At 38.5% G+C, this 71576-nt stretch overlaps 5 protein-coding genes across 12 annotated transcripts; 4 read left to right on the top strand and 1 right to left on the bottom strand.

Moving 5' to 3' along the window:
• Nucleotides 1-8901: 8901 nt before the first annotated feature.
• CHB3 (DNA-binding family protein) lies at nt 8902-14117 on the bottom strand. 7 transcript variants are annotated; one of them, XR_013581226.1, is made up of 10 exons: nt 13629-14117; nt 12597-13129; nt 11410-11916; nt 11180-11346; nt 10731-11110; nt 10458-10657; nt 10104-10385; nt 9648-9812; nt 9323-9435; nt 8906-9181 (listed from the first exon to the last, which is right to left on the bottom strand). XR_013581226.1 is itself a non-coding variant. In XM_078574277.1 (8 exons), exons 1-7 carry the CDS (start codon nt 14062-14064, stop codon nt 10125-10127), a joined length of 2484 nt encoding a protein of 827 aa, XP_078430403.1. In that variant the 5' UTR covers nt 14065-14117; the 3' UTR covers nt 8902-9812; nt 10104-10124. The 7 variants fall into 7 exon arrangements, 2 of the variants coding, with proteins under 2 accessions (XP_078430403.1, XP_078430404.1); XR_013581225.1 differs by having other exon boundaries at nt 8903-9226; nt 9323-9812; XR_013581224.1 differs by having other exon boundaries at nt 8903-9181; nt 9323-9812.
• Nucleotides 14118-27978: 13861 nt separating this feature from the next.
• On the top strand, nt 27979-36876 carry LOC144702287 (GYF domain-containing protein). 2 transcript variants are annotated; one of them, XM_078574276.1, is made up of 11 exons: nt 27979-28157; nt 30150-30235; nt 30656-31549; nt 31660-31753; nt 31874-32011; nt 32518-32609; nt 32700-33318; nt 33390-35634; nt 35714-35859; nt 35942-36001; nt 36308-36876. In XM_078574276.1, exons 1-11 carry the CDS (start codon nt 28085-28087, stop codon nt 36709-36711), a joined length of 4851 nt encoding a protein of 1616 aa, XP_078430402.1. In that variant the 5' UTR covers nt 27979-28084; the 3' UTR covers nt 36712-36876. The 2 variants fall into 2 exon arrangements, with proteins under 2 accessions (XP_078430402.1, XP_078430401.1); XM_078574275.1 differs by having other exon boundaries at nt 27980-28157; nt 35711-35859.
• A 9995-nt stretch (nt 36877-46871) lies between these two features.
• LOC144702286 (anti-muellerian hormone type-2 receptor) lies at nt 46872-47531 on the top strand. The gene has a single exon (XM_078574274.1). The coding sequence runs from the start codon at nt 46962-46964 to the stop codon at nt 47442-47444; it is 483 nt and encodes a 160-aa protein (XP_078430400.1). The 5' UTR covers nt 46872-46961; the 3' UTR covers nt 47445-47531.
• A 6625-nt stretch (nt 47532-54156) lies between these two features.
• Nucleotides 54157-55470, top strand: LOC144702285 (uncharacterized). The gene is made up of 4 exons (XM_078574273.1): nt 54157-54272; nt 54406-54494; nt 54572-54644; nt 55193-55470. The coding sequence occupies exons 2-4, from the start codon at nt 54410-54412 to the stop codon at nt 55254-55256; spliced, it is 222 nt and encodes a 73-aa protein (XP_078430399.1). The 5' UTR covers nt 54157-54272; nt 54406-54409; the 3' UTR covers nt 55257-55470.
• Nucleotides 55471-56699: 1229 nt separating this feature from the next.
• IDD2 (indeterminate(ID)-domain 2) lies at nt 56700-59595 on the top strand. Its single transcript, XM_078574272.1, has 3 exons — nt 56700-57630; nt 57718-58114; nt 58814-59595. The coding sequence occupies exons 1-3, from the start codon at nt 57519-57521 to the stop codon at nt 59424-59426; spliced, it is 1122 nt and encodes a 373-aa protein (XP_078430398.1). The 5' UTR covers nt 56700-57518; the 3' UTR covers nt 59427-59595.
• The last annotated feature ends 11981 nt before the right edge of the window (nt 59596-71576 follow it).

Genomic DNA, 71576 nt, shown 5'->3' with positions numbered 1-71576 from the left:
CAAGAAGAGAGCCGTGTTCTCCTAGAAGCGTTACTAGGGCAGGAGATAGTCTGGAGCAACCTGTAAGTGAGGTTCGTCCGTGAATCGTGGTGGGATGGCCAGATGAAGAGCGGAGGATGCTGTAGGAGGAAAGGTAAGGTCCATCGCCAATGATATTTTTTCTTCACTTTCTCCCACTCTGTCCTCTCTTTCTCTCCCTTTCTCCGTCTCGTTATCGCCCTCTCACTCCTTTTATTTTCCACACTCACTTGCTCTTTCTCTCCCACTCTAAATCTTTGACTCACTGAGTCTTCCACTCGCCCCTCTAATCTCTTTCTATCCCCTTCCCTCGGTCTCTCTATTTATCGCTCTCCCCACCTTCCTCTATAACACTCTCAATGTTTCTCCCACTCTCTCATTCTCTCCCATGGTAACTCTCGCGCTCTCACTCTTTCGCACTCTCCCTCTCTGCTTCTGCCACTCGCTTGTTTTCTTACAGTCTGATCCTCTCCATGTCTCCATCCCTACCCCCTCACTGTTGTATTGTCTCCCTCTCCTGCTCTCATATTAGCTGCCTCTAAATCACCTTATATATCTCTCTCACTCTATCATTAACTCGTTATCTCTTCCTCTCACACTCTTTCACTCTTTGACTCTATCATTATCTCCCTTTTCCTCCCTCAAACACTTTCATTCTTTAGTGCTCTCCATTTCTATTTCTCTCCGTTCTCACCCTTTATCACTCTCATTCACTCCCTGTCTTACTCTCGTTCTCCCACTCTCACTCTCTTACTAGTTCTTCCTACCTTATGATGGCCCTCTGTCACTCTCACTCTTACTCCCGTGTTCTTCCTACCTCGCGATGGCTCTCTCTCACTCTCACTCATTCTCACTTCATGTTCTCCCTGCCACGCGATCTTACTTTCTCTCTCTTTCACTTATTCATTGTCTTCTTCTTTGTAGTTTTACCTGTTCATTTCTTTGTACCTTACGATGCCCTCTCTCACTCTCAAATGGATGAACGGTTCATTTCTTGTAATTGCAATTATAAACGCTAACTATTGCGAAATAAGAGGGGTGGTGATGAAACTCGACATGAGTTGTAGTAAAAGGAAGGTGTAAACGCAGGAGCAAAATTTTCATATTAAATTGCATATGGAGAAAAAATCTCTAGCGTTTTCAGACTTGTATTTTCGTATTTTTTTCAAGGTACCCAAATTTACAGGTAAAAATACAAATGGATGAACGGTTAATTGTCGACAATAAATATAATACAACCATACAGTTCACAATTATAAATCGTCCTAAGTTAAACAAGCTATGTCAATTCATGTCCCATGAAATCTAGCTATTAAAGTTGCAAATAGAATACTACACGCTGCATAGGTTCAGTTTGGAGTTGCTCCACCCTATGGAAAAAGAGTCACTAACAGTGGACACTCGGAGCACATTAACAAGTCCAAAATTAGGGATTCACTGTCGTTCTTTCTAACAGTATTTATAAATAATCCACTTATGTACTCTAAAAGTAATATATGATAAGTAAGCGGTCCATCAACAGAGAGGCATAAACTTACTTTCAGAATTTTTCATAAGTTTTGATATGAAAGAAATAAATTCAAGCTGGATAAATAAACTTTCTGCTGTAATTGGGATTTTGGGATAGTTTGTATACTTTTCTATGATGTAAAATGAAACTGAAGTACAATAAAAACACTAAAAAATTATGGAATAATTTTTTCTGATTTTTTTTTAGATTTTTTCTCCAATTACATTCATACCCAAACTAATATAAACAAAATACATGGTAATTGGGGGTCTTTAATATTTTTTAAACGTTGAAATTTATAAAACCTTGTTATATTAATTGTTGGGATTTTTCTGATTTTTTTAGGACATAAAAAAATATTTAAACAACCTACGTTAGTTCGGCCCATTCGGACCTGTTTCAACCGGTCAGGTCGCTTCAAGATTAGTTGAAAATTCAACTAAATCCTCGACAAAGCCATGCCTTCCACCAGAAGGGTGCAGCAATCTGCACGCATAGGATCGGCAGGGATGGAGCCACTTGGGTGCACGTGAGCTGACGTGCAGCACAGACCACACACAATTGTATGGGAAGACTGTGTGGATTTAAGAAAGGTAGTTTTCAAAGTATAAAAACTGACTTGTTTTTTATTTTTAAGATAGACTATGTGGGTAACGATGGAATCTAGAAAGGGAGGATGATAGATCTTAGAGAAAGAGAAGGTTGGATCTTGGAGAGAGAAAATAATCTAAATAAATAGATAGATAAAAAAAGCAAATATAGGGTCTGGGAGGCGTTTGAGGTAGAATTTTAACGTGAAACTGCCTGAGATTTTCTATGAAACTCTGGGAAACAAATAAGAGGTACGGATCAAGGTTTAGAGATAAAAGTTGTTGAATATAGAGGGAAAGTAGAAAAAACATCTATTTAGAGTGAGAAATGATAGATTTAAAGGGAAAATTGATAGGTGTTAAAGGGAAACTGGAAAACTAAGCTCTAAAAAGCACAATCCAAGTCTATTGAACCCTTAATGTTTCCTCTAAAGTTTGGATTACTATATTTCTACACGACCAGATATTTTTCTTGCAAACAAGAGATGAGATTGAATGAAAACTTCAACAGACTTACATCAAGGGGGTTAAACAACCTGAATTCTGAAATATGCCTTGTCCTCTTGCCAAGCCACTTGGTATATCACATTCATAATGAGTGAAAATGAAGGGTAAAAAAATAACTAATATATAGTGATAATTACTAAAATACCCCTTCGGATATTTCCAATTCTCTCTCTTTGCCACTTGGCCTCTATTTCTCCATTAGTTTATAGCATTGCCATTTTTCATCTTCTTTCTTTTGTAGGTTTTTTTAAAGCCTCGAAGGCAGGTCAGGTCGCGACTCAGCTCCATCTAATTGCTCTTTTGAAGGCAGATTACACCATTAATCATTTCATGCACATTTGTAGAATCAATGTGCTCCCAATAAATTCTCCAACTCCTTAGAGTTGTATCTTCTCATCCCTGTAAATGTCTTTACAAATTATGACAATAATATACCCATCAGCAATAAAACTGTTTGACCTCAAAGAAGTCAGTGAGACTAGTTAAAAATAGTCATAGTGTGCAGAGATTGGAATTCATAGCTGATTCAGAAATATTCAGTAAATCCAAATAATATCATGACAAAATTCACGATCAATAATACCAAATTTATCTAAGATTAATTAAAATAACCATCCATTTTTTATGTTATCACACGTCCTACTATGATTTTAGTGCATTAAATTGACGACACATGGGAACACTATGAATGATTTCTCAATGCTTGAGAATTAGTTGGATTTAATCAAGGTATGTATGTGGGTCATGTATTGTACTATGTTGTGAAGAAGTATACTTTCATTCAATAGAAAAATTATTAATTATTGATACATCTAATGAATTCTTCCCTGATTTACATCATTTATTAGTTAGATGTGTTTGTCATAACAACAAAAAATCATTGGAATAATAGAGCGATTGTTAATGCTTTGAGATAATTTTTTGAATTATTATGGCTTGAACTTAATCAACCAATGTCATCCGCCACTATGGTGTATGTGCTTTATTAAGCTGCATAATGAGGCTTAAGGGGGCTATGTAATCGTGTTTCATTGTGGCTTTTATTAAATGTTTTATCCAATAAATACATGTTACACACTTTTAAGTATTTACCGGGCTATAAGATGACATTATAGGATGACAATGAAAGAAAAAATAACATTAATAACATAAAACACTCACTTGGAAACATTTATCATATGCTTCTAAACATTTATATTACAGGTGCAGCTCCACCATAACTATTTCATTACAATTGGCACATATGATATCAGTTGGTCATGGAAATACAAATTATATCGTCATGGAAACTCCTCCAGCTAAAGCCTTACCTATTTGTGATATTATGAAAGTTGTTTCATAGTCATATGTAAACACGGGATCTACTATTTGATGGGTGTATCGACTATTAGTCAACCAATTGCATTCTGCAATTGATGCATTGGAGAACCCTTGTAAAGCCATCACTGGATTAGCATTTAGCACTGAACAAAAAATGTGCCTAACAAGTACATGTATTGCGAAAAGGGAGAATTGGTTGTTAATACATCTTAGAAATGAAAGACAAACTGGTTATCCGATAACAAAGCCTGAGTTATTAATGAAGATGAAAAGTTTTTCGTTGTCAATATTATTGGTCAGCTTATGGACTTATTTCCCAGCTCATTAACCTGAAACGAAGAAATAAATATGGAATTTGCACCTAATACAATTGGTAAATGATCGAACATATGGAGTGAACTGATGACATCTCGCAAACGAAGGAAACTACAAGATGAAAATCTAGTGCAGCAGGTGTGGATGATAACATCAATAGTTACTATGAGTTTGGTCTTTCCCATTTATCATAGATATTCTATTCCTCAAGCGAGGAAGAGTCTTTGATGCCCTTTGGTTGATCGTTTCTTAATGCACTGTCGAGGTCCATTGCACTGAGATAAAGCGTCACAAATTCCTTTCATTTCTTAAATTTAGGGCCATTACGCATCACAATGGAATTTACATTCGTGCAAATATTCTAACTGAATTCGCGGCTAAATAATGAATTAAACATACTCACATAAAAGTGAAAAATAACTAGGCATAATTAAAAAACAATGGTATTTCCCATGTCAAAAGCTATGGTACAACATCATTACTCATATCTAGATAATACATTGTATTGTAAGTGTTCCTCTTGGTGCAATATTCAATTTGAATAGTAAAAGTGTCATTCAAAGATCCTTCCTTTGGGACAATATAATGGGGTCATTTCAAATCAATAATCATTAAATTTACTACTACTGATGAGTGTGTTATTTGACAAGATAATCATTTTCCTATGGGCCAACAAATAATCCCATAAATAACATCACACATGCGTCCTAGTATTGTAAATAGACACACTTTCATAATCAGATATTACCATTTCAACATCTCAATTAAAATTTAATTTCTTTAGTAAATACCCGACCAATACCACAATTTTAATTAGCCATTTGTGCACTCGATTTTGCCAAACTTCTATTTTTCTTTGGGGCAATAAGTGTCTGCATGAATATAAGACATATCATAATCTTAAAGTATATTATATACACTGAAATGGTTATCATGTATACAATAGTTATCATTCACCAATTTCAACATATCCAATTCACCAAGCACATAATCCAAATAGGAATTGCATAGTAGTAATGAATTCAGAATAAAAAAATGGTTATTTTGCATATTGAGCCACCAATTTTTAATAATTCTTTATCCCTTAATGGGCCTTTTCGCTCGCTCAGGTTTTTGGACTCAATGGGCGATCATACTGTCATTACAAAGTACTAGGCTTTGAAAAGAATGAAAATACAGCCCATATATTGGGGTTTTTTCAATTAGGGAGTTCTCGGGGCTAAGAATTGATGTGTGATCCCATTCTCATTACAAAATTCACTAAAAAACATATTCTCAAATTCTCTCCCATGGTCACTTCTGACCATCTAAATATTAAAATCAAATTTATTTTGGATTCTCTTTGAAAATTTCATGAAATTTTCAAATGCCTCATTCTTATGTGCTAGAAAATACACCCAAGTATATCTTGAATAGTCATCCACTATGACTAGGGAATATACTTTTCCACTCATGCTTGGTGTCTGGTTTGGCCCAAATAGGTTCATGTGTTGCAACTCAAGTGGTCTCTTAGTAGACACACAAAGATATGAAGGAAAACTTTCTTTCACTTGTTTCCTCTTAAGACATGTTGAGCACACTTTCTCAACGTCTTCAAACTTATTTGGTAGGCCTCTAGCTAACCCATTGCTAAGCAACTTCCTTAGCTGATGACATCCTATATGACCTAGACGCCTATGCCATAGGTTGATAAGGCTCTCGTTGCCTCTCGCCATAAGGCAGATGCCTTCTCTACTGATTGCATCTATATCTATAACATAAATATTTTGTAATCTCTTTCCACTAAACAATAATTCTCCACTAACAGATTAAGGATATTACATGTGTCATTTCTGAATTCAACTCGCTGGTCGCTATCATACAACTGGCTAATGCTAATTATTTTATTATGAAGCTCTTCCACATACAAGACATTCCAGATAAAAGCCTTGTGATTTAAACTCATGTCTCCCATACCTAGAATCTGTCCATATTTGTTGTCCCCAAAAGTTATTTTCTCTCCTTTTGTGTTTCTCATGCATGTCAGCCACGACGAGTCACCAGTCATGTGTCTTGAGCAACCATTATCTAAGTACCAGCTCCACTTTGACCCTGACTGACCGGAAATAAATCTAGGTCAATTTCCTAACCCATGTCATCCTAGCAAGTGGACTAGTGTAGTGGTATAGACATGGTGAAAATCGAGTTCCATATCATATTTCCTATGTATTATATGTCTAGGAGGGAACATATATGTCTGATTAGATGTAGGGAGATGATTATACGTGCTAGGATAATTCCTAGGAGAAACATATCTTCAATAGTGAGAATACTGAGTGATATTGGCCAATAGAATTTACATGGGCTCCAATGCTCTATGAGATTTCAGCATGGCTTAAAAATGGCACTTTCACTTATATCAGATTTGACAAGAGTGTTATGTGCAATGTCTTACCAGGTTTCTTCTCTTGACCTCTTGTGACACTATCAGCACAAGTGTGTAGGATTTCCGCATCTTCAGTGTTCTGTTGGATGTTCCCAATGCTGAGAATGCACGCAGAGTTGCTGCTCCGTGTGGACTGGTAGAGAAATGTACAGTCGCCATGGGACACCACCTTGGAGAATGCAACAAGGATGACATGTCATCACTGAATGCTACCATGGCATGTGCTCAAGGCACCTTGAGCCCCCATACGAAAGCCACATCATTATGGTGGGTTGCATGCATGGCCATCACATGTAGCACCTTTAGATTGTGTTTCTCGCAACATCCCTTTAGAGTCTTCTCCTCAAGAATATGGAGAGCTTTAGGGGCTTATGTTTGGGCTGTTATGCATGCATCAGTTATCCACTCTAATGAAAAATGAAATTGTTTTTTTAATCAATACTATACAAGAGGAATTTTCAAGGAAGTACGACAGAAAGTGTAATATTTTCCTATTCTTAGTGATTAATGGAATTAATTCCAAGACAAAAAACCTATATCAGGTAATATAGGAAGATGTCTTCCAGTCAATAAGTAAAAATGGTTAAAAAAAATCTAAAAGGCACATTCCAAAATTCAAGAATTTATATTATTGACGAATATTTTGACATTACAAGTGTGCAGAAATTTACATAAATTAAGTGAGATGATTATTAATGGGTTGTAGCATTCCCCATGGTTTTAAAGCTATTTCATTGGGCTATAAGGCCAGGTTGAAGCATTTTTATTTTTCTATTCTGAGAAGCACTTGAATGGGTGTGGGCTATGTCCTGGATCCCTCCAATAATCCCTCTACCTTCACACCTAAAGAGGAGCATGCAGTACAAGTGGTGGAGCTCTCAACCAATCAGAAAACAGGAAGAAATAGTATGAAAAGAAAATAGGAATGATAGAATGGTATTTTATTAATCATATCCGTTTATAAATATTCGCTTACTCTGTCTCTCTTTTCCTCATTCTTGACATGCTCTATCAATGCCTAGCAAGCAGGACAATGCAATATAGGATCCCGGTTGTTTTACCTAGTCGATCGAAGTATGTTGAAGCGTTCATTATTTTCCCATACCCTTCTTGTAATGAAAATGTATGATCATGGTAGAAAATAAGGGTTTGATTTAGGAAGAAGAATTGGGGGATCAATACACAACTATTAGTTTTTTAAAAACCTAGATAGACACTTTCTCCGACATCCCCATCCATTAGTTCCACTTTTACTTCATTCTCCATCACTAAATACATCTATAATCCTCCATTTTCGGTGTCTAAAACCCAAAATCCATCTCTAGTTTCTGTCTTTCAAATTTTATAAAAAATATTTATTTTCCCCCTTCAAAATATACTTTTGCAACCCTAGACAGTGTGCCCACAGAGTGCCTGCTGACTCACTGAGGTGCTCGCATAGCCCTAAGGACTTGGCCAAAAATAATAGATTTTTTGTTACTTGAGGAAGATCTGCAGCTTTCATGGACTCCCCTGACCTATACTCTCAAGACCTCTGGCCTGGTCCTGTGCCCGGTGCTGGCACCCACCATTGCTGAATGCCAAAAAGGTTTTAGCTTTCTGTTGAAAATTAAATAATTGGAAAAAATTGGAATATTTAGTAAAATTGGAATATTCCATAAATTGTTACTAAAAATTGGAATATTATAATTTATCATAAATTGTTACTTTTTGTTTGGAATTAATTTCATAAAAATTTATAAAGTTCAAAAAATATAAATATCTATATTTCATAATATTATATTTACCTATTCCTTGAATTTAAAATATTTAGTAAAATTAGGGAATTTCATATAAAGTATTTCTAGTGATATTTCTTCCATTCTGATTGAATACAAATCTAGAAAATTTCTAGGACTTGCAATCCGTAGAAGTCTTTAAATTATATTTTCTCCATTGTAAACTCATTTCTCTCATTTGCAAACTTAGAAAAAATTCCAAAATGTAATGTCTGCCCCCCTTTGAATTGACCCCTTGCATACCCTATAGATACCACCTTTCTTAGACAACTTTTGAAGGTCCTGTATGATTTTGATATATGGGATAGGTTACATTAAATGCATTCTAAAAGCAATGACAACTCATACATAACTGTTCTTTTTCAGAAGTATGTCACATTAATCAAGGGAGTATGAAAGCTTCTCATTATCGATCACCACTTGAGTCATATCCTAGAAGACATCATGATTCAGAGAAAGCTCATATCTTAGAAGACAGTAAACAAAATCAGAGTCACATTTAATCCCCAATTCGAGACACTCAAACCTTTATTAGTTTATAGGAAGAGAACCCCTCCTTTTGGGGGAGTTGCGAGTATTGTGATCAGAAAGGAAAGTTGACTTCTGTCTCTAAATATGAAATTAACTCAAGAATCCACAACCTTCAGGTCAGATGTAGTAAATCGGAAGCTTCCGATTACTGTGAAATAGGAATCTTCATCTCAGATCGCCCACATCTCTGGGAGAAATGTTGGATCACATACCGGATGATTTATCAGTAGGACTATAAAAATATTCTAACTGGTCATTCAATTTGAACTTGTGGCAAGAAAAATAAAGATGTCAAAAATTGGAACATATGAGAGAGATTTATTCATACCTTGCCTTGCAACAGAGAAGGCAATTATGGACCATATGGATATACTTCTCTTCTGTGACATGCATCGTGACATCAACTTCATCCTTCACCTGTTTCCGGAGTTCTCTTCTCCCCTCCAGCGTTCAATGGATTACATTTCAATAATAATAAAAAAATCCACATTAAAAACGATGAGATCAACCCACGGAACCGCAAAAACAGCTTGAAAAATTCTGTTGTCTTCCAGTCAGAATAAAACAGTTTAAATTTTTGAGCGATTATTGAACAACAAATTTGCACATCAGCCATTTATGAGCAATGCCTGATGAATTTTGAGAATTCATACCGGTTGTTACCAAGATACTGCTCAGCAAAAGTTAGCGGACATTAAGAATCTGAAGATTGGGATTGCCTTTGCCGACTCCAACCCATGATTTTCATGGCCAGCGTGAGAAAGCATGTCTTGAATAAATACATCAGGATAATATGACATAGATGACCAGAAAACCATCTGCCCCAGATTCGCCCCATACATCAGACAGAAATTTTATTGGATATTCAAGAGTATGCATTAAAAAATAAATTGGTTTTTACACGGCAGAGTCGGTATAAGCTATTTAATCCCTAATTTAAATCCTTGAAAACAGGTAGATGTATCATTAACATCAAGCTCATAACTCTAGAGTCGAGATTAACTTTCCTGTCTCCAATTCAGATTTGGATAAGGAAAAATGGCAAAGTAGCATTGACGCAAAGTAAGCTTAGCTTTTCTCTTTTTGATAAGGTTAATGTTAGAGCTGACCTCAAAAGGACTATCCCAAGGTCATTTAGAGGTAAATGTTTGAGAAGCCAGACTGATAGATGGCCTTGGACCAGGGAAGCTCTGTGCCATGGCAGCCTTGGGCACTGCCAGCGATGCCGGAATAGATCTAGAGGAAGAAGGAAAAAGCCCAAGACGTGTCGAAATTATTTGGGCACGTTCATGAAGAAGTCTCTGTTTGGCCCGATCCAACTGTTCTCTTGCCCCTGAAATTGCCCTTTCAATCTCCCCAAAGAGGCTCAGCTTGATTTCCAGTTTTCTCAACTGCAAGAGTATGCTCATGGAAGTAAGCAACCGTCTAGAAAGTAGTCAATGGGGGCACATCCGAAAGATCACCTGTTTTTCTATAACCAGAGAGGTAAGATGACGGATGCAGTCTTCCTCCTGATCAACGAGAACTTTTGAAGTGACCGCAGCTGCTGCAAGTGCAGAGACTGCTGCTCTCCTTAATTTTGCCAAGTTTCCCTCATCCTCTGTGTCAAGGGGCAGTGAGACTGTCGCTTCCTTCGGTGCTGCTGACTTCATGCGGTCCTGGCCTGGCAATGGTGTAAACGTCAGAAAAAACAGAGGACAATATGAGGGACAAAAATAACATCGTTAATGGGAAACCTGATTTTTCCTTGTTCTCCAGAGCAGAATCAGAATTGCATCCATCTAAAGGCTCTTTATTTTCTGAGGTTGATGTTTTTTGGGACTTTGCTGAGTCAGATGACTGCTTCCCCTCCGAGGGATCAGAAGCTTCAGCTGCATCTACGGCCTCATCACAGATTAAAGGCCCACTCTTTTTAGGCGACCATGTACCCTTAGACTTTGACTCTTCCCTATCTCCCTCTGCCGCCATTAAACTCTTGTCTTTAGTGCAATCAGAATCGTTGACAGGAGTGACTTCAGCCATTGATTTGTTCATAACCTGATTCGGACCGCATTCCCCGGAGGAAACTGAAGGCCGCCCCCCAGAAACCTCAGATACCTCAATGTGAGCCCGTTGACTGCACAAGTCATAATTTCAAATTAATTCAAGTTTAAATAAAACATTTGTTTTAATTCAAGTAAATGACCTTTCACATTTGTTTTCGGGTTTCTGCTGTTCCGGGGGATCTTCTAGAGCAAAGCAGTGTCTCATAGCCAACTGAATCCCTTGAGAATCCTCAGTCATTGCCTTCAAGGAACTTCTAGATGCAGTAAATGCCACATCGTGGTCAGCGAGAGAGACAAAGAAAGCAACCTACATAGAACACGAAGTTAGAAAGAAACCGAGGTAATCAAAATGTTATCAATCATTCCCTACCAATGCCATGACAGGGTTCCCAGCTTCTGCAAAGGAAAATGGTTCTCTATCTCTTATTCCTGATCCAGTCGCCCCGAGAGCAGATGTCAGAGCACTAATTACAGTGCTGGGTGGAATGTTTTCCAGGATGGGCTCCGCTTGTTTGTTTTCCGTTTCCTTATTATCTTCACTCTGTGTGATTGAAGAGTTTCCCTTCTCATTACTCTCTGGCAGACTCTTCTCCTCATTGTCGGCTTTGTCTAAAAGAAAACTGTCTTCAATGGGCATCTGAAAAAAATGCAACATACACTGAGTCCTTGTTTTTGTTGCCACATGCTCTGCTATCTCATTCCAGTTCTCTCCATAAAGCTCCAGAGCTTCCAGAAGAAGAAGAGTCTCCTGGTCAGTCCAGCTGCCCCCTCCTGTTCCTGGTACTTCGGCAGGTTCCATGAGGATGAAGTCGGCAGATGTCATCCCTGAACCGAACTTACCATCATTGAAACATTCGGTGCATAAGTCAAAGTCAGCCTGTCCAATACATCGAAAATGCATCAGCAAGAAAACCCACTGGAGAACTGCAGCATCTGAATCCATGTGATTTGAATTTAAGATAACAGCAAGAATTACAATTCAACTATTATGCCAAGTCTCTGAAACTGAAAAATTACAAATCAACCTTTTTGACTTAAAATGAGCTTCATTCACCATTCGACAAAAACATCAATGGGCAGTATCGAGTATCTAGAAAAAAGTGAACAAACACTTCTTTATTGTATATGATGGCGCCAAAATTTATCAGAATTTTAATTGATCCTGGATTGATAAGGGCTTCAATCGATCAGTAACCAAGATCTTCAATTGATCCATCAGTTGATCTGATATCAATCTGTCTGATCTGATCCGATCTCTGAACCCTATCTCATTCTCTCGCTTAGGATTCAACACCATCCTGATCGATCAAATTGATTGATTGAAAAAAGGGACCAATAATTGATCAGTCCAACGATTGATCAATTCTCGATCAACGGACAAATAGGAATTTCGTCTATCCTGAATAGACCAGGATTTCAAGCGATCTTAATCTAGCCAATCCAATCATTTTGACAGATCTAGCCAATATACAACATCCATGGCCGAGAACAACTAAATCATTTTCTGTCTGGAGGAAAGAGAACTAACACATTATTAAAATCCAAATTCTGACAGACCTGTTTCTGGCAATGGTAGCGTTTTCGGGAGCAATCAGCCGAGCAAGAATTGCAATGGTACTCAACAGATGGGCCCTCAGGTCGAACCAAATTTTCAAACATGTTAGCCTCTGTAAATAACCGCTGAGGCAACTGCGGACCTGACGCATCATCGAGTGGTTTAGTAGCTAAGCGCCGTGGCACATAAGATACTTCAAACCGATAAATCTTCTCCGATATAGATTCTTCCTTATCTGATGCTTCTTTCTTCAAAGAAGGTGAGTTTGTCGTACAAGACAAGAAGGGATGAAAATTGATCAACCCCCAATGCTCCAGAAATTCCATAACTTCCTGCCTTGCACTTGCATCTCCGACATCCAACTCTGACAAAATCTTCGAATCTACGTCAGTCTCTGGGTTTTTGTGATACGTCTCCATGATAGAGTTGCGTATTTTAAGGTAAATGTCCTCAGTCCGCTTATCTGACTTCCCATTGAAGAAGGAATCCATGCTCTGCTTCTCCAAGTGATGAATTCTCTCCCAAGAAAACCATCCTGCGAAAGAAAGATACAAAAAAGATGACATCGTATCATACATTGACGTTCTAATGGTAACTTTGATGATGAAGTTGTAGGAAAGTTTGATCGCTCTTTGAGCTTCTCAAGTAATTTCTAATTATACGGCAGCATTCCCAGTTGTTGATTCTATGAGCATAGTAGCTAAATAATCCCACAGCGTTGCACAAACAATAAATCTACGGTTTTCGACAGTTTTTTCTTTTCAAGCCTCACATCGTTCTGCACTCCAATTGTTTTTTTTTTTTCACAAAGATTAGACACGAGACAAAAAATCAAATCTTCCTTTAATATTTCTAATGCAATTGAGGAGAACGACAAGGAACTGTTCTTCCCAGAAAGCCCGACAGCCAAAAGAATTGGGTGAATCAGAAATGCAAAGAAACATACCCAGATAATGCGAAATACTAATTATTTCTACCCTAGAAGAACTAATGAGCTTGGAAAGTATGATGAAAGGAGTCTAAGAAAAACTCACCGGCATGGGTAGGAACGACGTGGACGTTGCTTTCTCGGGTCCGAATGAAATCAAAATTAGGATCAGCCACGGGCTCACACACCGCGTCCAACTCCGAATCCTCACCCACGAGACGATCAGCGATATCAGCGACGCCAGCCAATTGCGACCGTTCGATCAGCTCATGGGCGGGACTCACAGCGGCGGAGAGCTTGCTAGGGGACTGTCTGGCTCTGGTGACGGGGCCGCTGTGAGGGTAAGCGTGGAAGCTTTGGAGGTTCCTCTCCTTGGCAAGACGCTTGGAAGAACCCGAATGAGAAGAAGAAGAAGAGGCACCAGACAGCGCTTTCCTCTTCGTTGTAGTCGCTCGCCGTTTGTGCTGACCTTCACCAGCCATCTCTTGATAGGCCGAGTCGGCGATCCCCATAGCCGAAGCTTCCCTGGCTGTCTCCTCCATCGCCGATCCCTCTCCGAGCTCTCTCCTTCTCCCTTTCCCCTTCTCCGGAAGGCTTCTTATTCAACGAAAATTAAAAAAGACCTCACTGTCAGGCCCACTTTGTTGGGCCTAGGGAATGGCAGCCGTGACGGATGACGTGACGGTGACAGTGACGGTGACAGTGACGGTGACGGCTATATGACGAATGATGTGACGGTGATGGTGACGAAATTAGGATGATGGTGACGAAATTAGGGTGATGGTGACATGATAGTGATGGTGACGGTGACGGATGGCGAACTAGGTGTGACGATGGTGTGACGGTGATGGAGGGCCTTAAATGAGTGACGTGACAGGACAGCCGTGACTGATTTTTAAAAATGACCAAAAAAAGCTTTAAAATAGTTAGATTTAAGCTTTTTGACGTCCTAGATTTCGCCACATGTTGATATGCCCCTCCAATTATCTCTCCTCTGCATGGTTGTTTTTCCGTCACACGTGATGGTGATGCCGTCTGGTGACGGAGACGTGACGGGGATACCGCAAACCATGATGGTGCCCCTCCAATTCTCTCTCCTCCGCATGGTTTTTTCCGTCACACATGACGGTCACGCCGTCCGATGACGGGGACGTGACGGGGACCTGCAAACCTTGACGGTGCCGCGAATGTGACGGATTTTTCCGAAATCCTCAGATGTGTGACGGGACAATAATGTGATGAAACTTTCGTCACGTCACCACCCGTCACGAATCGTCATCCGTCCCATCACGTCCGGGGCGTCAATTTTGGAAAATCCCATAAATGATATGATAAGTGATGGAGGATTTCTGAAAATAGATCAATGGAATCTAAGAATGATCATATCTCGAGGTTTAAATTGTATGTGGGCTTCTGATATTGACATCTAGAGACATGAATTTTGTCACATATGAAGGATGACTGATGGCGGAAATGATGGGACGGATGAAAGATGATGACTGATGATGTTTTAAATGATGAAACTATATGGATACGTGTTTTATATAAAAATTTAATTTTATTGAGGATCTTACTATATGGAAACGACTGGGAAGATGACCATCGAGGACAGAATGGCTACTGTGGATGACAACCAATTGTGGGTGACCGACGACGAAGACCTCAATTGCCGATGTCAGGGACACCAAGTCGTGGACAATGTGGTCAACAACCGCTGATGACGCACATGGGTGGCCAACAATGCGGATGTTTATCACTAATGATGGGGACAACGAGTCACTAAGATGAGAATGACGAACGTGGACAGAGTCGATGTTAATTGTTGTCAACAGGTATGAAAACTGCTAACACATATGATGATAGTCAATGACAGGGAAGATCATAGATGAAGGGGATGATGATTATGGATAACTAGGACAATGAAGGTCTACAATGGTGATGACGACAGTGGATGATGAGAATGATCATCGCGGAGGATGGGGATGACAACCTTCCACAATGGGGATGGCAATTTTCAACAGTTGGGATGTTGACCTTGATGGCACTTATGACAATTATCGAAGACGTTGACTGTGGAGGATATGAGTGACAACAATTGTCAAGGGGGACAATGATGGTCAATGATGGGAATGATGAGTGTGGAATATTGGGACAAACACCTTCGATGATGCTGATGATGACTATGGATGATGCAATTAATGACCCTGAATGATAGGGACGATGAGCATCGATGACAGGGACGACAGCTGTTGATGTGGGCGATGATGGTCTTGGACAACAGGTATGACGAGTGTGTTAATCGGGATAATTGTCGTTGATAGAAAAGTTGGACTACATAAGTGGTTATTGAGTTGTTTTGTACATAAAAGAGATCCAAAATTCATAACTAAAAATACATCCCACACCCAAACAAACAATAATAAGGTTGATTGAGTTTTGAAGGATATCTTGCTTCTAAAAGAGCTGCTTGGATAAGCTCAATGTTCAGGCCTTGCTCGTAGACAAATGTTGTAAGGACAGAGAAAATTATAGTTAGATATAAATCAAAATAAAATCAGTAATAGAAGAAATGAGCTCAAAATTGAATCAAAATAATTACCTTGTTCACGTCCTCGTGTCTCTGGTCTGCATATCTTCGAGATGTGGTAGGACAGTGACCTGCTCATAAATCTTCCATTCATCATCAAGCCAATGGGATGTTACGCCCAAAAGGGCATGACCAGTTTCCATTATTCAAGCATCTACTGTGAGGGACATATTATGCGTATCTTTGAACCTAATTGTACACTCTCTTGACAGTCTCTTTTATCGCCCATCATCATTGCAGATTTTTGTTAGCTTGCATTCAAATCATTATGCCCTCAATGTCCATTTGTACCAACAAATGACCAAGTCAGTAAATTTCAAGGGAGAAGCTATAGAATCTCCTACTTCTCCTCTTATGACGTGACTCTAGTTCACTACTCCAAGTTAATTAGGTAGCTTAAAATGAACTACCTGTAGATGCGGCTAAAAATAGTTGTGTTCTCATCTTTCACTAGAATTACACTTTGCTTCCAGATTTTATGACACACCATACTTCAAGTATGTGCCTTGAGTTGCCCACAAGTGTCAAGTACCTGAATGTGTTTTGAGTGTGTCGAGTACTTGATTCTGGTCTAGGTGACTCATGTTTTGAGTGTGTCATCCATGTCTGGTCATATGATCATTCACAACGTCTTCTGATTGATGCAGCTTCTCATAGCCCATTGTGATGGTGAAGTGCAATATCCAAACTCAACCATTCTAATAAGAATTGTTTTCTTCTACACATTTGAATTTGAACAAACAGGAAATGACTTGAAATGAAATTGAATAAAATATAAGCATACATATTTTATTAGGTCTACAAAAATGGGTTGTGGCTCTGGGTAAATATTCACAATTAGCTTTGTAGGAAGCCATATCAATTCAGTGGGAAATTCTTGGAAGACCTAATATTTCAAAACTCTTCATGGAGGATTCAAAACTAAGATGTTAGTAAAAATGTCAAACACAACTCCTCACAACATAAGTTAAGGATGCTTTGCTCCCAGTAAAGATCATACATGAATGCAATTACAGTTTTATCTTTTACAGGTTTTTTTAAAATAAACTCAAATGGCAGAATGAAAAATATAGAAAGATAACTCTCAAATGCAAAAGCAACCTCTCCAAACATATTAGGGAAACTTGGGGCCCTTTTTCCCCAACTCCCTCTGTGTAGAGGCGCTTGAGATAGATGAAGAACAAGAAGCATAATTCAATAAGAGTAGAAAAGAGGGAGAGAGGAAAATAGACAATGAGGGAAGGGGAGTGATAGAAATTGGAAGTAAGGTCGTAGTAGCAAGAGAGATTAAATGACCTATAATGATGAAAACTGCAATTATTTGAGGAACTTTAAACAACTTAATCATCACATAAAATCATAGAGAAATGAACATGCAAACTAGATGACTCAGTCATCAAGTGATATAAGTAATCATCTGATTGTGCGATCATATTTCCATGCAAAATTATTGAGCGATCAGATTACTTGGGAATTCTAAAAAGATGGAAATGATGTTTTCAATGATTGTCCAATGCCTTATGAAGTAAGAGGGGAAGTATATCTCATCAAGATGGGAATATTATCTAATGAATTACTCACTAGATACAAATCTCGGTCTCGTGAACTTCTTGAGGCTCACTGAAAAACTTACTTTAGATCACTATCTGGTACACTTCATGCAACTTGATGAGCTTCCAGGTGAAGATTTGGTCTAGAGTAGAATAGGAATGTAGGCAGGTAGGGCTTTGGGCTAGAAAGTAGGGCATTTGTCTCATCAGTTTTGTCCTCCATATGTTCTTCAACCATTCCATAGTCATCACTAACAAATGGAATGGTGTTGATGACAAATAACAAACAGATGCAATCTAGAAAAAATTAAATGCATTGGACAGATGACTAAAATGGTCCTTAAAAATCCCTTCATCATTCTTCCAACAACCCAAGCTCTACTCAGTACATGGTGTGATTGTAGCAAAATGTTATTTTTGGCAATTGATGAACATAAACTTGTGGTCATCAAAACACAAGAAGAAATTTTAATAAAAATCCTGGGATAGATGATGGCTGTTATTTTGAGTGAAGATTCATTTTCTTCCCTATTTCCATTCATACGGATCTATAACAAGGCCTCTTATTTTTCTTTGATTTCACTTCCTCCAAAAGAGGCAAAGTGAAAGAAAATGAAGTTTTGAAGGTCAATCAAGAATATTATTGGTGTCTTGAGAGTTTAGGGAAGATCAACAGAGAAGTGGAGAGGCCGATCCTCATCAGAAAAATGGCCTGATCCTAATGGAACATATGGATCTTAGGTTAATCTATTACTTTTTTTTTATTGGCAAAATCATGGTGCCGGTACATCTAACCCTGCGGTTATGCCCGTAGACTGATACATCCGTGACTTGGACACCACCCAGGGGGTGTTTATTGATAAAATGTAGTGTTTTTCATCATTTTTGGGCGTGGAGCGAGCGTACATGTCCCAATTACACAAGGACCTTACTCGCCCATGGCCATGTTGGTTAATTTATTACAATACATTGGTTTCTATTTTTCACATTCCTTCTATTAGAGTTACACATTGTTTTCATCATCTCATTCTCATCCCCAAAATACATTATCTCAACCTACCACACCCATCTCTGATCTCAATCTTGTCACCTTCTTCTCATAGAAAAACCCTAAAGCTTCTAGTTTATCATTCCCTTCTCCATCTCACAACCACTTATATGTTCTTCCATCACATCCATTAGGCAAATCATTATCATTTTTTATTCCACCATTCAATTTCACCATCATTCATCTGTTGGGTTCTAGAGGCCAAGATATGGATGAATAAGAGGATTCCATGCAACGTCAGCCACGTAACAGAATCAAACGACATCATTAAAATCATTGAAATGAAGAACATGCACACTGCTTGTATCCATTATTTTTTAGATCTGGGAGAAAGATGAGTCAAGATGCTCAAGTATGCAACCTTTAGAAATATCCACACAGTCCCTGGCACGTCAGATCTCCTCCTCCTCATTGACGAGCCCTATTCAATAATTGTCATCATCGTTACGCCGACCCAATTGCATTGGGAGTGGAGAGGAGGTGTGGGGAGAAGTGAGAAGAAGGGGAAGGCCCCTAAAAAATTATGGCACGGGTGAATTTAGTTCAAGGCCTTCCCCTATTTATACTAAGTGGGCATTTTTCATAAAAACCCCTACACTTGAGTATATCTTATGACATTCAAATGACCTTTTGCGTGTGACCCTTTAGGCCCATGTATCAGCCTAGTTAATGACTCCAACACCCCAATAACCTTTTTTTGGACTTCAAAATTAATCAAAAAATATATCATCACATAAATTAATTAGTGTTGTATCGATTTAATCCAATCGATAGGTCGAGTCTCCAACATGTGGGGTGCCAAGCTACACCTCGTGCTTTGGCAGATACAAAGGAGTGTGTATATCAACTCACTCATGGAACTTGTTCATCATCGGTTAGCGTGTATAAATATAATCCCTCATCCACTTGATGCCCCAATGATGATTTAGGGTGTGGTCAACTTTCAAACCCTAATCGCTCATCTGAGTTAGTATTGATGCGTTTGGAAATCATCAAAGAACTCTTTTCTGATATTTTACTGCCTTGGCCAAAGACTTCATCTCATCGTCTCCTTTGAACTATCACCTCTTATACCGACAGTGGACGATCCCACCTTGACTGCTTAATCATCTTTGTGAACTTCTTAATGCACCCAAACTAAGACCATTTAGAATCCCATGATTAGGGACGCATAGGTCATAGTCAAAGTACAAATGTCCGTCCACAAGACGTCTTTGGTGTTTCAGGTCTAAGGACCCTTACACAACTGTGACATGAATCAACCTGAATGACAGTTTAATATAATACAATTCATGGATTTATACGGATCAATTCATTGAAATCTTTCCACTAAAGAACACCCACTATCTATCTTTAGTGTCTCTACACAAATGGTTATGGGACCATAAGGATGAGTGAGGCTAGATAGTGTTATTGTATCCGGATACTTCGATGTCCTTCTCAATTACCCTTTGAATAGGAATATTTAGAACACATGCTTAAAGACAAGTGTTATCTATGTTACGATCTCATCATAGTTCACTAAGTTTGATGATGTAACATGGACTTCACTATAAGCATCACACGTGCATTATAATGAATATATTCTATCCATGAATGTGGAACGATATATGGAATGTGTGATTGGCTTGCCGGCCACATATATTTCCATCAAGATCAATCTAAGCCAATCAATATGCTCAATAATACATCCAAAATGTACCTTTGATATGTCGGGGCTTAATACCACTTATATGACCTTGACATGAATCAAAGTAATCCATGGTTAGGTATAATACCATTGTTTGAAAAACCATCTCGAAATTTATGTTCAATAAAAACTTTCCCTAAAGAGTACTCATCATCTATCCTTACTGTATCTACACCTATGGCCATAGGATCCACCATACTTACCGTATAAGATTTGACAAGATGCTACTTATCAAAATAACTGAGGTATAATCCTTTAATTTCTATTAAACTGATTATGTATTTAAATTGTAACATATGTTCCTCGTGGAGACAACGCTTTCTCATCACTAAGTAGTCAAATTATTTTACGAGTAAAGGTTTATAAACTATTATCTATTACCTCAAATATCAATGACAAATTAGAACCATCAATTTTGGGTTCATCATTGAACTTAAGTTAATATTGGTGATATGTGGATATTAGAGTGAAGTTAAAATACAAAACTATTTTGCCTATTGTTAATTATTTGGAACCTTTAAAGAGTTAAATTGTATTTAAAGTAGATTTTGCTGCCATGTTGAGGAGCTATTTGCTCATACTTTTTTTTTAGTCCACTCTTGATTTTCATTAATGAAGTATCGAAGGAGTGTTGGATCTGATTAAGTGTGAAGAAAAAGTATTACTCCGGCCCTTAGGTTCATGACAGTGAGGTTAATGTAATATTCATGCTTTTTAATATGATTTCTTCATCATTTTTACATGGTTACCTTCTAGATGATAGCTTGGGTCCTCTTTTTGTGTGCAGCCACCAAATCTACGACCAGCTGGTGTGCATTTGCCTCCAACCTGCAACGGTAAATGTCCTGCCATTCTTAAGCTCGACAGGTATTTGCCCCCATTTCTGACACAATAAACAATTGTGTCCTGTAAAACCTCTTCCATTTCATTCTCATCCATTTCTATTAAACGTCCCATGACAATATCTAATTGTTGGCTTATCTATTTGAATCATATTTATTTAGTATTTCCTTTTACAAAATTTCATAAATTCCCCAAAATTATTCCATAAAATTAGATAAACCATATTTATTTGGATAACTATTTTCTCATTTTTCATAAATTATATTAAATTTATTTCACTAGTCCCATTGCATTTAATTAGATTATAAATATTCTCAAGCGAATAAAAAATTAATGACATATTTTTACCGCATTAGAGTCATTTGGTTCCTAAAATGAGTTTTTTCAAGCTGTTCAGACATGTGGCCTCTTGAGTTGTCCACAGGACCTTTAGAGCACCATGTCTGAATAGGTATCGTCACCATCTAGTATCACTATAAGCAACACTTGATAAGAGAAAGATAAAATAGGGAAACTGTTCATATTATTATGCAATTTGGGGAACCCCCTCCATTTATAATATTTGAGAAAAAAATCATAAAGTCCTCGGGAAAAGTTTGTTAATGTCTCTGTCTCTAAAAGAAGTTCATAAAAGTCCCAAAACTTATAATATATCCACCAAATATGAAAATCGTATGCTTGTAACCCTTTAGTTCCATTCATCAATAGAGATAAACAAATTTATGGTCTTATAAAATTTAAAGGGTCCTCCGTTGTTAGGTTTAATGTTAAGGGGTTATATCACGGTGTGCCCCGAACTTTTTCGAAAATTCAAGTTACAACCCTTACTTTTTTTTTACCGCGACACAGCCCGAAGTCCCATTTGGTCCGCAGCCTGTGACGTGGAGTCTATGTAGCTGCCAGGTGGAGTTCTAGCGGAGTCCACCTAGGCGGAATCCACGTGGCAGCCATGTGGATTCCACGTCACAGCGCGATTTGAAAAAAGAAAGATTTTAGCTCGTCCAATGTGAGTCACCCGGGAGAGAGCTGAGAAAGGCGACAAAGGAGAAGAAGACGGTGGAGAAGGAGGAAGAAAGGGCGCGAGGGAGAAGGGGCTTCTTCTTGGCTACGAGAATCGTTGCGAGCTTCTTCCTGGCTACGGGAGTTCCACGAGGTAGGGTTTCTCTGTTCCATTCATGTAACTTCCTCTATCTCTCTCTAGATTTCATGGTTTACTACTTTTTTAGCTATGTGTGGGTTGCTTTCTCTCTCTCTCTCTAGATGGACATACATTACTGCTTCTCAAAATACCGATGATCTTCTATCTTTATCTTGAAGCCCGTATTTTATTGCTCTCTCTTCGATTCATGTAACTTTCTGTGTCTCCCTCTAGATTTCATGGTTTACCGTATTCTTTAGCTACATGTGGGTTTCTTTCTCTCTCTCTCCAGATGGACATGCATTACTGCTTCTCAAAATACTGATGATCTTCTCTCTTTCTCTTGAAGCCCATATGTAACTTTCTCTGTCAATTTTAAGATCTTGTTCAATGACTTTTGAAAGTTCTTCTCTCTGTCCCTCTCGTAAATAGAGATTACCCAGGGCTGCTATTAATTTTTAGCATTCTATTCAGTAACATTTGGAAAATTGTGCAGTCTCTCTCCCTTTAATGAAGACTACCTTGGGCTGTTTGGTTGTCTCTATGTAAAACTTTCAAACTCCCTTCTTGCAGCTTTCTCTCGTTTTTCACATCTTGTTTAGTGATAGTTGAAAATTTTACGATCTCTTTCTCTCTTAAAGGAAGATTTCCTTGAGCTGCTCTTTTGATTAACAAGACATTGGGAAATTGCAGTCTCTCTCTTAAATGAAGAATCGCTTGGGCTGTTGTTTTTTGTCTCTGTGTAAAACTTGCAGACTACAGTCGTGTAAATTTCTCTATTAGTTTTGACATCTTGTTCAATGACATTTGGATAATTTTAGTCTCTCTCTCTCTCTCTTCATCGAAGATTATTTATGACTGTTATTTTTGCCTTCATGTAGAACTTTCACACTCCACTCATGTAACTTTCTCTATCAGTTTAAACATCTCATACAATGGCATTTCAAAATTTCAGTTCCTCTCTGCCATAAATGATGTTTATAGTGAGCTGCGTTTTTTGACTCGGTGTAAAAGTTAACTTTCTCTCTCTTCTTTTCATCTTACCATGTTTATTTTTTAAATTTGTGTCGTTCTCTCTCTTGCATTCGTATAAGTTATCTCTCCCGCATTTCCTTTCTCTCGCTTGGGATAAATGTTTTGAGTTCTCTCGTGCAATTCTCTCTTATTATGTGTATCATTATTCTCTCTCTCTCTCTCTCTTTATATCTCTTGGATGAATAAGATTATTTTCATGACAAAGATGTTGGTGTTTCTCTATTGATCACGGAGGATATGGTGTTTCTTTCTCATACTTATTGGTGAGAACAAGAAGTGTGATCCCTATTTAATTTATTTTGAATTTGTTTTGCTTTCTGTTATGAAAAATATGAAGAGTTGTCCTCTTCTCATCATAGCCATCTATTTTTTGCGCTTTTAGGCGTTCTTCTCTTCTTCGACAATGGACGCTTGGATTCAAGTAATGTAAGATTTTATTATCTCTATTTTTCCTGCACGTCTTATAATTTTAATTTTTAATTATTTCCAATGTTATTTGACAAAAAAAGCATATGAAGAAGTCCAGGAGATGCATTCTTAGGCATGCAGGGAAGTATCAATTCGAGGTCACAGACCTGGGAAGCAGGTTTGTGGTTGATGTACTTCACAGAACATGTAGTTGCGGATATTGGGAGTTAAGGGGCATTCCATGCCCCCATGCTATATGTTGCATTCATTGGGTCAAGGAGGACCCCGTCATTTTTGTCAATGAATGGTTCAAGAAAGATGTATACCAACTAGCTTACACTTATGGTATCCCGCCAATGAATGGCAAAAACCTATGGAGTAAAGTTGATGGGAGCTATGTATTCCCTCCTCTTGTGAGGAGACAACCTGGAAGGCCCAAGCTGAAGAGGAGGATTGACGTCGCTGAGAAAGAACCCACGGTACATAGATTGTCGAGGAGAGGCCTGCACATGACGTACTCCCTCTGCCACCAAGTTGGGCATAATCGGAAGACATGTACCCAACCAAAAATGGAAGCTAGAGGCCAGGTACAATTACAATTTTATGTCTAACTTTGTTTACATGTGTCATTGTTTTTTTCCGAATGTTAACCAATTAACTTGTTTCACTAATCATGCAGGGATCTCAGGAAGTTACATATCTGCCAATTGTTGAAGACCATCGCCGGTGAAGTTGCAATTCGGCTACGAAACACAACACGCTCAAGCTTATTAATCGCTCGCCCTGAACAAACATTTGTAGAACATGATTCAGTTCTCGATTGATGATACAAACTTTGTTATCCAATTCCACAGAATTCTCGTTCATGTTTGCCGTTCTGAATCGCTGTTGATTAATCCATGCATTTCGGTACTTATTCGTCCTTCCTGTTCGCCCTTCTTCTTCGTCGTGGCCCATATTTTCACAATAAAATAATAGGTTCTTACGAACTAAATCGGCCAGTGTCATGCCTACTTATAGTACATATTCTCCAATAAACCAAGAAATTGTCTTCCAATAAAACATATTTCATTATGTTCCTCGCGACCTCAAAATTGAGTCACAGAACAGAATATAATTCACAAGTCTGCGAAAATGATACGTCCTCATTCACAATTCGATACAAGTGATCCATCATGCTTGCGAGATGTCGGCAAAATTGATATGGCCTCATTGAACGCCCGGGGCACATCAAAGGGGGCGGGCAGGGTCGAGCCAAGCAGTCCACCTCTGGGCCACCTCCGGTCCGTGCTGGGTCAACCTTCAGGCATGGTCGAGCTGCATGCTCCCCATCATTAGCTCTCTGATAAGCTGATAAGCTGCATGCTCCCCGTCATTTCAATGCCTCCTTCACCGTCCCCTGCTCTCACTCAGCAAGAACATATTTTAAATTCAAATTGCCATTCAAGAATAATGTTTAACTTTATTGAAATGTTGTTTATTAATAATAAACGCATGGTGCAATATAGTTGTTCGTCTCACTTGGCACAGAATGCAGTCCGGCTGTGGGGAACTCAGTCTCCTACGTTGGAGTTTTTTATCTGTGGGGAACACAGAATCCAGCCAACTCACTTGCTTTTCTTGCCTGAAAATTTCGGTATCAACCGAGATAGGAAATTTGAAATATGTTTTTCAATAAATTCTCAAACGACATAGGTGCATATCTAAAAGCGTTAAATGAAAGAGAATAAAATAAAGGCAGGTTCACATCTGTAGGAGGAAAACTAATGTTCAACTGTAATGCGTCTTGGCCAGATCTTGGGGCTGTAAAATTTCAATAACAGAACTAAGTTATCGTTCATCGACCAGCTCAGAAATCTGCGACTGGAGAAAATCCTTAGTGACACTGCTCAAATAAAGATGAGATTTCAGAATCTCAATCAGATGTACATCATCAGTCATCTGGGAAAGGCATGAGAAGTTATTCTGAGGTGTTTCTCCTTTTTTGATTGATTCTGCTTTCTTCTGGAGGGTTTGGCGTTCCTCAAGGTAATTTCTAGCAACAACATCTTCAAAGGTGCTCGACAAACCATGGGAGATTTATGATCTTTCTTTTGCCTATATTGCTGCAACTGAATAGAAACGAGGATAAAAAATGAGAAAAATAGCATGAAATATCCGTAAAGAGCAAGAAACTGATGCTTGGAACAATGAAAAAGCAACATGAAAGGGAATTGGGGCAAGAAAAACCTTCTTCCGTCCGGCGGCTAATAGATCCGTCGTGTTCTTCTTTCTTTCCATTAGATCTTGCAGCATATGCCAAGAGGGAACCGGGGGGTCAACGATTCAATCCTCACAAGAATCTGCTCTACAAAGAGACCCACCAATTAAAGAAGCAAGAAATTGAATCCTGAAGCAGCCTAAATCCATGACGACCGCAAGAGAAAAGGCACAGATCTACCAAGAGAAAAGGCGACGCGGAAAGAAGGCATCAAACCTAGGACGAATCAAACTAATAAGCAAAACAGTCAAAGATGAATCTGTTCATCAACAGATCCATCCGTCGGATAATTGTACTGCTTAAAATAAATCTTGATTCAAATCACGAGAAACCAAATTTCCAACAGAATTTGACAAAAAAAGCATATGAAAACAAATTCGCTGCGTCTGGAGAATTGATTTCTTGGCAAATTGAAGACATTGCTCCGATCCGCGGGAATTCTTCTTCCCCCCCTTCTCCTTCATGCGAGAGTTCTACAGAGAGAGAGATTGAAATTTGAGATCCAGTCAGTCCACAATCTACCATCACTCGTGGATCAAAGCAAAAAAGAATCGGCGAGGAAGAAGAATTGAAGATCAAATTTCAATGAACCGTAGAACAGCAAGCGCAAATGAACGAATGGGTATGGAAGAGCATGAATTTAGCTCGCCCATCTCCTCTTTATCCCAGGGCACCTCCGTGGCCCGAGCGGCGTTGATGACGGTGTTGTAGGTGAGGACGTCGGCGCGCGACAGAGTAGGGCGGCCGCTTCAGCCGTCGAGGAGGGCGAGGCGGCGTGCTCGCAAGCGATTCCGGCGCCGACAGCGTTGATCAGCGCGTAATCCCCTTCTCCCTCTCGCCCTTTCTTCCTCCTTCTCCACCGTCTCCTTCTCCTTCGTCGCCTTTCTCAGCTCTCTCCCGGGTGACTCACATTGGGCGGGCTAAAATCTTTCTTTCTTCAAATCGCGCTGTGACGTGGGATCCACGTGGCTGCCACGTGGATTCCGCCTAGGTGGACTCCGCCAGAACTCCACCTGGCAGCCACGTAGACTCCACGTCACAGGCTGCGGACCAAATGGGACTTCGGGCTGTGTCGCGACAAAAACAAAGTAAGGGCTGTAACTCGAATTTTCAAAAAAGTTCGGGCCACACCGTGATATAACCCCTAATGTTAACTATATTTTGTTTAATGGAGCACACAATGCATGAATATAAGTATATATGGCAATTATTTTTATACGACAAGAGTTTAGGCTCATTAATTTATTATGCTAATCCGTGGTGTATTCCATTTCTTCGCGACACAGTGTTTTCCTTATTAATGCATTATCCTCCTTCGTTTGAGGCTTCTCGTATGTGTATCTACCATTGGACTGAGCCTAATGCCTTCATATCCTTACTAACTCTTTCATCACTGTCTTACAACTTTATCTCACACAAGATTATATAACTATAAACTTATTATATTTCGTACTATTATCTTTTTATGCACCTAAAGACCATTTCTGTTCACAAATAAAAAATGTTTTTCGAAGAAAAAGAGGGAAGATCACCCGAAATAGGCGAGCGATAGTTTATAAAATCAAATGAAAAACCAATATCCAGTCCTCGTGGAGCTGACCTCACATTCCCACTACACCATGGAATGAATATTATCGAGTGAAAAACATTAACATGACTTGGTTAACAGGAATATTAAAGAAACTACGACGGAAACCAAAAATATAAAATAATCGGGTGGAATAATTATATTTTGTATGGCCTTTTCATATGTTGGAAATAGTTTTCAGATAGTGGGCTGAATCCAGATTTGGGCCTAAAGATCCAGTAACGCGAATTAGATAAATGGGTATTTAAAATTAATATGTGGAGAGGTGATATTAGTAATTTATTTTATTGGGGATTGACCCTGACGCTATAATCCGACTATCCCACGGACTAACGGGGCACGAGAGATAGAGAGAGGGAAAAGATCGCAGGTAGGGTTTTCTGGCTGTCGATCTCCGCTCTTCCTCACGCTGACCATGGCTGACAAAAGCAATGCCGCCGAGCGCCAGCAGCTCAGGGTGCAGACTCCGCCTCAGCAGATCTCGAGAGGTGCCGTCCTTGCCTCTAATTCATCTTTTATGATGCGTGTTTTGCCTTTTTGGCGATCTTTATCTCGACGTAATTAGTTCCCGCCACCTTCTCGAAGAGCTCTCTTTTGTGGTGATTTTTTTTTCCTGTTCTTCTGGGGATACACGGGGGCTTGTTTCTGGGGATTTTAAGCTCTACGGGTTCGTTTTTAATGAACATTCTTAGTCGACGTAATTTGTTTCTGTTACCTTCTCGAAGAGCTCTCTGTTGTGGTGATCTTTTTTTCTTTGTTCTTCTGGGGATACAAGGGGCCTTGTTTCTGGGGATTCTTAGCTCTATGGGTTCGTTTTTAATGAATATATTCTTTGTCGACGTAATTTGTTTCTGTTACCTTTTCGAAGAGCTCTCTTTTGTGGTGGTTTTTTTCTCTTTGTTCTTCTGAGGATACACGAGGGTTCGTTTCTGGGGGTTTTTATCTCTATGTATTCGTTTTTAATGAATCTTTTTTGTCGACGTAATTAGTTTCTGTTGCCTTCTCGAAGAGCTCTCTTTTTTGGTGATTTTTTTTTTTCATTGTTCTTCTTAGGATACAGGGGGGCTCGTTTTTGGGGGTTTTAATTCTATGGGTTCGTTTTTAATGAATCTTCTGAGTCGACGTAATTTGTTTCCTTTACCCTCTCGAAGAGCTCTCTGTTGTGGTGATTTTTTTTCTTTTTGTTCTTCTGGGGATACACGGGGTCTGGTTTCTGGGGGTTTTTACCTCTATTTTTTTTAATGAACCTTCTAAGTCAACGTAATTAGTTTCCGCCTACGTATTGAAGAGTTCTTTGGTGATTTTTTTCCTCCTTGTTCTTCTGAGTACACATGGGGGCTCGTTTCTGGTTTTTTTTAATCTCTCTGGGTTCGTTTTTAATGAATCTTATGGGTCTTTTCCCTGTTCTCTTACTTTTTCTTCCCTGTTTCATTCCTTATCCATGAACCTCTCTTATCATTTTCGTGTTACTATGTTCGTTCTGAAGTCTAATGGGTATCTTCCTTTATGCTGTAATTTCTTCCCAAATAGCTTTTTAGTTTAGTTACAATGTTTACGTGCCTAAATCTGAAGTGATTTAATGTTACAGTCAATATTAATTTTCTTGGAATTGCATTCTAATATTTGTGTTGTATTTTTATGTTTTTAGACCTTTTTTGTCTTTCTATGCTAGTAATTTAGGTTCTTTCACACTTGATATTTGTCTCCGATCCAGCATAGTATCTTTAAGGCTCACTTAGATATCAAGTTATCGAGGTTCATTTCTTTATGTCTGTAATTCTCTGTCTGGCGCGTGAGTGTATTTGTGTTCTGATCTTGATCGTACTATTCTTGATATTCTTGTATTTGAATGCTGAGTCGTATTTTGGGCCCACACGTTTAAGTTTAATGGTTAAATTAATGCATTCGTTTTATGGAGTTTCTTATGCTTTTTGACGAACTTTATTTATTAGCCTTTGATACGCTTTTAGGCACATTTATTCTCGGTGAGGTCAACTAGACCTCGTTTGAAATATACTTGAATTTATTTTGCGCTGTTCAGGAGCTATCGTCTTTTATTCATTTTAAATACTTTCATCTCCTAGCTCAAACAGTCGGTTCTACTACGTTGATATGTAATTGAGCTTGAGGCGATGAATGAGGACTTAGGTCCTAAATAACCTAGAAAACAGTGGAGTCCAGTTCATGAAACCAGTATTCCTAATGAAATTTGCCAGCACTGATTCATTTTTGTCTCCATTAGTTCGTATGAAAGCCCTCTGTTTGATCTTACTCGAGCTCATTATTTCGTATGTAGTCATATCGTGGCTGAAATAGAAATCTTCTTTAGATGCGCCAAGCACATATCTCGGGGTTGCGATTATCTGAAAATCTTAACTTCGTTGGTTCTTGGGTATTTTGATCATCATTTTCTCTCGATTATCTTTCTCAAATGCAATATACTTCGAGTCTCACATCAGTTTCTTAATGAGATTTTGCAGAAATAATATCGGAGAACTCCATCCCTCTTTCACCACAGTGGCTTTTGCCCAAACCTGGGGAGAATAGATCAGGAATCATCAATGTGGTATGCATTCATGCTGCTATAATTTATGGCACTTTTTCGGTTGCGTTTGGAACTTCTCTGCGTTTTTCTTGTACAATATAGAATCTGGCGTCACGATGAGCATTTTGACACCCCTCTTCCTGCCAACCATTTTACTACTGTTGATACTGAATTTTACACTCGTGTATCGGTCACATTAAACTTGGCTGCATTTAATCAATCGCGTCTTAATCCATGCAGCTGAAGTTTGTAAGATCCATCAGTGTTGCTAATCATTTTTAAAATTTTGGTTCCAAAGTATTTCCCACTAATCCTGAAAGATTTTGCTATGTTTGGCATTGAAATTGGGAGCATTATATTTGTTACATTTAAACCTTTGTCGAATGGCTGTATTTTGAGGTATCTTAAATATATATATTTTTGACAATGCCAACATTTCAGGAGACGCCATTCAGCCCGTCACATGCTTATCGCTCAGATTTTAGCAAGACTCTTGGGAGCAATGAGTTTCCTGATGCAGAAAAGAGAACTTTTGTGCCTCGGTCGTCCTATCATGATGCTGAAGGCGGACGTCAGAACAGATGGCGTGATGAAGAGAGGGAGATTAACCCTGCTGTTCGTAGGGACCGTTGGAGGGATGGTGATGGCGAGAAAGAAGTGGTAGAAGCTCGTAGGGACCGTCAAAGCGAGAATTCCCCTCGATTTCCTGGTGATGTGCGTCGAAAACCGTCTGAACGTTGGAACGAACTGCCAAAAAGGGAGGCTAGTTATGATTACCGGCGAGAGAACAAGTGGAACTCCAGTTGGGGACCTGAAAATAAAGAATCTGATGGTTGGAAGGAGAAGAAGGTAGATTCTGCCAAGGATGTGGAGGGTCCTCGGGACGTTGGAATCCCCTCTCAAATTTCTCAAGGGAAGGATGAGAAGGAAGGAGAGAATCTCTCTCGTCCATGGCGGCCGTCTTCCTTTGCTCGTGGAAGAGGGGATTCCTCTTTTAGCCTTGGGAAGCAAGGGCAGCCTTTCGGATGCTGGAGAGGAAGAGGAGAGAATGGATCCTCTACATTTTCTGCGGGGCGTGGGAAGTCTACATCCCATGTGGGATCTCCTGGTGGATCAGGCTTCCACTCTTATTATGGTGCTCTTCAGGATGTATCAATTGGAGATTATGGAGAGTCTGGCCTAAGGTACAACAGGACCAAGCTACTTGACATATACAGAATGATGGATGTACAAAACTACAGGAAGCCGCTTGATTCCTTTGTAGAAGTTCCATCTCTCACTCAGTTAGAACTTCTGGAGCCACTGGCAATATCTTCTCCGTCTCCGGATGAGCTCGTAATTTGGCTTCTCCATTCTTTCCTTACAATCTTCTTTTTGCCTGTTTCATTCAAAAAAAAAAATCTTCCTTTTGCCTGTCTAACTTTCCTCATGCTTTACATTTTCAGGCAGTTTTGAAAAGCATGGATTCAGGAGATACGATTAGTAGTGGCCTTCCTCGGGTTACCAAAGATGCTGCGCCACATAGACATGAAAGAGCCGGTAGGGATGACGGACAGGAATTGAAAGAACCGTACAATTGGTGGATTTTTTTGCTTGTTGTTCTACAAGCTTCAATTTTGCTTAATCTTTTTTATGAAGAAAATTTTGATTTTAAAACAGGTGTCGATGAAGATCTTCCATCTTTTGACGATTCTAAGACTGAGCTTTTGGAGAAGTCCAAGAGTGACCAACAATCTCTCCTTGATCTCTTATCAAGAAAGCAGATACAAGCTTATGAGCCTGATCAAGAGTTCCAAGGTCTGAATTTTAATTCTCGTCTAGATGAGACTTCGAATGATATAGGTAGATCCTATATTTGTCATACCTATTCCCTAATCACGATTTTGAACTTTAAGGGGTTGCAGGTTTATTTGAGTGATCGTTTAAGCTTTATGCCTCAAATTTTTTGTGGTTGCTAAAAGTTTTCATCTTGTTCGCTATCACTTTTTTATTAAGTTTGGCAGTATTTATGAAATCCCCTGTGTTTTACCCATTTGATGGTATGCCACTGAGTCCTCGTTTATGGATTTCGTGGTCTTGTCTTTGTTTTTTCTAAAGCTTATTGTCATTTCCTTCTTTTTTCATCCAATGCGCGGTTAAAGTAGAAAAAAATGGAAAGGCTGATGGGTAAATCATTGGTCAGAAACTATTCTGAAGGATATGCAAAAAAGCGAACGCGACGTCATGATTATTTGTGCATTTTACTTGCGTGCAATGGCCATGAAACAGCTCTGTACATGATTTTTGTGCATTTTGAATTTCAGGCACTAATCGAAGGGAGGACTACGTGAGAGAGCTTAGTGCTTCATCTTCATTTGGTCGTCATGGTATTCCGTCAAGAATAGAATCGGTAGCTGTAAGTGCTCGTTAAAGCATAATTTTTGTGCATTTTCGTGATATAATCAGGTTCATGTCGTCTGATCCTATTACTATATTGTACTTGCAGAAAGATCACGAGCCGATGCGTGTGAGTACTGATCGTGGTTCACCATTTTATGGCAGCAATGAGACATCACAGCCAGAAGGAAGGAGGGAAATGATGTTTGGGGGCCAGCTATCTGGAGTGTTGGATACCGAGAGTGGCATGGCTAAGATTCTTCCTCATGACGATTCTAAAACTTCTATGGATAAGACACTTGTCAGGAATTTTCAGCTTCAACCTTCTCCGGAAGAACTAGTGCTATGTTATAGAGATCCTCAGGGTCATGTTCAGGGTCCGTTCTCTGGGGCTGACCTTATTGGCTGGTTTGAAGCTGGATACTTTGGCCTCGATTTGCAAGTCCGCCCTGCCAATGCGCCAGCTGCTGCAAAGTTTTCATCACTTGGTGATGTCATGCCTCACTTGAAGATGAAGGCCAGGCCGCCCCCTGGATTCACCCATCAAAAACAAATGGAAAATATTGATGTACCCAACATTCTATCCGGATTAGGAACTGCAGAATACAACAGTGGGCAAAGGATTCAGTATGAGCCAAAGAGTTCAACTGAAGCAGAAAACCGATTTCTAGAGACACTGATGGCCGGTAATGTGGGCTCTCAGTCGAAAGCTTTGACTCCATCGCAAGGTGATTGAATTTCAGCCCCAGTTCTAAACTTATTTGTCTTTGAATCGTACTCATCTTTCTTAGCTGTGCAGGTTACGCCAGTGGACCCCAAGAAACTCGGCTTTGGCCTGGGACGGGTCCAACATCCTTGGACACTTCAAAGAATCATTCCCATTTGGGAGATATTTCTTCAGCTGCGATTTCTCAGGCCTCTCAACATCCCGACATACTGCAAGCTCCAGCTTATCTTCACAACCCCCGTTCCATGGAGATTCCTAGGGATAACACCGACCAACATCGCCCTAACCCGCACTTTTCTTTGCCCGCCGGGTACAATATTCCCTCTCAGAGGCTCCAACAGTCAGGTCAGCTGCCAGGTCAGCTACCGGGCCAGCTGCCGGCCCAGCTGCCTGGTCAGCAACCTGGTGTTCACAATATTGGTATTCCCCAGGATCCTAACATATTAAGCATGCTGCAGCAGCAATATATGCTTTCACAGCTTCAGCTTCAGTCTCATATGGCTGTCCCTTCACAGCTCTCACTTCTTGATAAATTGATTCTGATGGAGCGTCAGAAACAGGAGCAGCAGTTACTGTTGCAACAACAGCATCTGCTTTCGCAGATGTTATCTGAGCATCGATCTCAACAACCACAACCACACTTCAATGAACAGCCTTATGGACACCTTCAACCTGCAGTTGAGAGAAATCAAGCTTCTAATCAAGTGGGTCTTCCACAGCTATTGGAAACATTTCGTTTAAACAGTCAAATGGGGGCTCTTGACCTGCGAGACGGAAGCAGTTCGAGTATTACAAATCAGCCTTTGGATGCATCACAAAATCTTTGTGCTTCTCTTGATCGTGTGGTCCAGCCAAAACAATGGACCGATGTGCCTGGCAGACTTGACAATGAGTCGGTGTCAGAGCCTCTGCCATCGGTTCCTACTGTGGATGATTCTTTGCCATTAAAAGAGAGTATGGGGGAATCGGCTGTTGCTCTGCCCCCCCAAATCGCTGCCGTGGACCAAGTTCATGAGGAAGCTGGCCTCGTATTGCCGGAAACAAAGTCTGCGGCAAATGATGTCTCTGAGCCTGCAATCACTTTGCAGCCAGACGAAGATTCGAAGGGAGACACAGAAAGCATATGGGGGGAAGTGTCTCCCAAGACTGAAAAGAATGTCGAAGTCCCCCTGGTCAAGAAATCATCGGAAAAGAAGTCAAAGAAACAAAAGAACACAAAGGCCCTTGGAATGATTGCTCAGTCAAAGGCTGCTTCAAAAACAGTTCAGGCATCACAGCCTTCGAAGGAAGATGCTGAAGTAGAAACTAATGATCCTATCTTAAGCACTGTGGAGGCTGTGAGTTCTGAATATCAGCCGGAGTTTTCCGAGATCAGGTCTCGAATGAGTGAAGATGAGCACATCCAGCCCATGCAGAGAGCTTGGAAACCTGCCCCTGTGCCGAAGGCTAAGTCTCTCCTAGAAATTCAGCAGGAGGAGCAGCAGAGGATGCAGCAAGAGGTGCCAGTTCCAGACGTTGTTGCTTCTCCTTCTCTTGCCTGGTCCGGAGTTGTGGCGAGTTCGACAGATCCCAAGCTTGGAGCTAATGTGCCGCGCGGTTTGCCAGGAAGCGCGTTGCAGGTGAAGAGTCAACTGCATGATTTACTTGCACAGGAGGTCATCGCCACGCCAATTGAGGATCCAGTCATGACTTCCAGAGATGTGGCACCACCTCCATCTGAGACCAAACCTGACATTTCGGCAACCGATGATGATGATTTTGTTGAGGCAAAGGACTTGAAGAAGAACCGTAAGAAGGCCGCAAAGGTCAAGGGTGCGGGGACTAAGAACGCCGGGCCAATTGTCTCACCTGATGTGACTCCAGTAGCCTCTGGAAAGTTGAAGGCAGGTCGACAGGCTCAGCAGGAAAAGGAGAAAGAAGTCTCCTCTATTCTACCCGCAGGGCCATCATTGGGGGACTTCGTTATTTGGAAAGGAGATCAGTCTGGGTATGGCACTGCCCCTGCTCCTGCCCCAGCCGCTGCCTGGTCTACTGAGGTTCTGAGAGCCCCGAAACCAGCTTCCTTGAGGGAGATTCTCAAGGAAGAGGAGAAGAAGACACCCTCCTCCAAGCAAGTCCCTATTATTGCACCTCCCCGGGTCCAACAAGGCCGGAGCAGTCAAGCTGGTAGCTCGCCTTGGCTCATCTCTGGAACTTCCCCTTCTTCCAAGGCTCCGTCTCCTGGTGCTGGTAGGTCATTGGTTTCTCTTCCCAAGGCCAAGACAGAAGACGATTTGTTCTGGGGGCCTCTCGATCAACCAAAGCAGGACAGCAAGCAGTAAGCTATCTAAACCTGAGACCCTAAACCCTAAATTCATTAAAAATATTTCTTATGGTTGGAGTTCACTTCATAGCAGGTCTAGCATCCCTGCCCCCACTGCATCTGGTGTCTGGGGAGCCAAGAGTGTCGCGACTCCTGTAAAGGGCCCTTCAGCTTTACTTTCCCCTGTGGCCGCCCACCCGCCATCAAAAGGGAGGAAAGACGCCGGGACCAAGCACTCTGGTGAGCATCCCGCAAGATTCCCTCTATTTCTTTCTGTTCCTTGGGATGCGTGGTTCTTACTCTGCTCATGTTACAACACCAGAGGCGGCAGATTTCAGAAGCTGGTGTGAGAGCGAATTGTTCAGGCTGACCGGCTCCAAGGGTAAATTTTAAATAATTCATGACTTACTCACTGCCGATGAGAATGAGAGGACAATAATGTCTCATCATCGTCCTTGTCTATCATTTTCTTCATCGCTTTACCCGTGAATTGTTGACGGATGACAATGATGCGTCGTCATCGCGTTCGTTTCCTTGGTTGTTGTCGATGATGATATTGGTTTCATCATTCTGGCAGCGGACGGTGACAAGGATGACTCATCATGGTCTCATGTATATGGCGAACTTGTCACCGTCAGTAATCTTGCTACTTATAGACGGCATCTGATACAATTCTTTTCCATGGCAGACACAAGTTTCCTGGAGTTTTGCATGAAGCAGTCAAGCTCGGAGGCCCTTACACTGCTCAGGGAAAATCTCGGCTTTTTGGATCGCGAAGACTCTTTTGTGGACAACCTGCTCAACTACAAGGAACTCCTCCCCGCAGACGTGGTGGAACTTGCATTTCAGCTCCCTCCAGGGCCTGGCGCCACCAGGAGCGCCGCAGTGCCACGCCAATCCCGGCCAGTTGATGTCTCAGCAGCGGCAGAGGATGCCGACGGCGGTGACGCCGCTGCTGATCCGGAAGGTTCGTCGAAAGGCGGTAGCAGGAAGAAGGGGAAGAAGGGGAAGAAGGTGAGCGCTGCTGTTCTTGGGTTTAACGTCGTCAGCAACCGTATCATGATGGGCGAGATCCAGAGCGTGGAGGACTAACTAACCTCTTGAAGGTTCTGGAGGCAGGAGAGTGTATATACATTGCGCTGGTAGCTCGACAGCATTTTGTAAATGTTTCCTTTTGGCTGTGGATCTTTTCCTGAGAACTTGAGTTCCGGAATTCCTTTGCCATTAATCATGGGTGCCACAATGCAATTTAGTGCATGAGGTAACATGTTTTTCTTGGCAGATTAAGATACCTATTCTTGAAATTAACAAACGTGAACCACGGTGCTGTTATTCGATGAGGTTTTCATTCAAGTTTGATAAATTTGATTATCGATGGATCTTACAAAGAGTAGTGAGAAATGTAAAAATTAAGCACAGTTTTTGGGAGGCTTGGAAGTAGAATAAAAAAAATGTAGCAGACTTTACAGTTGCATCCGTGATCAAAAGAGTTTTGAGGTACTTAAAAGAGTTCATATGCTTTAATAACTGATTAAAAATTTGAAAGATGTGAAGAAGCAATAAAGAGAACCAAGGATTTAAGTGTTTTTAAAAGATGTCTCATCTCACATACATTAGAAAATTGAAATTCCATTTCTTTATCCACCTCAAAGATTAATGAATACCTTGTGGGCTGTGTTATATTACAATTTTACATTTGCCATTAGGTAGTAACTTAGTTGTCTTTCATTATTGTCATCATCCCATTTTTTGTTAATTCTTTTATACTATGAAACAATTTTTTTATGATTTCATGGCATCAGAAATATGAAATAAGGGAATGTAATGAATATGAATGATTTCATGCGGCCACATTAATGTCATTGTGCTTCATAATATTACATAATTAAAATGTAATTGGATCATAAGACATGGAAGTGAAAGAGAAATAATGATTCAACTTGAAGGTATGTTGTGGCAGGTGCAATGAAGAGATCTGGAGACTGTCAATGGAGACAGATAGATAAAGTAAAATCCAATATCTATCCCTTCATTGTTACATTGTACCAATATTTTTTATTGAATTCAATACTGATGGAGTAAAACTAAGAAAACAAAGACCCATATCAGTCTTCATTGTATATTTGTGATATGTCAAAAGGATATTGATCACATATAGATACAACACAAGTTGGGAACGATTCAAACACTATATTAGGGCAACATAATTTGAATTTTCCAACTTCTTGGAGGGCATATTATAGTACCATTTTCTGCCAAAACACAAAGTTAAATACATAAATTTATTTTTTCTTCTCTTCATAAAATTTTTGGGGGAGACAGTCAACACATAGGGACTCATAGGTCATAGCCACAATACAATCATCATTGACAAGATGTCCTAGGTGTATCACATTTAAGAACCACTTACACAGTCGTGAATCTACATGGCTTCTAGATAGGCATAAACCACCAAGGAATTTATACGGATCAATTTACTGAACTCTTTTCCTAAAGGCCACCGACTATCTCTCCTTCGTGATATCAAATAAGGGTTTATGTAACCAACTATCACCACCATAACAACACAGTTACAGATTGATATATATCCAGATATGTTGATCCTTATTAAATATCATATGACTATGATGTTTAAGATATGTGTTTAAATTAGTCATCATAATACGGTCACATTATAATCAACTTATTGTTGCACATATCTGCAAACTTCATTTTGAAAGTAAAAAAATGTATAAGGATTCAAATGATCTGTACTAATAAATTCAAATGAGAAATGGATGTGTGATATATATGACATTTCTAGGGGTATTGTTAAGATGGGAAGTAGAACACCTTCCATAGGGAAAGGTGTTGTGAATGTGTAGATCCAAATATTTGATGGCATTGTTTGAACTTTGGGTCCATTATTGTTTTTGTATCTCATATGGAACCACATTTGACAGAATACTCTTGAGTTTAAGGTTACATATTTTCTACTAAAAGTAAGGTTATAAACCTTATTTCATGCCAACTTATACATTATGGATGAGAGCTCTCTCTTGGGTTATGCTGTTGTGGTGTTATTTTCTCTATTTATTGAGAATATCAACAAGATATTGATGGAAATATATGTGGCTGGCAAGCCAATCACACATTCCATATCTTGTTCTATGTTCATTTGTAGAACATATTCATTATAGTGCACATGTGATGCTTATAAAAAATCCATTAATACATTATCAGACTTAGTGAATTATAATGAGATCATAATACCAAGATAACTAATCTTGATGCATGTATAGTAAATATTCCTTTTCGAAGGATACTCAAGAATGGCATCGAATTACCCGGATATAATAACACTATCTAGCCTCACTCATATGAATAATAAGGCTGGTCCCGTAGCCATTATTGTTGAGACACTAAAGATAGATAGTGGGTGCTCTTTAGTGGAAAAAATGTCATTGAATTGATCTGTAGGAATTCCTGAATCGTATTATATTGAACTGTCAATCAGGTTGGTTCACATCATGGTTATGTAAGTGGTCCTTAGACCTAAGACACCAAAGACGTCTTGTGGATGGACAATTGTACTTTGACTATGACATATGAGTTTCTAATCATCGGATTCTAAATAGTCTTAGTTCGGGTGCATCAAGAAATTCATGAAGATGATTGAGTGGTTAATGGGATTGTCTGCCCTTGATATGAGAGGTGACAACTCAAGGAAGACAATGCAATGAGGTCCTTGGTCAAGACAATGAAATATCAAAGAAGAGTAATCTGATGATTTCCGAACGCATCAGTACTAACTCGAATGATCGATTAGGGTTTGACAGCTGACCATCCCCAAGTCATCCTAGGGGCATCAAGTGGATGAGGGACTATACTTATGCACTAACCAAGGAAGAACAAGTTCCATTAGTGAGACGATATACCCACTCCTTTGTATCTTCTACAACATGAGGTGTATCTTGGCAGCCCACGTGTTGGAGACTCAACCTATAAATTGGGTTAAATCTATCTGGATTTTATTAACCTGTATAATGATACAATTAGTAAATTATCCCAATAAAGGTTATTGGAATGCTGGAGTCGTTAACTAGACTAACACATGGGTGTAGAGGGTCACTTGCAAATGGTCTTTGGACGTCGAAAAATGTACTTAAGTTTGGGGATTTTATGAAAAATACCTGCTTAGAATAAATAGGGGAAGGCCCTGAATAAAATTCACCCTTGACAGAATTGTTTAGGGGCCTTCCCCTTCTTCTCTCTTCTCCCCATACCTCCTCTCCACTCCTGATGTGATTGGGACGACATAACAATGAAGGTGGAGGGTGAACGAAGTTTGCACGGGTGGAAGAGGAGATTCGATGTGCCAAGGATCATGTGAATACATCTAGAGGCTGCACACTTGAGCGGCTTGACTTGTCTCGCTCCGGGATCCAAGAAATCACAAATGTGATCCGTGCCCATGTTCCTTGTTTCATGATTTTAATGATGTCATTTGATTTCGTCAAAGTCTTCCGCTACGGATAGTTTGAATTCTTCATCCATACTAGGCCTCAACGACCCAACAGTTGTATCAAAGCCAGGTTCTGCCTTGATTTGGATGAAAAACGCCATCAGAATCGTCCAAAATAGAGTGCAAAAGCTGTTTATTCCTATTGTTTTGGTTCATTCCCATTCGGAATGACACCGCATCCCATTTTGAGCTCTCTAGAGCTTGAACATACCCCTTTCAATGGCTGAAAGAGATCTGTTTAGGGTGGAATGGGCACCCCCATTCAGGATGAAAGGGGCCTAGCTAGGGCGGAACATGGGCCATTTGATGGCGGCAGGCCTCATCAGCTCAACCACCAGCCCAATGGCGACTAAAACCAACCCAATGGCAGCTAGAGCCGGCCCAGTGCTTATTTGACCTGGCCCAAGTCAGCCCAGACTTAGTGGGGCTCGTGTTTGGTGGATCGGCTTTGACTCGGTCTGCCAACAGCAGGGCCCGCACTTGGCAGAATGGGTCAGCTCGAACCAATATCGATGGGCCCCATGTTCAAACGTGGGCCTAGGTGGCAGGTGCCACCTAGGCAGACAAAAAGATGGAGCTCTATGGACACCATGACCGATCACCATTGATAAACAAGAATATTTCAAAATCACTTCAAACCAACGGGAACGTGAAGCATCCAATAACTGGGTTCTAATCACCTAGAATTCGTCATAAATGGGAGGCTCCTGTCTTATGTTCCTACTGTCACATACACTGATAGAGACTTTCCCTATTACATAAATTGTAGTTTTCAAGGCCCTTATGGGGCTCCTAATGGTAGAGCTCACTATGCTAATTTTTATTAATGAGCTCTGGAAAACTAGGGCCAATTTCATGAAGAAAAATTTTTGGGACTTTCACTGCTTGAAGGGAAAATTATCATGGCGAAGCAGACAAATAAATATCCCTTTGATAGAAAAAAAAAGAAAAAGGAAACATTCCCCTTTGATTTTTGTTACTCTCTCTCTCTCTTGAATATCTCCAAGGTAATTTCTGAGACATTTGTTGTAAATATAGGGCTATTTTTCTGCCATTGAATGAGCTATTTACTAACACTCCTGAGCCACTAGGGTCAAGGTCGATCAGCTATGTCAAACCACCATTGAATAGCACATCAATGTAGTGTACATAGAGATTCTTGAGGTTCTCACCAATAGGCTACAACCGCGTTGGATGACATCTGATAACATGCTAATTATTTGATTAATCTCATGGTTTCTCAATTTAATATGATTAAATCTATTCTATATGAATACTATCAACTTTAATATGGTTAAATCTATTTCTAGGATGATATTAAATGTTCATTTATTTTTGGGGACTTTTGGGACATCTTATTCATCAGTAAACTAATTTTTAAGTCAAATATATTTGCAGTAAATGCAATTGATTTAAGTCGTAATAAATTCCAGATTAAAATGGTGCATGTGTAGGCATGATTGAATCCATATATACAAATTGCGTCAAATGCAAATTAGAAATCCAAAAAATCCTTGAAATGAGGCAATATGTGATCAATCAATATCAGAAAAAGTGGATACTTTTTGTTAAACCAAGGAATGGGTCAGGTTGACAGTTCACCATTGAAAAAGTGGATTTTTCTGGTGAGATGCTGAAATCTGGTATGGATTGACAAGAGAGAGAATAAATCATGGACTTTGAATGATCTGACTACAGAACATGATAGTTATTTGTCCAAAAGGAGTTTTGGGGTGAATTTATGGTGTATTTTTTTTTTCTCTCTCTCTCTCTCCTATCCATTCATAAGTTGGATATATAAATAGAACCATGTATCTATGTAAACATAATATTAAAATTGCTCTTACAAATGTAGACAGAGTGAAAGAAAGTGTTTTGAGGATCCAGAAAGTTCTGTGGTGCTAAATGTTGTAAAAGTTGGATTGGTAAGATAGAAGTTGATAGGATCTCAGAAGCTGCAAATTGGCTTAATCTGGGCATACCATAATGATTACAGAAAGTTCCTTGAACTTTTTGGTTATATTTTCTGAAAACTAACCCATCCATTTCATCCATCAATATACATACATTCACCCACATCCACCCAGATCCATCCATCCAAATCCATCAATTCACATGTATACATATGCATCCCTCCAGATCCATCCATATGCATCCATCCACCCACATCCATCCAATCACATCTATCCATCCACATTAAAATCATTCAAATACTAATAAATCCACATAAATCAGATTATCCCTTTAAAAATAGATTCAATCTTTTAGGCTTATAACACACATATAATTATTACAATGTAAAAAAACATCTAACTTTCATGGTATTAGCATAATAATTAGCATGTTATCATTGCGCCACTATGTTGAGTCATCCTCCTGTGGTCCTACCTCCAGATCAGATTCAGTGTCATAAAGTTTGAATATATTTGTGTCATTTCTTTTGTGGCCTCTATTATGGGTGCCACAAAAGGGGATAGGAACACTTTTTAGCGATGCCTAAAAGAGAACCTTCAATATGTGTGAAATGCTGACACTTTATCAAGGAGCTCCACCATCACCGACGTCATCACCATTGGCACTGCCAACATTCATTAAAAGAATACCAGAATAGGAGACACCAAAAATTGGGGTTTTATTTTTTATGCGTGCAATCGTTCCTATGAATATTGGACGACCAATACTAAATCGTTAAATTTTAGAACTGAGCTGGAAATTCATGAGTTTCTGGCAGGGTAAAGCCTCACAAATTTTATTTTATTTTCTAAGAGTTAGGGCCTTGGGCAGAGGATTTTTTTGGCCAAAGCCCAGCCCACTTTGATTTGGAAAGCTAAAGAAAATAATAACCCTACAAATAAGAAAACTTTGCCAATATTATATCTGATCTTACCATTAATTATTTCCTTTACCTTCTTGTGTTCCCTCTCGGGGGTTTCTGGATGAGGCTTTGCCTATCCAGCGCCGGAATATGCAGTGCAAGGTCAGTCTTTGACAGAGATAAGCTCTGCTTGGGTCGCTCAGGATTGCCCAATCATAAATATGTATTTATCCCCCCTGGTGTTGACTGATATTTTTTAATTTTCTCTTTTATCTCACTGTAAACGAAATTAAGAATGAAGAAATTGACTGCTCATCCAGTTGTTCTGAATATGGCTCAGAATTTATTATACATTTCTGTCCCATGACTCCACTTGATTCCCCAAATTTTCCTTTCTCTTAAGCCCATGGTTTGTTTCTGAAAAGAAAATAACTCATCAACCCATTCTTCTTTTCTTCTCTTACTGAACACCAATAAATCATAAGGTCCTGAATAAAATTTTATAGTCAGTTGAGCTTGAGCTGGGAAAGTTAAAAAATCACAAATTGTGAGAGGAAATTTAATCCTAAGATCATGTAATTTCAAATTATTGGTTAATTTTAGATTTTAACTAGGAAAAGTCACTTTACATATTTAGTTCATAGATATTGATGGGTGGAATTTTTAACTTCAAACCCTTTTCATCATGTCCATTTAAGCTTGAAAATGCTTTATAATGGATATAACTGGCCAATCAAACATCCTCATTATATGATCACAAGTAGATATTGGTTTTCTATTCAGATATTTTGATGTCCTTGAATATCCTATGAATATGGATCTTTAGGATAGATGTTTAAATATAAATGATCACTGAAACTTAATGTCATCATTTTTCGTTTATCATTACACATATACTTGGACTTCATTATAATCACCGCACATCAGTTACAATGATAATTATTTGTTATAATGAATTCAAGTAAGATTTGGATGTGTGATTGGTTTATCCATATAACTCCTCTGGGACTTGTATTTCAATTTAAAAATGCAAACATGCATCTCATTGTTTTAAATAGTGTTAGGAATCTTACTTAGATAATTCACCTCAACTTATGAAGTGATCACTATCAACCTTCAATTATTTAGAAACTATATGTAACTCTATAGAAGAATGAACTAAGACAAGGTTGATTATTTGGATTTTTGTTGACATCTTTTTTATACCTTTTGATTTTTTTCTTTGGGAAGTTAAAATGGCAGTTAGAAAATACATTTTTTTGGTCAAAATTCATTTCACTACCTTGAGAAGGTTTCGTACGACTTGCCATTTTTGAACCTCCTATATTTTATTTTTTTTGCACTATCTAAGTGGGATTAACTTTTTAAAAAATTATCTTTTTTATACCTTTTAATAAATAGATTTTAATTAGAGGAGACTGCAATGAATTTCCAACGAATCAGCCTACAATGAAGGTAAACCAACTGTGATCACATGTAAATATATTGATATTAATCCTACTTGATATTATGCCTGGTTGACTGGTCAGATGAATAACTTTTGTCTCACTGGACCTTGGAAAAATCATGGGTCTCCGTGGACCTTCGAATGAGAAATGTGGGATCAAGTCATATGCATTTTAAATGATACTAGGAAAATATGAACTTTACATTTTATAGTTTTTATGAGCTCACTTTATCATTTGAAAATTGGCTGACATTCCTGCTGTTTAGTGCTAACGAGTTTTTTAAATGGAGTTAGAATCGGTTGATTCTCTCACTGATACATGAAATCATGAGAAGCATTTTGAATATTATTTGCTCATGACGTCCATACACTATTTTGTTTCATTTTTTAATTTAACTTTTATTATGCTTGTTTTAATGATAAATTGTATCCATTAACCCCTAAGCCAGTTCGTTTCAGAAATTCTAAATGTTTATATTTAAGGATTAGTGTGACGCCACACAACAGATGCCAGTTTTAGACTGCCACTAGTTCCAACTGACTTGTATTTCTTACTCAAAAGTTCACCACTCACTCAATGTTTCTGTAACATATTAATCACTATCACAATAAGCTTCCCACACCAACTCCCAACACCCATCTATGACCATTATCATGGATGGGGCTGAGTCCATCGACCTATGACCTACGTCCATTCCCTATCAAAGAAAATTAGATCATCTGGCGGCCTGATTGGATTGCTCACGTCTTGCCATCTATGGCGGCTTACAAGTTTGACTTTTGCCTTGTCATGTGCCCTACTAACAGCCTAACTAGCCCATTAAATGGACGAGACCACCTACAAAGAAGAAGATCAGCACTCAAAATTGAGTTCCATCGTGTTTTCTAGTGTCGAATCCTCAAAAATGATAGTTCTGTCCCATGTTGGCCCATTTAAGTCCTATTATTCACCGTTTTATATTTAGGAGCTTATAGATGTGCGGGGATATAGGGACCAAAAATGCCTATCATGGCCAGAGGAGACCTTGGCCTTCCCATTCCTACTTGTATACTTCTCACTCCTCTCTATCATTCTGAGGACCCAGGTATCACCCCTAAGTTTCTATGAGTTTAGGCCGTGAAATATTCTCCTATCATCTCCTCATCCTCTTGAATAATGATTTGAATTGTTTCCTAGGAATACTTAGAAGATAGTGAGATTTTTATGATTATATTGAAGTAGAAATTGCGCGGAAAACAGCTTCGAATGACCTTGAAGATCAAGATGGGAAAACCAAGCCTCTATCATCTGTCAAAGGGTTTTTCCAGTGAATGAAATAACTCACAGTCCAGGCAGGAATGCCAAATGGCCTTAGGATAATGAAATGGTCAATACTTGCTCTAATTGATAGAGCTTTATCCGATCTCTCCTATGTTATGGAATCGAATGCTTTTTGTCTTATAGAAATCTAAAATTTAGAGTAATTTTTCATGAGTTTTCCACTATGACATGAGTTACTGCACGGTGCCATCGTTTGATGCTGCGCGAAGTTGTAGACATGGATGTTGAATGTATATTGGGCAGAAATTGAGTTACTCCAACCCTATTTAAATACAATCGCCTTGACCGTCTTTCACCAATATTATAATCTTAATTTTAAATTTTAATACTTTGTAATATTCCTAAAATTACTATTCTAATTGTTAATTAATAATTATAATATAAACTTCCATTTAATTAAAATATTTGCAACGACTTGTGTAAAATATATACAACGGGAAGAATGAGATGCAGTCTTTTTCAGTAGAGTATATTTTTACTGATGATGAAATAATAATGAATAAGGTGGAACTAAATTTTTGATAAATATGTCATCTGGAACTATCAAACAGAATCAATAGTAGCGATTCAAAAAAATCGAGTAAATCTCATTTTTTTAAAAAATGGGGTACTTATAGTAAGTTATCAAAAGTACATAAATAAAAAATCTGGGTTAAAACCATTCATCAGAAGTGAAACTGTTTAGAAAATGATTATTAGTGATATTTTGAAGCTGTATTTTTTGTTAATTCTACAGGTAAATGAGTAAAAGTGCGCAAAACTAGGCTTTAGTATCCTAGAAATCATTCTATTTATTTTGACTTTGAAATTAGTAAAAAGAGAACGTATTTTATTTTTTCTGAGACAAAAAAAACTTCTCACAAATTAACTCGTCAAGAAAACCAACTGTTATGGCGATGAACAAGTCATAATACTATCATTTTCTTCTTCATGCGACTTACACGGTTCAACAAAATAAACAACTTTTTTCTTGATATATTCCTCATAACGATTTGACGTGGGAAATTGGGCAGATGCTCTCAAATATTTATAAGTTTTACTCAAAATAATAAAAAAGCCCACATGGCTCGTTCAAGACTCAGCAAACACACAAAACAGTGAAGACATCCACTCATCTTCCAAACATTATTACTGCGATAGAACAGTTCAGGATAAAACTGACGTGCAACAGTTTCCACCACAAAGGACCGCCACGATATCTCTCCTATCCCGCAGATGGGGATAAGCCGGTCACCGCACAACCATCTCTGAAACCATGGCTACCGCCGGAGCTGCGCTTTCTCTCCTATCACCGGCAGCACCGCCGCGGCGAAGACCCTGCCCGCCGCCGAGGCGCGCCGTCGTCTGCCAAGCGAAGGGCTCTCAAAGCAACGGTGAAGGAGGAGCTGACGGCCTACAACTGGCGGCAGCGGTCGGCGGGCTGGTGGCTAACCCAGTTATCGGATATTCACTCTACACGCTGAAGACAACGGGCTGTGGTCTGCCGCCTGGTCCGGGAGGACTCTTGGGCGGCCTAGAAGGGGTGAGCTACCTGGTCGTGGCTGCCATTGTTGGATGGTCCGCTTACACTAAGGTAAAGACCGGCTCTGGCCTTCCCAACGGGCCTTTCGGCCTCTTGGGCGCCGTCGAGGGTGTCTCGTACCTCACCGTGGTCGCCATCGCCGTCGTGTTCGGCTTGCAAGTCTTCGATCGTGGCTACTTGCCCGGGCCTCTCCCCGGGGAACAGTGCTTTGGTTGATGGAATTGGCCACGTTCTTCTCTCTCGTTATATCGATGGTTCTAATGGGGAGATAAGCTTTGAAGCTTCGAGTGTTTTGCCCATGCATATACCGCTTTCTTGTCTGGACTGTGACGATAAGTTAAGCCGGTATCGATAAACTCCTGTCCGGAGGAGAAGGATTAGTTGAAGGCTGTGGTGAAGTGTATGAACGATTGGAGGTCCATCGTAGAAGAGAGCGGAGGGGAAAAGGCGATGGGTAAGGGCGAACAGAGGAGTTACTGTTGGATCCGACAAGGATTGGTACAGTTGTATGTGTCTTTAACATTTATGGAGAAGATGTTAATAAAACTAGGTAACTTGGAAGAAGATAAAATCCTTGAATGGTGGAGATTCTTAAATGCAAAATACAGTCTTGCAAGTATTGATATTGTCGATTCTATTTATAGCTCCATTTTGGTTTTCCCAACTCCAGAACTTCCTCAAAGCCTGATCGTACCATTTAAAAGATTAAAAACATGAACGAGCACAAGTCGAATTTACTGATTGGGGGGTATGTACATATTATTGTCATGTTTATGCTACTTTATATATTACAATTTTCCATTTTTCGTGATGTCACGGTGTAGTAAATAGAGATATTATGTTCATGATATGTGTGTAATATAATTAGTTGCCCTGAGATTGGAGAAAACCACTTATATAAATTTAAATTAGAGCTGAAGTAATGTAGTCCCACATATGAAACCCCAAATTCATTAAAGTAAAATAAACATTTCTTGGGTTATGCATGATGTTAAATCATGTTTATAATCGAGTTGCCTATAGTTTTTACCTCTCAGATCAAGATATAAAACCCTTCACATTGATAAATTGAATTGAAAAACTCAAATAAGTAAAGTTCTTTGTACAAATAAAAAAGGATTCTACAAAATACATTTCTTGGGCTATCCATGACGTTTTATTATGTTTATAAATGATTTGTCTATGGTTTGTACAACCTAGATCAAGATATAAAACCTTCATATTAATAAATTTAATTAAAATTGAGATAATTAAAGTTATGTGTACAAATAAAAAATGATTCAACGGAAGACAATATTGATTCGAGCCATAAGCTTAGTTTTAAATATCTAGGGCACAGACTACTAGAAATGACATACACTGCCATCACTTGCAGATCATGTTAAATAAACTTGTGCATATTTTGTACGTTTCTTTTGTCAGACCTTTTCTTGTCACCTGCTCAGATGATAGAAAAATAATTTTGTCCTCAATCGACAGCTAAAATGCATTCAATATTTTGCTCTTGGGCTTGAAGATGATACTATATGAGATTATAGTGATTAAATACAATAAAAAAACACTTTCTTATGAATGACCTCTTCTCTCAGTTTTCATAAAATAATTTATTTATACTCTTAATATGACAACTGGTTTTAGATTTCTAGGCAAAGTTGACTGTAATGAGCCATACTAATTGATATATTTCTATGAACTATCCTCTAACCTTAATTGCTGAACATATTTTTATTCAATATTTATCATCTCAAGGTAAAATGCTAAATTAAATTTGAAAAAATAAGTATACATCGATAAGCCAAAAACATTATTTCATAACCATGTTATTTGTACACTTTTATAGTTTTATTCTGACAAACACTGATATAAACTTAATTTGGTAACCTGTGATTACTTAGTTAAACTTCTACTTACTGAATCTTAAAATTAAGCATTAAAATATTTAAGAAACACTTCTAGGCATGTTTTTCATAAATGATAAGTCAACCCTAATCCATGGTTTGAAATGAAATCACACGGGATCAATCATATCACCAAGTGTGGATTTATGGATATATGACCCTAGAGGGTCATATGCATATAGTCTTTTACATGTCAAAAGATATACATTAAGTTTGGGGTTTCTTTTGAAAAATTCCCACTTAGTACTGTTCAGAGCATTGAAAAATGGGAAGACCATGAAAAAAGTCATCAAATTCATAATATTTTGAGGCTCTACCCTTATTCCCCCTTTTCCCCTTTGCTACTATCCATTCTTGATACTATCGAGGCGATATAACAATGACGGTGGAGCGATAATGGGGCTCATCAAGATGGAGGAGATTCAATGTGCCAGGGGTCACATGGATAAATCCCATGGCTGGACACATGAATAGCTCAAACCATGCATTTGAAGAACCAAGACATCACAGATTTGATCTGTGCATAGATGATTTCATCATTTTGTAAGTCCCACTAGAATTATGTTCATCATCTTCTATTGTGTGTCATCCCAATCAAGGCGATGGAACCCACCATGCATATGGTTTGAATTATTCAACTAATACAGGAATTGAATGATGTTTAGAATGAATAGTTTAATGGATTCACTGATAACTGACCTTTCACCATCACGTCAATGGTTCAACTCAATGTGTTCAGAATAGATCCAATTTTTTAGATTAAGTAATTTGACAACGAAAATATTTTGGTAAATGCAGACTTATCTTCCAAAGATAGTTATACCCAAATTCTGGCACTATTAGTTTTTAAAGAGATTCATATAAGTTATGCGTATTATTTTGGATAAAATTACATCATAAATCCACCAGAATTTGAGTAGAAACTACCATTATCAAACTTATCTTATAATGAGTGTGAAAATAAGAGAAAATTTTAATTTTGTTAATATTAAATTTCCAGAATTACCTCTGAAATATCCTCTCCTTTAATGGTTTTTTATCGTTTCCTATCTTCCCAAGTTTTGGTATCAGAATTTCAATTATGAAGTCTATAAATGTTGATGCACACTGTATTTTAGGTATCTCTCTCTATCTCCCTTTTCATCGATCTATCAATCTATTTTTTTTCTTTTTTAACCCCATCCTTTACAACGTCATGTTAAGGTTCTGTAGGTGGCCATTATGGTACTGCACTTATTCTTCCCTTGTATATTCTGAGGTTTCCCCAGTTGATCTACCTTGATTTTGGAGTATATTTCATATGGATTTAATCTTTCCCATTGCTTTAGCAGTTGGGTTGGCATTGATCATGAACTCTTGTCCTCCTTCTGAACAGTTTTTGCATCGGCCATTTAAAATTCCCATGATACCCTGGCCAGATAATCTAGTCAAACATCAACCATTTTGACCTCTAGTACTCTGCCCAAATCAAGAGAGTCTTGATCCCTCCTCAATCCTGTCCTCATATAGATTTTAGTGCTCCATACCTTCAAGGTAGAGCCAGTCTACTCACTCCACACATTTTTGTGCCCCCTGATCCTGTTCAATGATATATATTCTTATTTAGGATATCCACTTAAACAAGCATTAATAGTTTTCAACATCCAGTCCCTCGAAGGTTTTAGCTGGCATATAACATACAACATGCATGTTACAATGAAGCTTCCCAGAGGTCACCCATCTTGTATTGCTCCATCTGCAACACCTTTAATTTGGAAGTTCATCACACTAGATATTCATATTGGCAAGCCAAGATCATCTATCTATCTAGAATATTTTTTTGGAAAACATAGAGTTTCTCCTATTCATGTCGTATGATCTTCAATTTGGGCCATCCATGAGAAAATTTCCCAATCACTGCCTCCGCAAATGGTTTGGCCATTTTCCTGACTTCATTGTCCAAAAAATTGATCATTTAAAACCCCAATGTATGACATGATCTTATGCAAGATCTCGTTGGTAAACTCAGATAGGAAAACAGCTGTATACCCTCACTTTCTATTTGAGATTCAATTCTGAAATTCAATTCTTGTAGATTGTCCTTCAAAGATTCCATGTTTGTATGCTTGTATCCCGATATTGTGCGTATCCGCACTAAGCGTGGGATGTGAATTGTCGGATCATTTCTCTTGGATAGGATGTTTTTCAATCCATCCAGCTACGATATGTTTGAATTTAATTGGTAAAGTTAATGGTACTTTAACTGAATATTTGGTCTTTATCTTATCTATTATTGGTTTTTGAGATGGATTTCTAGTTTTATGTTGGGATTTCTGTAAAATTATATTTTCAAAGTATTTTTCCTTTAGTATTGCCAGTGAATTGTTTTCCTTTTGAACAGTCAGAATCTCGTTACTATCCAGGCTTGGGCTTGCATATTGATATTGTTGCTGATGCTCACTCTCTTTGAATGGTTTTCTCATCAAATTTCAGTACCTTTTCCTTCTTCTCATTCCTCTCTTTACCTCCCCCGTTCTGCACTGGCAGGCGAATCTTTCAATCTGCTCTCCCCATATGCTGCTTCTTTCTTTTTTTCTATTGATACACACTCTTTTGTGTTCCAGTGTTTCATCTGTACTGTGACTTAATAAGTATTGATTGCTGTGTTTTGTTCCATAATGCAGTAACTTAGGTTTTTTCTACTCGATCATTAAATACCATAGAGGCACCAAGTAGTATATCCTTGTATGTACCACATGCCTTATCTCCCTCTCTGTCAATGCCCATACTTGTGAATTATACTCCACTCTAACAGCTCTCTTCACATGAATCCAATTTAATGCTAAGTCAAAAGATTCCACTTTTTAGCGGGTGTCACTCCTATGGGGATGTGAATGAAAGACCTTCTCCTTTAAATATGGGGAGATGTTTTTAAAGCATTTGGATTTAGTTGTGTGCACTAAATTTATCTCAAGCTTATCAATTCTGTTAAACATCAATTGAGCTTTAAAAATCAATTCACTTGGCATAATTAAACATTGTACTTAAATTGCAATCAAACTTGAATTTTTTATACACTATATATATATTTCAAATCATTTGCATACATTCCAGTTCTATAACTGAAAACATAAAACCACATGGACGACTATACATTTGAGCGGCACATGAGACATAATATTGATCATATCCCATGAAATATGCCTTTGATAGTTATCTATGATACCAAACTCACATACTGACATACATCTGTTTGCTGCATTCAAAGATTATATAATCTATATAATTTAATATTAAAACCATTATATAGCATTCTTTTGATACATCACCCTAAGTCAATTTGAGGATCATTAGATAGCCAGTCATGGTATTAGCTGCATCATCTAATCTTCTGCATAAGTTAAATAATTATTTTCATAAATCAGGATGATGATAAATATGAGAATTGCTCAACTTTTGACTTTATTGTATCATTGTATAACCCTTTTTATATGTACAATATTTTATTCATTAAATGTAAACCCAACACTTATTGTTCTAATGCCATTACATTTAAATTTACTAAAAAAAATTGGCCTTATGATTGGTGACTTTATGAGGAAAATTATTCATAATTATGTTATAACATGAAAGCAGATGATACTTATTACCTCAGATGTATTTTCCGTTTCATGTATTCCTTGAATTTCCGGTGTATTATTTTAATGATTTTGTAGTAATGTTATCCTGAAGGCATTGAAACCGATTCTGGGATGGGATTGGTCTGTCGTATATAATTGCATACCCTGAGGATTTTGTCTTTATCTCATCACCTGAGAAACATTATCATTTAGTTTAATAATGAATATTGATACATCCATTTTTTTTGTGGGTTTATGGCTTGAAAAATGGGAAGACATTTCATTTAATGTCAAAGTTCATTAAGTATATATAAGCCGATAAAAAAGCCCACTGGTTTTAAAATTTAGGTGCTGAACATCATTAGGGACAATGTCTATTATGTAAGAATGCATACATAATAACTCATAGGTTGAATAAGAAACTACTATATGATATTTGTTATTACTGCTGTCAAGGAGATTTTTTCCTTTTTCATATCATTATATGATGGTATACCATATGTTTGATTCAGGTATGAGATTTCATTTACTAAGTGGAGCTCTCCATACTTGTGGTTTCAGCAATGCTTTTTATCCATATCTGTATAACTCTACTTAATTTTGGAGACAATTTCATGGGAAAACTTGTAATCGTTTAAGCAGGATTCAATGTTTCTTCTCTCTATGCTCTCCTATGAGACCTTGCAAATCGATTTGAATTTTGGGTTGAAATGAGCTCAATCCGCGGGTTAACTAATTAGACCCATCCAAGAAGACGAGTTAGGGAACGGATCAAGTTAACCCAACGAGCCTCTCCAAGGGTGTAAGACCCATTATGTTCCTAACAAGGTTGACTGGACCACTAAACCTGAAGGTTAACCAATCCAAATCACTTGAGAGGTCATGTCAGGGCAAGGGTTAACATTAATTTGGGTCAGATTGGATTGGCTTTGTCAAATTGTTTGATTGATCAAGCATTTCACTCTAATCAACCCACTAAGCTAAATCAGGCTGCTAGAGGGCATACCCAGTAGCTCCCATATCACCCTTTTCTGAAATGCATGATATAAATTTCAGGCTAATGACCTGTTCCAAAATATAAATTTTGGATCATTATAGATGATACAAAAAATAGAGGAAACTATCTCTACTTTCATTAATGTATGGACCAACAGCAATCCAGGCAGAGAGGCAAGAAAGAAAGTCCACTTAATTGGTTTGATAGATCATGCTCCAATGGTAGACGATCGAGTTCAATTGAAAATGAGGACCAATCACATCGATTAATATTCCTTAAACTCCCATATTTTTTTTTATCAATCTGGCCAATGAAGATCAGTCAGAATTCCGCTCGATCGAAAGTCCTATCGATCCTGGCTCCGACGTGTCGAATCCTAAGTGGCTAATCAGAGACGGGGAATAGAAATAATCGATAAGTATTAAAGGCGAAATTGAAGCCGCGTTGAATGGCCAGGTGAACATCCGATCGAGGGCCCTGCATCACTTGTATGACACTTGGGGATCTTGCTGTCGCCGGGAGAAAGCCGCCATCGAGAAATCTTCAAAGGGTCTGAATCCTTGGAGTAGAGATCGTCGATTTCAACTCGTATTTTGACTCGGATTCGCTCGATCTGGGCGAAATCTTGATCAAATACCCTTCCTCTGCTCTCTCCTGATTCTTCGTATTTTCTTTCCGAGAAGAAATATGAACTGGATTAGCCGGAAGATCTACCTCTATAATGTCACCATGGGTCTCTACATGCTCGATTGGTGGGAGAAATGCCTCTTCAGTATCCTCTTTTGATGTTTTTTTTCTCTTTCTTGAAATTTTTTCTGCTTGGATGTTCCTCAACTTAGATCTCTTCAGATATACTGATCTCCGTGCTTCTCTGGTTTATTTGCTATAACACATGGCGATCTACCTCGGAGTTCTTCAACAGGTGAGGCTTTTCTCTTCCTTTTTTCGATTTTGTGGCTTTATTTTGTCGCAGTTCTTAATTTTCTCTTCCCTGGAAGACGTTCCGATCTGATGAAATCTGTACTGAACTTTGACGAAAATGAAATCGAAAAGTTGTGTGATGAGCGTCATATTTTAGTTTTTGCTATGATTTTGCCGTCATCTTGTGCAATCAAGTATTCTAAACGGGATTGATAGAATTTCCAACGGTATTAAATATTTTGGATTATAAAACTGCGGTGGAAGTGAACGGCAAGGCCACGAATTTGGTGTCTGAGTTTCATCTTTCACTTTCCCCAAATACATAATTTTAAATTGTGTGATGATGCCGGTGTTTTAAACTACAAAAATCCATTCTTTTTTTATCTGGATTTCTAGGTATGCTTGATTTCATGATAAAAAAATTCTTGCAGCTGCTTGCTACTATTCTTTATATAGTTATTCAGTATCATTTATGTCAGAGATTTTTTTGAAAGAAATCAATTATTTCAAAGTTCTTGGTTGTCTAAAGTATGATCTCCTTGTACTTAGCCGCCTGCTATCCAAGCTCATGACGGGTGGGAACTTCGGGGTCGGCGATGGGAAGGCGACATGACCAGAAATATTTCATCAACTTCCACTGATGTCTCTCTCTAGAAAACAATCTCTATCTCTCTCTCTCTCTAGCTTAAGCAGGATGTCTCTCTCTAGAGTGTAATCTTTCTTCATCTCTATCTCTCTCTCTAGCTTAGGCAGGATGAACATCCCTTTGATCTCTCGTTTTCTCCCGGATCTACTGTCAAATCTCTCTCCTCCTTTCTCTGTCTAAATCATGCCTTGGACCAGCGTGTTATCAAATTATGGCATCACATGGCGGGCCCATTGGGCCTATTTTGATCAAGCGATCTGTACAGGACACGTGGCGAGGCATCCGCCGTCCAGATTCCTGATTTTCTTCCCCGTCGATTATCGTGAGGTCGCCACGTTCTCAGCGCGCTTCATATTTATTTAATAAAAGAAATATTTTTTATAAGTTTCTCTCTCCAAAACAATAAAAGGAGTTCAAGCAAGTGGTCAGGATGTCAGGAGGGCAGCGACAGAGGGCGGCAGGAGGCAGATAAATAAATAATTAATTCAATTAATAATCTTATCAGGAGACTTGGGTGAGTAAGATTTAAAGTGTAAGTCGGGTTATTACCTTGAAAATGGAGGATAAATTCAGCTCCCCGCTGCCTCGTATTCATGCCCAACTTTAAATGGCCGAAAAATGGATGGTTATTTCATAAATGATACTTTTAAAAAGGAAAAATCGTTCAGCAGACTGCGGGACATTAATTAAATATTAAAATAAAAGAAACCGTTGTCAAATGTGAAGAAAACGCGTGCAGCTGACAGGTGCCACCTGCCCATAGGTTGCGCCTGCGGCCCGGCCTTTGTATCTAACCATGGTCAAATCCGGGTTGAGTTACGCCGTCATCCCTGGTTAAACCTCTCTCTAGGTTCTCTCTCCACGCTATCTCTCTAGAGTCTCTCTAGAGACTTTCTTTCTAGAAGCCCCCTCCCCATCTAGAGTTCTCTCCCTTCAGAACTTTCTCTCTCTAGAGTTCTTTCATTCTCTCTCTGTAAATGCTCTCTAAGAGTCTTTCTCTCTCTAGAGACTCTATCTCCAGAGACTCTCCAGAGTGTTTCTCTCTCTCTCTAAGATTTTCTATATAGAGTCTCTCTCTAGAGTCTTTCTCTCTCTCTCTCTCTCTCTAAGATTTTCTCTACAGAGTCTCTCTATAGTCTCGCTAGAGTCTTTCTCTCTCTCTAACATTATCTCTATAGAGTCTCTCTAGAGTCTTTCTCTATCTCTAAGATTTTCTCTATAGAGTCTCTCTCCAGAGTGTTTTCTCTCTATAGGCTCTCTCTACAGAAGTTTTCTCTCTATAGTCTCTCTCTAAACTTTTTCTCTCTCTAAGATTTTGTCTACAGTCTCTCTCTAGAGTCTTTCTCTCTCTCTCTCTCTAAGATTTTCTCTATTAATAGAGTCTCTCTAGTGTTTTTCTCTCTGAAGTCTCTCTTTCCAATCTTATCTCTCTAGACTCTACTGTCATTCTCTCTCTAGGGACTCACAAGAGTCTATCTCTCTCCATAGCCGCTCTCTCGCTAGGTTTTTATCTCTCTAGCGGCTCTATCCAGAGTCTATCTCTCTCTAGAGTCATTCTCTCTGTCCTATGCTCTCTCTATAGTTTTTCTTCCTCAAGAGACTTTCTCTCTCTAGAATCTTGAGCCTTCTTCTCTCTAGAGTCTCTATCTCTCTCACACTAGATGTTCTCTCTGCATAAACTCTTTCTCTCTCTAAATGTTCTCTCTGCATAAACTCTTTCTCTCTCTAGATGTTCTCTCTGCATATTCTATTTCTCTCTCTAGATGTTCTCTCCGTGTAAAGTCTCTCTCTTTCTAGAGGCTCTCTCAAGAGTTTCTCTCTCTAGACACTTTAGAGTTTTCTCTCTCTAGGGGTCTCTGTCTCTCTCTTAGATTCGTACAAGCGACGTCTCTATCTGGATTTCAATTCCCACGGCAGACTAAGGCGACCGCCATAGCCATCTCGTCCTATCTTGTCCGACTGTAGATTCGGAATTTTTGGGTTTCTACGTGTGAAAACAAATCCTTCTTCCCCAAGCAAGAGAGAGAGAGAGAGAGAGCTACAGAGAGAGAGAGAGAGAGAGAGAGAGAGAGAGAGAGAGAGAGAGAGAGAGAGAGAGAGAGAGAGAGAGAGAGAGAGCTCCGTCCTCCATGATCGGAGACGAAGAAGAACTCTTCTCCATGATCGTCGCCATGGCCCCCTTTCCCGTCTCAATCCGAACGGGTTAGCTTCGCTCGATCGATTCCCCCAATGACGACATCGAATTCGGCCTCGGGAGAGGCCAGCATCTCCTCCACCGGCGAGGACCTTCCCCTACCGCTGCCGCCGCCCAAGCGGAAGCGCAATCTCCCTGGAACTCCTGGTAAGCTCAATCCCGATTCTTCCGCATTCGATTTCACGTTCGATTTCGTGATCGATTTCGGTGAATGCTCGTGGATCGATTGCGCAGATCCGGAGGCGGAGGTGATCGCGCTTTCCCCCAAAACGCTGATGGCGACGAACCGATTCGTGTGCGAGATCTGCAACAAGGGGTTCCAGCGGGACCAGAACCTGCAGTTGCATCGGCGAGGGCACAACCTGCCGTGGAAGCTCCGGCAGAGATCGGGCAAGGAGGCGCGCAAGCGCGTCTACGTCTGCCCCGAGCCGAGCTGCGTCCACCACGACCCCGCCCGCGCCCTCGGCGACCTGACCGGCATCAAGAAGCACTTCTCCCGCAAGCACGGCGAGAAGAAGTACAAGTGCGACAAGTGCTCCAAGAAGTACGCCGTCCAGTCCGACTGGAAAGCCCACCTCAAGATTTGCGGCACCCGCGAGTACCGCTGCGACTGCGGCACTCTCTTCTCCCGGTTCGCTCCCCCTCCTCCTCCTCCTCCTCCTCCTTCTTCCTCTTCTTCTTCTTCATCTTCATCTTCTTCATCATCATCATCATCATCATCTTCTTCTTCTTCATCTTCACCATCATCATCATCATCTTCTTCTTCTTCTTCTTCTTCTTTCTTCTTCTTCTTCTTCTTCTTTTTCTTCATCTTCATCATTATCATCATCATCTTCTTCTTCTTCTTTTTCTTCATCTTCATCATTATCATCATCATCATCTTAATCATCATCATCATCATCATCTTCTTCTTCTTCTTTTTCTTCATCTTCATCATTATCATCATTATCATCATTATCATCATTATCATCATCATCATCTTAATCATCATCATCATCATCTTCTTCTTTTTCTTCATCTTCATCATTATCATCATCATCATCTTCTTCTTCTTCTGCATCATCGTCATCATTATCATCATCATCATCTTCTTCTTCTCTCTTCTTCGTTTTCATCATCATCATCATCATCATCTTCTTCTTCTTCTTCTTCTTCTTCTTCTTTTTCTTCATCTTCATCATCATCATCTTCATCTTCTTCTTCTGCTTCTTCTTCTTCGTCATCATCATCATCATCATCATCATCATCATCATCATCAGCAGCAGCATCATCTTCTTCTTCTTCGATGAAGTTTCGTGGGAGTTCCTGAAGAGTTGTGAATGGGGGGCAGGAGGGACAGCTTCATCACTCACAGGGCGTTCTGCGACGCGCTGGCGGAGGAGAGCGCGAAGGCGCAGATAGCAGGGCGGCGGGGGGCGGCGGTGCCGCCGTCGCCGGCGGCGGAGGTGGCGGAGGCGGGGACGGCGGAGGAAGCGGCGCCGCTGCAGGTTCTGCCGCCGCGGGAGGCGGCGGCGGTGGGGGGGAGTCTCTTCGCGAGCTTGTTCGCCTCGGCGGCGGCGGAGGAGCGGCGCGCGGTCGGGCCGCCGGCGGCGCATCTCTCGGCGACGGCGCTGCTACAGAAGGCGGCGGAGATGGGCGCGTCGTCGTCGAGCGGCTCCTTTCTACAAGGCTTCCACCCCGAGCCGGACGACTACCCGTGGCCGAACCGCGGTCCGATCCCACCGCCGGAGGCGGCGCCGCCGGCTCTGGGCCTGGGTCCCCCGGGGTTCTTTGTGGGCCGGCCGGCGACGCTGGACTTGCTGGGCCTCGGCGCCGGCGCCGCCCCCGCCGGCGGCCTCTCCGCCTTCATCTCCTCCATGGGCGGCAGCCTGGAGAGCACCCGCGGCGAGCCCCCCAAGGCCTGGGACGGCGCCTCCCTCTTCTCCTCTTCCTCCCGGTCTTGACCCTTTGAATTTCTCCCCCGCCATTGCCTCCCCTCCTCTCAGAAGAAGAAGAAGAAGAAGCTGATGCAATTTTTGTGGGTAGTGTAGTCTCCGACGATCCCTCCCTTCCATGGGCCGTTTTGCTCTTGAATAAAAACAAGCGCAGCTGCGTTCTGCTCCATCTTTGGAACGTCTTCTGGTACTTGGTTTTTATTTTCTCGTAGACAGATTTTAGAGAGAGGCTCCGCGTTAAGTAGATACTGTGGTGGGGAAGGCAGAAAGCATGCACCCATGCTGGATGAAGGGACTTGGGAGAACTTTGGAATTTTGATGGATTCGGGTGTTTTTTTTTTGGAATTAGAGTTTATGCGATATTCTTCACTCGATGGCTTATTACCATGTTCCGTTGGAGAGGAACTTCACGTGAAGCGTTTTTTTTTTCTGTTGTAGAATAACGTAATCCATTTTCGTCTTTTTTTTATTCGAGCTCTCTCTTTCTATGTAAAGTTCCTCTCTGTCGCTCTCGTCTCTTCTCTCTCTCTCTCTCTCTCCAATTTTATTTTATTTCTTCCTACCCTAAAATTTTTAAAGCTCTCTCTCTGTCTCCAATTTTATTTTATTTCTCCCTACCCTTAATAGTTTATGCTCTCTCTCTCTCTACAATTTTATTTTATTTCTCCCTAATAGATTTTTTAAGCTCTCTCTCTCAAGGGATAAATATTTCTCCCTTCGTTCCATATCACTCATTTTATATTTACTCTTTCTCTTTCTTTTACTCCCTCTCAATTCACGTCTCTTATTTTTGTTTCCCATCTTTCAAATATTTATATTTATCAGACGTCTCTCTCTATTAAGTTTATTTCCCTCTTTTGATTTCTCAACCATCTCTCATCATCTCCCTTCCCTGATCTCCACTCTATCTCTTTTATGTCTTCTCTCACAGACGCTCTCCTCTCCCTCTCGCCAGAAGTTTCATATGCTATCATTCTCTCTCGGCTCGAGTGCAGAGTTCTGCCATTATGCTTTTCTTCTAGTCCTACCAGTTGGGTGAAGCAGAAAAATGATGTGAACATTTGAACAATCTTTTGTTACTTCCCAAGCGTCATAAGTTAGGTGGTACTCATGTTCAGTAACCTTTTCAATAACACCACACACCTGTCCAAGAGTGCTCCCAAAGATTTGTGGTTGGTAAGATCAAATATAATATACCCCTTGAATGTCATTAACCATTTCATGAAGGAAAAAATGGTATTCAAAAATCTGAATCACTAGACCTCTTCTATGACTAATTTTATTGTCATTTGGTTGCGATATCCCTTAAGAACATCTTTGGAGATTTTGTGCTGCGATGTGATCCTGTTAAATCTTATTTTCATAATAAAGACTCCTCTCTCTCATTTTATGCTTGCTGCCAATCTCCCATCGATTCATTCAACATTCATAGTTAGGACGGAAGAGTAGCGACTATACACTCCTCCGTGTTAACTATTATTCACTGTAGGATCTGAGTAAAAGTGACCTTGTTTAAGTACAACTCAGAGGGGCTGATTGAGAAGGGATTTAAGAACAACCTCTCATCCTTTTAAACATTGAGTTCTGACTTCCGATACCACAAAATTTTCATTATTTGTAGACTGTGTTCGATCTTATACGTGGGCTAACATATATATGACTGTACACCTATGGTTATTACTATTTTGTAATTATCCCTTCTGATGTGATTTTATATCGATTGCGATTAAGGCATTATTCATAATAGTATGGGGTGTAAATTTACATTCCATAATTTACATTCCTGGTAGGCTGGAATTTATTCCGGCGGCAGAAAATCTGAGATCTATCATCCGACTATTTTATTCTTATATGATTGGATATTGAAATGAATTTTGCGCAGATTTGAAATTTCAATCATATATAGAACATGGAAAATTTGAAGCCTTCACTATTTTGTGAAAAAAATCTATTTATATTTTGATCCTATTTGAGTGACTCCACGTTTCCTTGGGAAAGACCAAATTAGTATAATAATAACTCAAATTTCTCATGAGGCCTATTTCTTGATTTTGTACTGAAGATTTCCCCTCTACACAACAAAACGGAGCATCTAGGAACAAAGGAGAGCTTAAATATTGACTAGAAACACTTGAATATTGACTAGACGCAAATTTATGCAAGAGTATTGCATTTAGTGAATATTAATGGAGCATAGTTTGTAGGGACAATTGTCAGAGTAGAAAATTTAATATATTTATTTGAGAATGTGTGACATTGAATTTCTATATATCATGTAAGATTTTCAACAATTATTATAGAGAAATGGTCCATCAAAATTAGGATCTAGTATGTTACGATACATTAATGTTTGTTGGTATATGATGACTGTGTTTGGTTAAAATTTTTAAAAGTGAACAAAAGGGATAGAGTTCTCATAGAATATTCAAATTCATGGGCTAGCCCAAACAAATTTAAAGCTAACGTACAAGTTCTTGTCTTATGCCTTCTCGTTCAATATATTTATACCCAACAAATAATTTTATATATAATAATTTTAGTAAAATATGATTTAAAATATAATATAATTTTTTTACATTATTTTATACCTTCATTGGTTGTAACTATTTGGTATGGGTTCATGCACAGCATGGAGGACCGGTTACCATATTTTTGCTCCTTATTTAAATTTTTTTTTTCTATGGATACTGATATAATAAATAATAATAATTAATTATATATAAGGAATATAATGATATTTAGTTTTTTCTGATTTTAAATCAATATTCAGCCCCTATTTAATCCAAAATTTATACTATTGATCTTTAAACTAATTAATGATATTTTGTACTTTGAGTTTTTCACAGTTGATAAAAAACAAATAACCATAAGTCCTGAAAAGGGATCGGGATGTGGTACACCTGAAAACGTAGCAAAGTTTGAATGTGCTTTGAATAGAGATGATATGGGATGTGAATTGGGAAGGGAAAATTTTTAAGGAAATTTTAGGGGAACAGACTTGAGATTCTAGGGGGAGAAAATAGTATTATACGGGTAGATAGAGAAAGAAAATATAAGAATAATACAAGTTAGAGGAAATGGATGAAAGTGAGGATAAAAAATTAGATCTAGGTTCCTAAACTTTTGATTCTCATATTTTGAGCCTCTCCTGTCTCATCCTGAACTTGAATCCCTATATTTTTACAAGATTGGGTGTTCTTCTATGCAAGAAAATGATGAGTAAAGTAAGAACACATCATAATCACTTTCTTCAACCAGGTTAAACAACCAGGATCAAGGAGAGCCTTGCCCTGTTAGCTAGCCACTTCTATACCACATCCAGAATAGGGTAAAGACAGAGAGGAAGATAATATTTAAGCACAGGCCATGACCAAAAATCCCCTTCTATTTTTCCCTGTTTTATCTCCTTGCCATTCCTTCCTCTTTTCTCATTCGTAGAATTTGCATTTCTAGAACTCCTTCATTTGAAATTCGTTCTCCTGATTAAAAGGTAAGTTAGAGGGAGTTGTGAAGGGATCCAAGATGTGATCCACACCTCTCTAATTACGCCTTCGAAGCACAAAACCAAAACTCCTCCAATTTTGGCCTACATCCCAAATATATAGCTCTAAAAATTACATGGGATGCTCTCACCCATTAATGATAATCCAATTTAATTTCTATAAATATCTGAAAACATAAATTTGAAAACAGTTACTAGAAATAAAAACTGCTTGACATGGAAGTCAAAAAAGACTAGTTAAAAATGTCCTAAATGTGCATAAAGTGATGTTTATGGTGATGTTCAGAAATAGTTAATACATTAAAAATTCAATATTTAAATGCTTAAATTCATATAAATGCATTTAAATATAGACACATTTATCATATTATTGGTAAACATGAATACTTGATGGGATAAAATAGAAGTGAAATTAAGTCAACAAGCGCATTGAGCTGCGTGGCTCAAGGGAGAAATCAAACCCTTTTTTACACAATAAATGCATGTGGAAAATCGGTGCCATGGTGCAATAGAAAAATCAAGTTCATCTATTATTTCATTAAATTCTCTTTGATATCTGACATAAACCAGGATAAAAATCATTTATATTTCTTTAGTGTAAAGAGGCACGTGGATGAGAGGATTCACACCAATTAGACCAATTTATTGCCAATCACGGTGAAATTTCTGAGTGAATGGAAAGCACATAAACCCTAGCGTTGGCAGTGTCATATAGGAGAGAGATTATATTTCATTGTGAGGATTTTGATACTTCAAAGCTTGATATCTTAAGATTCAATCTTCATATCCACATCAATTTTTTAGGGAAGCCCCATCTTTTTGTCCTATTTAAATTCATAGGGATGGAGTGTTAAAAAAGGGCCATGAAGAGAGAAAAATATGTTAAACTTACCCCAACCCTTGCAGTTGTCCAGGAAGGATACATCAGGTCTGTGAAGTTAAATTCTCTTGCAGTTCTTGGATGATTTGGTGAATCCATTCTTTACCTTTTTCTCTCTTCTTGTTTCTTGTCAAACCACCAAGTTAGAGTGAAATGTACATGCTGTAGGAGACAATAAATTTGGAAGGACAGCATCCATAGTTCTATGGTGCACACAAAAGTGCCAAAATAATGGGGTTTGATTTCTCTTTTTATTAGATCATGGTTTATACCCAAACCCCTTGATCTTGCTCCTCACTAGCAAGGGAGGGGGGGCTAAGATCCTGAATGGAGAATGAGGGAGGGGGGTAAGATCATGGCCTGGATCTTCTATCCATATTTTCTTCCCTTAGATGTTGATCCTTTCAAGAGGATCAAGACCAAAAAACCCCTCAACACTTTTGTTCGTCCTCTAGTAATTGAAATATTCAAGATGAGTTTTAGGTGAGCTTAACTTCTCTGTCTTATCTCAGATTCTCTTCTTTCCTCTAAAGCATAGTTTCCTTGTACTTAATTTCTCTCAATCACTATCATAAATTACATTACAAATTTTATGTCTCCTCCTTCCTGCTGATCGACCCCTTTCTTGCCCTACGCTTCTGTAGCCTGAAAAAGTGAAACATATAAATATCATTGCATAAGCCTAACACATCAACGATGCATGTAATTCAAATGAAATCAAATAAACTTAAGATTATCAATCATCGCCATTGCTGAGGAGGCACACCATAAAATCTGAAATAAGAAATATAATATAAAATACTTAGCTAAGGCGGGCTCGAGGTGGACAAGGCAAAAGTGGATGTCGTCAAGAAAATACCATTTCCCACAACCCTAAAGTAAATAAGGGGTTTTGTTGGCTATGGTGGCTTCTACAAGAAATTCCTTAAGGAGTTTGAAATAATCTCATAACCCACGTCCACTTTTTAAAGACATAAACTTTATTTAGGATGACAACGATAAAATGTATTTCATGTAGATGAAGACGATGGGGAAAAATAGTGTGTTCATTTTAATATACAACTCATCAATCAAAAACCAAAAATTCTGAACTCATTCAAATGTATAAACATAATTACGATGATGAGTACGGGTCGAATCCATACAGAGCTAGACTTCACATTTTAAAAATAGTTAACTCAATCAAACAATGGAAAATTGGATGAAAAAATAGGTAAGAAAAAAGATAATATTTATCTAATTAAGTCTGGAAGTATTCTAATCCAATTAAGCAAAGCAGACCCAAATCAGACTAAAATCTGACTCAAAATCAATGATCAAGATGGCTCATTAATTTAAGGGAGGATTTTTACAATTTTTTATATTTTCAGAAGTAGGAAAATGTAAGGGTTATTATAACTATATATATATATATTTAATTTTTAATAAGAAGAAAATCAATGGATTTATGCATTGGTATTGACCTACCCATTGCCATTAGGTGAACTAAGGGTCAAAATGGAAATATAATTTTACAAAAAAGTCTGGAATTTTTTAGAAACTAGAGAGATAAAGGATAAAAAAATAGGGAATTATTTGAGATGAGATAAATTAATATCAACTTTCAAAGTCAAGGCTTTAGAACTGAAATGCTTTATTATTTCCCGTCAAAGTCAAGAAATTGACCAAGGAATTGATGTCATGATTGGATGAGTGAGTGATGGATGGAAAGCTTAGGAACAAAGGATCAAAAATATATTAAAATGATTTAATTTAGAGATTCTAGTATCAAGATATGGATCTCAAAATTCAACACCCAAACATTAATACTTGGATTGGGGTGCGGTTGTCAAACCATGATTGGGTAGGGTCAAATTTCAATAGAAATGATATTATTTTATATCAATGGAAAGAAGACTAAAAACACACCTATTATAAAAAAGCACAATATTTGGTTAAGTAACAAGCGAGAAAAAGGTCACCAAAATACTACAAAATTAGACCTTAAACCTAGTTCAAAGCTCATCACCTCATTCTTTGCTTTTGGAATATTCCAGCATGGCGAAAATTTTCCCTGTTCTTTTGATGGATTTAGAAGATTTATGCAGCGAGATGAGGATCACCAATTCAATAATGCAAATCAGTCTATTCTTGACCAAAGAAACACAACTACATGCTAATACGATCCTAGGAGATTGTCGAAGAGAAAACATATTAACACCAAGTTGTGATTCCAAATAACAAAAGAAATACCATATATTCCTTGGAATGACAATACCATCCAACAAGATTCATGTATGATGACAAATAAAGATAGAATGTCGAAGAGTGGGAAGAGAAGGGAAAATTTGGTGCGGGCAGAAGTGGATCTGCTAGACGAGGTGAATGGCTCCGTCTGCTTCTAAAGGGAAGAATTTCCTGCTCAACCAGTCTATTGTAACCATCCCCTTGAGTTATCCTTCATTTATTTATTAATAGGTGGAGTTCTTGCCTATTCATATTCTCGCGTACCGTCTGACATGGCATGTATGATATGTCAATTTCTCTTTTTCTTCCTTTTCTCTCGATCAGTACGAGCAAAGCTCATATCACATGCTTGATCTAGGAGTTCTTAGGTATATCTACCATGAATAGAAAAAAAATCTTACAGATATTCATACGAACTGGAGTGATTTGTGTATTTCATTTCCTTCAAATAAAATTTGACAGAATAGGTGATGCCACTGATGGATATTATGTGGCCATCAAGCCAATCACACCACCATGTTTATTTAAGTTCACCGAATAAATTATTACGTTCATTATTATTCTAGTGTGATGTTTATAATGAAGTCCATGAATACGTGCAATGAAATAATGAATTATGATGAAATCATAGTACAATGATCACTGCTTTTAAAACATGTATTCTAAATATTCCTTTTCGATGGATAGTCAAGACGGACATTGAATTATCCGGATGGAATAGCACTAGATGATTCTACTTATACGATAAGTATAGCTGATCCAATGACTATTAGTGAAGCAACACTAAGGACATATAGTGGGTGCTCAATGGAGAAAGAGTTCACTGAATTGATCTTTATGAATCCCTAAATGATATTATACCTAAATGTCAATCAGGTTGATTCGTGTCAAGGTTGTATAAGTGATCCACTGAACTGAGACACCAGGGACATCTCGTGAATGGAAAACTACATTTTGAATACGATTTACGAGCTTCTAATCATATAGTAAGAAGCTCACTGAGATGATTGACCGGTCAAGACGGGATCGTCCGGTCTCGCTACAAGAGGAGATTGACTCAAGGAATATGATGCAGAAAAATCCCTGGCCAGAGTAGTGAGGATATTGGAGACGGAATTCTCCAATGATCCTCATCACGCATTAGTACTAATCGAATGACGGATTAGGGTTTGATGGTTAACCATACCCTAAGTCATTCAAGAGTCCCACACGGATGATGGATTATACATATCCTGTAACTGATGGCGGTAAAGGTTCCATGAGAGGCTTCAAACACTACTTGTATCTTCTAGAGCACGAGGTGTGGCTTGACACCCCACGGGTTGGAAACTTAATCTATCGATTGGGTTAAATCGATCCTTAATTAATTAATCTATATGTCGATATAGTTAATTAATAAGGTTGCCCAAAAATTGTTATTGGGCCACTAAAGTTATTTACTAGAACGATACATGGGCCTAGAGGGTTACACGCGTAAGGTCATAAGGGCATTGGTGGATATATTTTACTTTTTATGGTTTTTGAGAAGGGACACTCATTTCAAGCACCCAGGCCAGCCAGATTTGAGAGCCCCTCCCTTTCTCCACTCTCTTCCTTGAGGACATAAATAATAGCAATATATGTTGATGACATTATTTTGACTAGTAGAAATGAGGCATGCATATCTTCTATGGAGTACCTTCATCAAAACTTCATCATGTAATATTTGGTGTTGCCTTTTTTCCACACATTAAGTTTTATTACCATTTCACCAATATGGCTAAATCTCAAACACAATATGTTCTTTATATACTTCAGGGGATCGAGCTTCTTAATGATAGCTCAAGGAGCCTGGACCAAGATTTTGGGATGACAATGATGTTTAGATTGTTAGGAAAACTGACCTAATTGTAGTTACTTGTTCTAGTGTTGCAGCCAAATGTAGAGGCATGGGGACGATTCCATGCAAGCCCTTTTGGTTATGATCCTTTCTAGAGTCTTTGAGATTTGTTTCACATATACCCGTACCCATACAAATTCATTATAATGATATTCCAGCTACATTTTGATTCAAAAAATCATACCTTCCCTTAGTGTACAACCCACAACATATGTTCTCGTCATGTCCATCCCAAGGTGTTACAATGTGACATATCGACTTGATAAACCATAAATACTGTTAAAATGGTGTTTAAGGCTCCAATTTTTAAAGGAATATATATTAAACTATACACCCTCAGAACAGGGTAAGTAATCATTGAATCCACAAGGAGCAGGTAGTGAGAGTAAATTTTGGTCAAACTATATTTTAAAATATTTTTAGAGGTTTTATTCTTTTATTACTATTTTTTTATTTTTAGGAGGAAACGAAATCAAATTAGTTTAAACTATTTTTATTTATGTCCTTGAAATATTAATTTTTAGTATATTTCATTAACTTTATACACTTTTGAGAAATTTTTAGGGATTTTTAATGCAAAAAATAAATTCGCATAAGCTAAAATGCCTTTGGTCAGAGCTCCAGGGGCAAAGTTTGTTGGTAGTAGAACTGGCGGGCATAAAAATTTGTGGGAAGCAATGTGTTGCCAGATGATAGAATGGACGACGACAGGTAGTGGACAAAAAATATTGTAACATTTGCTACAAGATGATTTTTTAGCATTTTTTGCATTAAATCATTATTTTCTTGGCTTTCTGATGTAATATTTATGTAGATCAAAATGAGAAAAAATCAAATCAATTCTACTAGAATAACACATACCTCATTATCTCTGTCCCTGAAGGTCGAGTGGTGTTTTTTCTCCAATAATCTGATCAAAATTGGAATGTTTTTGAAAAATAATGGATCAAAGATGATGCACTAGGCCACCAAGTGAGGGGAGACGAGTTTAAATAGGAGTGCCCTAACTCACCCAAAATCAAGGCTAAGTTTAATTTATTTTCAGATGTGATCAAAGTGAGTTCCTCCCCATATTTGAACATGAGTATTTCAAATTCAACTAATGGGATCCTTTCATCATTGTTTCCATTATCCGAACAAGTTCTAAAAATGGCTTGGGTTCAAGAATGAACTTCTTATGTATTCGGCCTCTTATTATTATTTGGGTCATGGCTTAGTTTATTTTTATGGTCGAGCATGTGGCTTGAAATTTTCATTTTCTCCCGTTTGAATCCAAAATTTACCATTTTATTCACCTAACTCCTGTATTTCAAATAAAACTTCAAGAAAATGTGAAAAATTCATCTTGAATCTAATTAATCGGTAGGGTTAGTCTAAGAAATCGCGAACTAAAGGAAAAATAAAACTTAAGAAAATACATCAGAGTTTCCTAAAAATAAGTGGTCAAATCAAATATAAAATTATATTTTTATTGACTTAATTTAAAGTTCTCAAATACAACCCCCCTCAGATAAATCATTGATTGTCCCTCGGGAATGGCCATTCATTTTTATTTGGTCATTCACTCATCCTTGAAAACAAATAGATCAGGAGTAAACCCTTAAACATATCAATAAATAATACCTTCCACCCAATTCAGACACCAACTTGTAAGGACATGTATCCATACCGTCTTAGTTTTTAAATGAGATGATGAAGATGACAAAGCGAATGTAATTATCTCAAAGCTTTAAAGCATTGAATAAGAGTGATCTCACAATTCTCAACGATTAGGAGTCCTCACATCTCTGAAAGAAATATTCACTCTTTCTCTGTAGGTCGCTACTTGGTGCTTAATATTTCTGTTATCTTTATTGAAATTAATTGGAGATTAGATAATTTTCTCATCTTGGAGAGCAGAAATGTAAAGTGGCTGCTAATGAAGTGATTTGGTGAGGATATGGTTGACGGTGATCCCGATAAGTAAATTGAGATGAGAAGGATGAAAGACTCAAAATAAAGGTATAAGGTAGGATGTATGTTGAAATATGTGGAGGAAACGATAACTTGGATAGCTTACTCCAAAGATTTTTGACAAAAAAGGGAGGCACAAAAATAATTAAATGAGGAAATTTTCAAGATAATTTACAAAAATGGATGGAAACATGTGTGCTACATGGGACAAAGGCACATGGTTGACAGTTTATCAAGAGATAATAGATTCTCAATGAAACAATCCCATTTGCACTCCTTTCCCCTCATTATATATACAGTTTATTCTTAATTTTATCAAAGGGGTACACTAAAAAATGGAGATGGACTGCTCAGATTCCTAAATTCAAAATCAAATAGATGTAAATTATTGATGAGGATAGGACATCTCTTGTTAGTTAGAATGTAACAATAAAAAAAGAGAGAAGAATGAGGTTGAGAAGATCAAGAGTGAAATTATAAAGAAGGAGAAAATAAAATAATTCTATGACGATCATATGAAGGGGAAGAGACACACAAATGGGAGGTAAACAAATCATCAATAAAACTGGAAAGGCTTTAGAGATAGATTCCTATGTAATATAAAAGTAAATGGATATGTTGTTAGGTATGCTAGGATATGGTTGATGAGGACATATATAGGTTTTTAATTTATATTTTGGTGGGTTAAAAAAATGAATTTGTGCTCAGGTCTTAAAGAAGTACCAGCTTCCGCCTATTAAAAACTCTATCTAATGAAGAAACTAGACATTAAAAGTAGGATTAACATCCATCACTTGAGGTGGAGGTGATCCTGTACTACTTTCACTCACTCTCATCACTCATGACCATAGAATTTGCGTCCTTTGATTTTTCAGCCTTTCACCTCAGTCCAGTAGTTATCCTTACTATTTGGAAAGTCTCATACATTTGTTCTAAATTCAGGGGTGGTATCACTGTAAAAAATTCATGATGAACTTAAAGAGTTTAAATTATAAATTCATTCACTTTGGATCAAGGATGGAGTGACTCTGTTAAGCTGGGGTTACTAACATATACACTTAAGAAGAATTCCCCCCAACTGAGCATGATGCAAGTGTATATATATATATATATATATATATATATATATATATATATTATATAATATAAAAACTATTAAATTTTTTTCAAGGCCAACTTAAGAGACAAAAAGGTCCCTAATTCATTTATAAACTAAATCAAAATATCTTAAACATATAAACCAAGGGCAATCTTGTTCTTTTTCTTCATGCATCATTTTAAATTTACTTGTAGTTGTGGCTCCTAAGTGCATCACAAACCTCTATGAGTCAAATTTATTTGAAGCAGAGCAAGGTGAATGAAAGTAAATGAGATACTACTATGACAATAAGCTAAAAAAATTGTTGAGTGATCATTTAGATTTTTCAATATGTTCTTCTTGTTTGATCAAGATATGATCATCAGATGTTCTATATGCCCATAATGTTTCATCTAAATTTTTTGACCAATCTTTACCATCAGGTCTTACCACCTTTTGAAGGACTCTCTTGATTTCTGTATTGTAAGGCTTGACCTGTTAGACATTTAGTAAATGAGAGAGACCCACCAGGGCAAAATACTACGTCCGCAATTTATAAAAGGAAATTATTATAGTCTTTTTTCAGCTTATTCTTCTTTCACTTTTTAATTTTTTATTTTCATGGACTTTTACTAAACCTT

Source organism: Wolffia australiana, chromosome 4, assembly GCF_029677425.1.
Source record: "Wolffia australiana isolate 7733 chromosome 4, ASM2967742v1".
NCBI lineage: Eukaryota > Viridiplantae > Streptophyta > Magnoliopsida > Alismatales > Araceae > Wolffia > Wolffia australiana.
Note: the sequence above shows the minus strand (reverse complement) of the source record. Positions and strands in the feature narration are given on the sequence as shown.

Coding starts and splice junctions, on each gene's coding strand:
- CHB3 (XM_078574277.1), bottom strand. CDS start 14,064: ATGGAGGAGACAGCCAGGGAAGCTTCGGCTATGGGGATCGCCGACTCG. Junction 11,917..12,596: donor GCTACCATTGCCAGAAACAG/GTCTGTCAGAAT, acceptor TGTATTGGACAG/GCTGACTTTGACTTATGCAC. Junction 10,658..10,730: donor GGAGAACAAGGAAAAATCAG/GTTTCCCATTAA, acceptor CACCATTGCCAG/GCCAGGACCGCATGAAGTCA.
- LOC144702286 (XM_078574274.1), top strand. CDS start 46,962: ATGGCTACCGCCGGAGCTGCGCTTTCTCTCCTATCACCGGCAGCACCG.
- LOC144702285 (XM_078574273.1), top strand. CDS start 54,410: ATGAACTGGATTAGCCGGAAGATCTACCTCTATAATGTCACCATGGGT. Junction 54,495..54,571: donor GTGGGAGAAATGCCTCTTCA/GTATCCTCTTTT, acceptor AGATCTCTTCAG/ATATACTGATCTCCGTGCTT. Junction 54,645..55,192: donor ACCTCGGAGTTCTTCAACAG/GTGAGGCTTTTC, acceptor CCTTGTACTTAG/CCGCCTGCTATCCAAGCTCA.
- IDD2 (XM_078574272.1), top strand. CDS start 57,519: ATGACGACATCGAATTCGGCCTCGGGAGAGGCCAGCATCTCCTCCACC. Junction 57,631..57,717: donor CAATCTCCCTGGAACTCCTG/GTAAGCTCAATC, acceptor TCGATTGCGCAG/ATCCGGAGGCGGAGGTGATC. Junction 58,115..58,813: donor TGCGGCACTCTCTTCTCCCG/GTTCGCTCCCCC, acceptor AATGGGGGGCAG/GAGGGACAGCTTCATCACTC.
- LOC144702287 (XM_078574275.1), top strand. CDS start 28,085: ATGGCTGACAAAAGCAATGCCGCCGAGCGCCAGCAGCTCAGGGTGCAG. Junction 32,610..32,699: donor CAAGAATAGAATCGGTAGCT/GTAAGTGCTCGT, acceptor TTGTACTTGCAG/AAAGATCACGAGCCGATGCG. Junction 36,002..36,307: donor CAGGCTGACCGGCTCCAAGG/GTAAATTTTAAA, acceptor TTTCCATGGCAG/ACACAAGTTTCCTGGAGTTT.